Below are 72089 nucleotides of genomic sequence, written 5' to 3' on the forward strand. Positions count from 1 at the left end.
AACATAAATATTTCTATGTTTCACATTACCTCCCCCAGGTAAACAAATATCAAATGGTGGTTCAAAGGGAAGTGAATTGTCCGTAACTACAGATTCTTTGGGACCGGTATCAAGGGACTGGAGCTTTGAGACAAACACTTCATTTTTCTTCCCAAAATGAATAGGAAGAGATGATTTATACTCCTGACAAGAATCGTTCAAAAATTCAAGCCTCTCTACTTGATATGATCTTGCATTACTCTTCAAATCTCTTTTGGACCCTAAATCTATCCGGCTTCTTCTAGTATTTTGTCTATGAACAGGTAGAGACTCATCATAATTATAAGATTTGGGTTCACGTTCCTTGGGATTTAGATGCACAGGAATGCTTCCCACATGTATGACATCTGAACTATTATCTCTGTCATGCAAATGTTCCTTGTCTCTCCCACAACCACAAGAACTACCACAACATGAAGAGTCAGGTAATGCCTGAAGAATAACGAAATAGACTTGAAATCAAAATCAAATTAATAGAAATACAGTAGTAAGATTGAGTATAAGAGCAATGAGTAATTAACAGTGAATAATAATCTCAGTATTCCTCACATGGCTATTTGCTGAAGTGGAAAACGAATCCATTGGTTGAAATTGAAGCAAACGAAAGCCGCGCAGGCAGGGAAATGAAGAAGCAGGGAATAGAAGGCGACGAAGTTGATTGGAGGAGGGCGATGGGGGAAGGGGAAGTGTACGGATGAAAAACATTGGGAAAATTGGATATTAGAGAGATACTTTATAGGGTTCAGAAATTGAGGATGAATGATGATAAAATCGGAAAAGAAGAAGGAAATGGAAGGGTCGGAGGAGGATGGGAATGACATAATGAGGATATTGTAGAATTAATCCGCAAGTTTCGGTCGTGGCCGCCGCGTTGGCCGAGGAGACTGCACCGGGAAGAGGAAGAGGAAGAGGAAGGAGTCAGGATTTCGGCCATTTTCAAAGCTGTGTGTGTGATCATTTCTTGTGCTGAAATAAAGAGGCTAAATTGATGGTCATATTCATTGAAATTATAAAACTAAAATGTATTGCAATTTTTATTTTTATTTTATTTTTGGACAACTTTGAAATTGAATGTGTTAGAAAAAAGGTTAACTTTAACTTGGAATGTATCTAATAATTTATTTGACTCAATTAAACTTGTAAATTTGACTCAATTAAACTTGTAAATTTTGAACAAGTTTATCGTTTTAAACCCTCTATTATAATTGCTTTTGAAACTTTTTAATACATTAAATCTTAAATTTGTGTGTAAACTTCTTCAAGGGTTATTTTTACAATACACAATTCTCAATCAAATTTTAAATTGATTCATTTATAAAAGTTTGAATCTTAACGATACAATTATGAGTTTTACGAAAAAAAAATATGTATACACTTTCAGAGTTTAAATCAATGGAATTACCGATTAGTGTTTTAAAGTACAACTAAAAAAATTAAGGAGTGTAAATTTATATTTTCACAAATTTTAATTAATTTTATCCATATTTGTGGTGTAATATTATAAAATTATTTTGTAAAATTAACAGGTATCTCTATCTCTACAAAGCCCAACCTATGATACAGCCCAGGTTGAAATGAAAAACCAAGCCCAAAGAATAATCCTCAAAGATCACAATTTTCACATGTATAAATAAATAGTTTCAAAAGTAAGGTCTTATAGTACATTAACACTATAATTATTGGAGAAAAGAATTATCAATTTCACGATATTAATCAATAAATAAACATCTTCTATGACTTGTGAAAAGTAAAAACAAAGGGGAAGAAAATTCTAATATCAAATTGGAGTTTTGTTCACTACAAAACACACAACATGGAACGATGAGTAATCATGCTTTAACATTTTTAAGCACTTCAGAATGAATTATATGAAAAAGAAGAGATCAAGAGTGGAATGGAATGCTTATCCTAACATGTGTTTTGTCCGCTTCATCTCATACCTCTTATCAATGGTTCTTAATGAAGTTCATAACAACCTTTGGTTGGTTGTTAGTCGCCAGAGAGTTACTAAACGATAGTTATGACTGTTAACAACTATCATTGACAGACTTTCATGATCTTTCTCTCCCTGTTCCCTCTTATTTCTCCATGTCTCTGTCTTTATCCCCTTTCTTGGATTTATCATTTCATTTCTAATCTTCATTTTCATAAATATTAACAAGATATGGACTCCCTTGTTTAAGAAGGTTCAACGCTCAAGTGTGGTTCGATTGTGCATGCTAGTTGTGGATTATTGAATCTTCTTCATCTTCTGCCGTCCATAATTGTTGATGCACTTCATTCTGCCTACTAGTTATCTCACATATGGAACAGAATGTCAAGATCGTCAATTAACCAAACTGCTTAGTTACCTTGTCAAGTGAAATCAAAAGTTGCAAAACATAAACAAGTTAGTATGACTCTGCATTCTTTGTGCAAATAGATTGATCGAAAAAAAGAAAAAAAATATTAAATAACAAACAAAAACGAGAACGAGAACATATTAAAAAAACAATAATCAAGATGAAAAAAATATTAAAGGCTATTAAAAGAAAAAAGGAATTAAATTAATAAAAATGCTAACAAAAAAAAAAGTAGAGATACAATATATAGAGAATAAAGCTTAAGAAAAAATTAACAACGAAAAGACACGATAATAAATAAAACAAATATAAACAATAAGGTACGAAGAAATATGTAATAAATAAATAATATATATATATATATATATAAATAAAAGAGAAGCTGATGAGATAATAAATTAATAATTATAAGAGGGAGAAAAAATATAGAAATTTGAACAATAATAGTAAGAAAATATTTAATCATTTAGTTTCTTTTTTTTTGGAGTTTTCTTATTGAAGCTTGAAGAATGATAAATAAAATAATGAAAGTAGTAAGAATAAGAAACAATAAAGAACTTTCAAACAAAATAAACAAAATAATAAGAAGAAGATGAAATTAATAACAAACAAAATAATAACAAACTACTTTAAGAGTAGTTAAATAACATTTTTTACAAAAGTTGGTTAATAACAAAATTAAAAGGTAGTCAAACTATGACAAAAATTAATCAACCAATTGAATTAATTTTAAATAAGGTCAGATAAAATTAGGTGATTACACAACCAAATAAGAAAATTCCATGATGCAAGATCATTTTTTCATAAATTCTATATATGTCTTGCGAATTGTATATTCTCTGCGATTTATTAATCCTGGACCATTTTGGTGCAATTAAAGCCCAAGGGCGAATAACTAAAGGTAGGGTGATTTTTTAGATGAAAATCGAGTTAATTTGGAGAACTTTTCGAGTGAGACTGGAATCAGAGAAAGATATTTAAGAATTCTCGGCAATCCTATTGAAGGTAAAAAATAAAATTTGAAGATCTCGAGGCTATCTTGAACCTATTTCGACCAAAAGTATCTACACGATCATGTTCTTTCATCCTAGATCATGGAGGATCTCGGGACATGGTATGCTCGAAATCGTGTACTAAAATCTACACGATTGTGTATCACTCGCGTGTGACCAAAATATCGCATGTTGATAGGGGATAATTTTGGTATTTTACATTGTGGGTTTGTGGGTCTTTTTCGTTTTCAAAATTGTTTTATACAACGTAAATATTTTGTCGGTTTATTATATTTTTTAAAAAACCCTAAAATGAATTTATTTTTATATTTAATTAAACCTTAAATTTTTAATTTTCTATTAATACATTTTTTAAGTAAAAATTAGGGGTGTAAGAATAACCTAAATAACCCGAAAAACCGGACTACCCAACTCATATTATATGAGTTGGATTGGATTAGTTTAAAATGTGAGTTGGGTTGGGTTGAGATTTTTTGTTTTTTCGAGTTAGGTTGGGTCTCGGATTTGGGGTTGAAAAATCTGGTTCAACCTAACTCAACTCGAATTAATAATATATAGGTTATATTTATATTATACATGAAATTTATATCTTCTTTATGCGTTTTATTAATCCGGGGTCATCTTAATGTACCAAGATCAAATAACTAAAGGCACAAGTTTTTCATCTTGAGACATCTCAAAGCAATGTATTGCCGAGATCGAATAAAATAAAGGTAAAATTCATTCATCCCAGGTCATCTAGGTGCTACTAAGGCCCAAGATCCACTAACTAAAGGAATAAGTCCTTCATCTTAAGGCATCTTGGGGCAATGTATGCCCGAGATCAAACAAAATAAAGGTAGAGGACAATCTCCGTGTCACTAAGGTTCGAGAGCCAAAAACTAAAGGAAGAATTCTTTCATCCCGAGGCATCTTGGAGCATTGTATATCTGAGATCGAATGAATTAAACACATAATTCTTTTATCTTGGGACATCTTGATGCAACTAAGGCTTGAGATCGTGTATTATGATCTACACTATCATTTAAATTTAAAAGTCATCAATTAAAAAAATATATAATACAATCCCACAACAACTCAACTCATATTTTAAGAGTTTTTGTTAATAAGTTGGTAATATGATTTGAATTATTCGAATTACCAACTCAACCAATCCGAAAAATATGAGTTAGGTTGAGAATGTCTCCCAACCCAACCCATTTATACCCTTAATCAAAATTGCAACCACATTTATGATTTGCATCCCTCGCCACTATTGTTGTGAGAGAAAAATAAAACATAATTTTTAGACACCTTGAATATAAATACCAAACAGACACAAGTCTAGAATTGCAGTTAAATGTAATTAAACTTATAATTTTAAGCTAATAGAAACTTGTTTCCCTCTTTACATCATTTTTTTTTTCTTCTTTGCTGCGGTATAAAATATAAACTATCAACTAAGAGAAGGAAAAAATTTTGAACTTTTAAGTTAAAGAAAATATAACACTTCTTTGACTCACCTTATTAATACATACAAAGTTAGTAAAGGTCAAATAATGAGTATAATATTCATAAACTTTACTAAAATAACCAAATTTAATTTGTATATCCTCCCAAAGTTCAGTTATGGTTAGAATGTTTGAGTGCAGAAGTGAATGACTTTTGGTAGATGGAAAATTAATCTTATCTTCAAATTAAGTTCTAATGTCAATATATATTATGGTATGTTCATTGATTTGATATCCTAATCTTGGATGTTTCAATATCTACCAAATTAGCTTTTGGCTACATACCCAATCCCACATGTGAGGAAAGGAGACAAGGGCATTGGGCACCATGAAATAAGGACAATTTTAATTTAATGTGAGATTAGATGAGTTGAAAATTCTAGACACATTTAATAATTAAGCTACACATTTGAATTAGATATAACTAAAGGAACTATATATTGATTTTATAAATTAATTTACTTTATGTATAGCACAGGTTCATTTTTAATTTCATTTCTTTAATAAGGATATAAGTAGGTTTTACTCAATATCTACCTAATCGACTATTTTGAGAGAGAAAATAAAAATAGCAAGAGTGTTCAACTATAGAATGGTCTACTTTAATGTTGGTTTCATTTGTACATAACTTAGAATTTAGTTTTTGTAAATTTGAAATATTAATTTTAGTGTCCAAAATTTGGATAGAAAAAAGCACTTAATTTTTATTTGACAATAACAATAAATTTGTAATTTGAAGAAGGTAGCATGCAAGATGAAAATCTATATTGGTGTTTTACTTGCCACATAGGTTTTGATACTTTGAGCAATTGTGTAAATAGAGAGTTTGATTATTAAAATGAACTTTCTTTCCCTAAAGTTATTATGATGTATTTATATGTTTTGTAGTTGACCTAGGTCCTTTCTAAAGAATTTTAGAGTTGCATATATTAGAATTATCCTTTTGAATTCATTGGACTGAAGCGTGTGAATGTTGTGCCTCATTTAGTATTTTGCAAGGGTTGTCCCGACTTTGTTCGAGACTAAACATCTTCTTTTAGCTATGTTTTGGACCTAAGAGAGTACACCTTGGGCAAAGGCATGCAAGCATGCTCCATTAAACATTTCATGAGGTCCAAGGTCGAACGTACTAGCTTGGGTATTAGGCTCAAGCCAACTTTCTTTTTTCAATCCAGTCATAAGTTGCAGAATTATCCTATCTTCTTGACATTCTTATTGTTCTTTTTGTTAGTTATCGATTATGTTATTTTATGGTGTTTTACTAACAAATTTCTTTATAGATATGTTATTACTGAAGGTGTTTCTTTTCTATTGAGATATTCGTGTGGATTCAGTATTTTTCGGGCATTTGGTGTTTTCGCTAATTTGGTGGATTTTTTTTTCCGCTATTATAAGCTTGCAGTGTTATCTTATATATGAATGCTTGTTCGTTGTTGTTTAGTGGTTTTTTTTTTTTTCGAAGGTTGTGTCGTGTTGAGAGTGGTGCTTCCAAGAAAATCCCTAGTGAGTGTTTTAGTGAGAAGTATCTTAGAGTTTCTATTGTGGAGTCATATCACAACAGGTCATAAATTGTTGATTACACTAGAGTGCAAAAATCGCGGAAGATTGGAGGAACCTAATTGATGAGTAAATTCAGGAGGATCACACTCAAGGGAAGCTTGTTCTGTGTGTTAAAGCATAAGATGTTGTCAATTTAGAGGGAGCTTCCATAATAGTTCTGGATGGACTCATTTTGCTCTAAACAAATATCTAGAGGATATTATTGTTGATAAACTATGTACCTATGAACTATCTTGAATTTATTATACGATTTTCTCACTCTAGCCAAAAGTTTCCCAGATGTAGGTGATGTTGCTGCACCAAACTGAATTACCAACATGCACAACTGTGTTATGCTCTTCTATATCCTTGTTATTCGTTTTACTATCTGTGTAGTTATTAGCATTTTGTATTAGCAATGTATGTATACTTTGATTAATCTCATACTTGTTTTCTTTTTTCATGTTGTTTGATCTAAAATTATCCATAACCATATATATTTTAAATTTGGTACATAAACTGCTTTTTAATTAAAAGTTGACTTTCTTAACTTCATACTCCCAAGAATTAACTACTTGGATGATTTTAACCCAACCCTTCAATTCACTGCAAAATGATTGCCAAGTTTCATAAAGATTCATTAAAACCAGTGTTAGGTTGAAATTGCAATTGTAACGAATGAATAAAAAAGATTCAAATATAGATATTTCAAAAAAGTATAAAAGTTAAAAGGGAAAGGATTTAAAACAACAAATCCACGTCCCAAAAGTACAAACGAAAGTGAAAAAAAAATAATATATGAATCGAAATAGTATTTTAAAACTAAATTATAACTTTGTAACATGTCTCATGTTCTTATGAAATAAAATATAGATGGATAGTTCTAATTCAATAAAAAGTTCTAATTCAATAGAAAGTAATAGCGAAGATGGGTAAAAGAGAACCCTCACTAGCATAATTTTATGTTTAATATGCTCTTATATTTAAGTTAGAGATGGTGTAAATAATCCGTAGTTACGAATCTAAATAAATTAATTTATATACCCTTCTTTAATAGAATGTCGTTGTTAAATTAAACGATTAACACCATAAATAACGATTGGATAGGTGATTTAATTGACATACAAATAGATATATGTTAATTGATCGACGAGTTAATTTAATTTGGGGATGATTATATTGATTAGAATTTGATGTGTGTGGAGTGACATATTGGAATAATTAGAAGGGATAAAAGAATATATGTTATATATATATATAGTTAGGTGAAATTGAATTACCATGAAAAATGATTTTTTGTTTGCATAAATAAAAACATAGCCCGTGAACCCTTTCATATTAGCTAAAGCTCACATCAAACAACAGAGAGACCTAAGAGACTTGAAATCTCTTCTACTTCAAACTTCAAAGACCCCACAATCCCAAAACATACTAATAAATAAATAAACAAATAATTCAATTGATTTTGATTGATTTTTCAAATTATTTCTTTTGTCTCTCTTTTTTATCAAATAAAATAATGTTCATTTATAGATGATGACTTTGCCAACAGACCCCATGCCTCATATAGCATACACTGTCCATCTTTGTCTTCTCTTTGTTTATTATTTTATATCCATCCAAATACCAACTTCTAACAACAAAAATAAAAAATTAAATAAAAGAGAAAAAAAAAGATCGCATGTCAATTACGATTGAAGAACACTATGGTAATCGAAATAACGCTAAGAGAACTATTACCATTCAAATTCATAAGGGTAAGTTAAACGGAATAACAAGATTTATAGGTATACATAGGAAAGATTATTGAAATATTATTTTCAAATATTTCATTTGTTAGCGTATTTACTATTTGTTAGAGTCTTTAGTATTTTAGATTCATTAGGGTTTTTTATTATTTACTATGATATTTACTAGTCTTTTTAAAACCAAAATAGTTTACCTTTCAACTATATATATATATTTTGCTTCAAACGCGTCATGAAGTAGTAGAGAAAAAAACTCTTTGAGATACTATAGAAACGCAAAAGAAAGTTGAGAGACATTTTTTATTAGCGTGGTCAAGAAGACATTTTTTATTAGCGTTGTTAAGAAGACATTTATTCACAATACACTTGTGAGAAAATTACAACTATCATTTCACAAGGATACAACAACCAATTTCGGTAGAATAACAACCTTGAATTACTCGAGTCTAACAAAACTCATAACTATTGCTCTCAATTCAAATTAAGATTAAAAAAAATAATGAGAAAAAGTATACAAGAAATTCTTTCAAATAAAATTGAATAAAGAAACAAACGATTGTTTATAAGCTAACAATTCATAACACTAAGAAAAATAATATACAACATATAAATTGAAATTGAAACACATTCATACATAACTGAATTGAGTTGTTGCTGGACCAAAGCCAAGCATAGCACATCAAATGGTTAACTATGCTACATTTGTAGATGAAACTTTATCTATCTAGTGTAATTTTAAATTTCAAGCTACATTAATTTAATCCATATAATTAAATTCATTCTTTTTAATATTAAATATATTTTACTCTTTTAATCAATTAATGTAACTGTGTATATGTATGGACAAACATATATAGATTTGAGGTAGGCTCACAATTTCTATAATTTTCTTTGTTGATTTTAAATATATACACACATATAGAAGTTATTTGAACCTACCAACTTAAAAAAAAGCTTTAAAAAAAAGTATAACATACAACACAGTTGAGTCACCCATTTTAAAGCACATACACACAAGTTGATTCACATCTTAGAAAATATGAGATTGGTAATTAATTTTTAGGATTAAGAGTATGAAGTGTTATTAATTAAGATATAAGATTTTAATATCCATATATCCCTCAATATTGATATGTACATAAAGATTTTTAGGATTTTAGCTATATTATGGTTTGGTGCAGGCATTATTTGGTTATAATTTTAATGAATAGTGATATACTGAATATGAATATAGAGAAATAATATATATCACGAGAGACATTTCCAAATCAAAACACTATTCGTATTTATTTCAATTTTGTTTTTTTTCTTTCTTCTAACTTGATGTGACACCAAAATCAACCACTTCATTATTATATACTTTTTTTTTTCAAATTGGGCTTCCTCTAATTTTTAGTTTATATGGAGAAAACATTCTCTAATTATGTCGTTTAACTACAAAGAATTATATATTAAATATATAATTAATTCATCTCTTTGTAACAATAATTCTTAACATTATATACATATACACAAATACTTACAGAAAAAACTTCCTTAACAGAGAAATTAGAGAAACTGAGTCATTAATTACATCAACCATTCCAAACACAAAAATTAGAAACTCCAAATTCTCTATAAATTTTTTGATTGAAAAAAGATTGAAAACTGGAAAAAGTTTTAGATGGCATCGATTTTATATAAACCTTTGATGGAAAAAATATCATTTTTCTTAATAAATTTATGGTGGCTGTTTGTAATTTGGTATCTTTTTCAACTTCTCGTTGATAAAAGAAATTAAAATACATAATTTACAATCATTTTATTAAAAAAAACATAATAATTTTTTTTGTTATACATAAAATTTTCTAAGAAAATTCCATTGCATGAATGAAAAGGAAATTGCATATAGTTTAAATTCAAACACACCCACATACTCAAACTACAAAAGTTATTAGAGAGCAATAAAAATGGTTGTCCATTTATTTTTGTTATGCATATGCAAATGGAGATTACTATGTATATGTGTAAAATAAAAAATAAGAAAGGACAACAATGTAAATGATGTTGAAAATTTAGAAACTCATTTTTCACGAGGACATCCAACAAATTCTCTAGATGTTTTCCTTTTGAGCATTTTAGAATGCGTGGAAATCTCTAAATGTCGAAACATCTTACAACATTGCAAAACAAACATGGTGGTCTGGATATCAATTCCACGAAAATTTAGGATGCTTGTGGAACAAATGGCTCCTTAAAGGAATGTAAAATAGTATTCAACAAACGATGAGTTGCATTATTGCATGCTCTTGTTGAAACTTTATACTTTAAAACTAGGTTTATCAATATTTGATCTTTTGTCATTAATATTTGTGGCATATGTATAGATATATAGTTACTAAAATCACACTAATAGTTCAACGGCAATTGATTATATTCATTATTAGAATATCATGAATCTAATATATGACACTTTGAACCGCTCAAGTTTTTTCTAATATTCTAAATCTACATTATTTATGATTATCTTGACTTTACCATTTAGAGAAGTATGTTTTATACTAGAGACACTTTTGATTTTGTATTTTAAATATTTTCTATAAATAAAATTGCTTTCTCTTTTTGCTTGTGGATATAGCTAACAAACTTTGAGTGAACCACGTATTAATTATCCATTAATTTTAGGGTTTTATTTTTTTTTTTTGTTTGTTGTTTCCAATACCAGGCACTTGTTAGGACTTTAATCTATCTGGGCTTTGATCTGACTTATCTTTAACTATATTAGAGAGAAAAGGTTTATAATTATGGATTGCATCTTGTTTTTGATCTGAAGGAATCACAATTTAATTTGGTGGGAGAATGATCATATCAAACCATCATAATCTAGTTTTTCTGATTGCATTCATTTTACATCATATAAGTGGATTAAGAGAATTTTCTATATAAGTAATGATTAAAGAAGAAGAAAAAATAGAGAAATTTATAATTAATTGGGTTAGTGGATTTAAGAGAATAAGTTTGGTTGGTTGAATTATCAATCCATCCATCCATTATATATATATATATATAGTGGCCTTTTCCTCAAAATAAATAAATAAATAGAATTAAAATAATGAAATAAAAATGAAGGCATCATGGCCAGCTGCATGAGAATGGAAGGAAGGATGGGAAATAAAGAAACATAGACAAATAAATCAAATCAAAAGGGTGTGTAATACAAAACACACACACACCACAATTAATCTCTATAATTGCATCAGCCAAAACTCACACCCAAATCTTGTACTTATTCTAAATTTCAAATCTCCCATTGGGCCCTCTCTCTCAACGTTTATATGTTTTATTATATCAAATCCAATTCAATCCAATCCAACCGAATTTGAATCAATATATTTTTTATAAGATTTTTATGTAATTGAATAAACTAATAAATATGCTTATCTAATGCACAAACATAAATATTGTATTATAGTAACGTGAAGCTAGCGAGCATTAAAATATATCTAACAACAAAAAATATAATGTCTCATATTGTTAACTAACAATATGTGTTGGTAAGTTTGAATGATTAGATTTACACTTCAATCAAACCAACCACACCAACTACTTCTCCATCTCCTTCATCGCAAATGAGGGGAGGATACTTTTGAGAAGTATCACCTCTTTCAAGATCAAAGAACAATATGAGAGAATTTCAATATGCAACAACATGAGAGCATGTTTGTTATTATATGTGACAAATGAAAAATATTAGCAAGGTTCTCAACACACAAATAGTATCTTTATTGAGCATCCCAATTTCAGCTAACGAGGACTCTTTTCTGGACAAGACTGATCACATCCAAAACATCAGATTCCATCTCCAATGGAAGATTGGACCCGACTCACACAACTTCTCCACTTCCAACATACTAACACTTCTGCACTTGTTGACAAATTAAACTTGCAATCCCAAAACCGAGCAATGTTTAAATCCACATATTTTTACATTTATATAGAAATTATATTTTGATTAAAAAAAACTCATAAAAGATATTTTAGAAGGTAAAAGTGGATCCCTTCAAACATGCTATATGTTTAGGCAAAGCACGTGAAAAGGAAAAAAAATTAAAATAACTAGATCATGTAATTAAACAAAGAGAAATAAACAGTAAGTCAAACGATAAATCTAATCAAATTGTTTAAACTCATCGTTTTCACTTCTATTGGATTCATTTCAGTTCATGAATATGAGCTGATTCATTTCAATTCATGAGTATGAATTGATTTGATACAGTTCGATAAGCTCTTACAATCAATCTAACACGACAATTCTTTTAATAGGAAAAATAAAAGTGGATGAATTGAATAGAATAGAATGGTTGGATATAGGAGTTTATTTATTTTATTTTTTTGTAAGCATATTTAAAAAGGCTATGGTTGTAATAATAAAGAGGAGGGGAAAAAAGAAATAACTTGGGAGTAAGTCAATTTTTGTGTTGTGAAGGAAATTGTTTGGTTGTGATGATTAATGGGTACACGTGAATAGGTGGGTACATATGCCGTTTGTTTGTGTGCAATCAAGACAATGTTTGTGGGATGAAAGAAAAATACATCCTCCATATATAGCAATTTAGGTTTTTGGGATTTCCTCCTCTTTTCTATATCATACAACTGTGTCTAGATTTTTTAATCGAAATGTCGTTATATACTTTACATTGCGTTTTTTTTAAACATCATTGAGTTAAAATATGTATAGAACGATGGTTCAACGTTTAATTCCTATTAACTTGAAATTTTAAGTCGAATAATGATTTTAGGTGTGGAAGGTGGTCTTGATCAGTTTTTGCAATGTTATATCCTTTATAGACTAAGATCAATTATGTATATAAGAATTCAATGCACACTTTAACCTATAAATCTAGCTAACTTATGAACGTAGCAGTGATTAATATTATAAAAGTTTGTTATTGTTCACATTTGAACTAATCAATTATTTAAACTTAACATATTGTGAATGTTATAAAATATTAAGAATGAAGTCTCAACCTACAATTTTAAAACCAAACCCTATTCATAACTCTCTTCTTCTTAAGGTAGTTACTTTCGACTAACTATCAATGTCATCAATAAGAGGATATCACTCGCTATCAAATGTTTGTTATTAATAGAATTTGAAATTTTGTTATAACTTCAAATTTACTATTTTTGATAATTTATTGTTTGTAAACTTATTTTTTAGGGAGAAAAATAGCTAAATGATTAACGAACCTGACTTATATATATTATTTCTTATGTGGCAATTGTTTTTTAAATGAGAAATAAAAACGTTTATCCCAACTTTTTTTATTATTAAGAAAGGAAAAATAATTATGATTATTACAATTGAGAAATGTTTCACTTTCACACTAATATCTTTTGTTGTAACATAATCATGGTGTTGTTGTGTAAAATAAGGAAAATAGTATATAATATGAAATATCAAATGAGATTAGAGGTTAAATAATTAAACTTTTGAATGAAGTTTGTCCCAATCGCCATGGCCAAGCTTTTGTTCATTAAAAATTATGAAATAATTAATAATTGATTTTGAAAAGGAAAAGAAGAATTCAAGGAAATTGGCCTTTGGACATGGGAAGTCGAGGAAGTGCATTATGATGAGACGAGCTTTCAATTATTTTGTTACACCCTAAAAAGTGAGTTGGTGGGTTTTTCTTTTACTTTATTATTTTGTTCAAATTATAACATTTTCTTCTAGTATGAATCTCGAACAAGAAAGTGCTCGTTGAATAATATTGGCTAAACTCACTTTAACATTTTTAAGAAAACAAACTTTATAGAAATCTCAAATCGAAAGACAACATAATGATAGAAGAGCACTAATAATAATGTTGCACGCCCGACCATGAAAGTTAAGTAACTTAGTTTTTTAAAATCTTTTGAATGGAAAGAAAACAAAAATGTAAAAGAAAAAACTAAAAAGTCAGTACATAATGAGTCATGAAATGAGTAACTCAATTTACACCGACTTCATCAACTCTATTCTTCGTTTTAGAAAGTTTGATGATTGAGCAGCAACGAACCTCTAATATCTCGAACAAAGATATGATATCTTTCGGTTTGGATATACACTCTCGTGATTTTGCTTTTGGTTTCATCCTAAAAATCTCATTCCAATGGAAAGTTGTTCACACTTAAATATCAATGATCACTTCCTTCCTAACTAATGTGGGACTTTGTTTGCACTCCTAACAAAGGGAAGATGAATATATCGAAAAAAAAAAGATTATTTAGATCTTCAGTATAGACTTGGCTTCTAACAACTTCACAGATTACTGTTTGAGAATCTTACAAAGCTTTGACACATAAGAGATCCTAGAGAGTCCCAAAACGTCAACTTCATCTCTCGATCACAACCCTTTAGTTAATTATATTATACATTTTAAATTGGTTGGGATTGACAAATATTTTGGTTTTTTTTTTTAATCTCAGTGTGATTCATTAGTTAATTTATGTCCAATTTTTTTAATTTAAGGAGTGGATCTATGTAAGCATTATTGACTACACCAATTAAATAGACATTCAGACTTTTCGACTATTTATATTAAAATTGTAATACTTAATTTTAACTTATGTGAAAAATTGATAGGACAACATTTCCTACTACGGGTACGAGGGATCAGTGTATTATCCCTAACAAAACTTTTCACAAATGGGAGAGGAAAAGCATAGAAGAGATTTATTTTTTATTGTTATTACAAGGGTTATAAAAAAGTTACTGTTGGTCAACAGCAATTGAGAAACTATACAATAATATTATTTAGGAAATACTGGAAAAAAAGAAAAAGTCACGAGACAACATGAATGTACTTCAATATCAAAAATACGGTACTTCTGTTGTAGATTCGAACCATTTAGCACATTTGAGGTATGTAGTATTAGTAAAAATAAATCATATATTAGAGTGTCAAGTATCCTACGTTAAAAAAATCAATGTGACTCAATCTCTTTATAAGATAAAATATGTTACTTTTTTTCTTGCCAAAGATGTATATGAAGTAAATGTTAAGTTTTGGAAGTGCATTAGACTAGTCACTTCTTCCAACACTCCTTTCTAACTTAGCTAATCTTGATTACATTACAGTCCTTTCAAAAGCCTTTTATTTAAGTAGTTCATCTTTTATGTAATTCACTTAATTGGTGAACGACAAATTAGGACGTGACAAATTAGTATTTATTTATTTTTATACGAGACACAAGCTAAGATAGATGGATGAAAGTAGATATAGTCAAGTCAACTTCAAGGGGAGTGGCACGTGCAGAAAAGGAGTGGGAAGTTAGGGGGAAAGCAAAGATTGTTCAGTGGAGGGAATCTGCACGTGATGAGAGAGGAATACAACAACAAAACCAATAGGAGAGTTTTAGAGAGAGAGTTGGAAATGTGAAAAATAGAAGAAATTGGCTTTTTGTTAAAATGGTATTTAGCTGTCAAATCCCTCCAACGCTCTCTCACGGGGCACCGTCCCTCCTCCTGCCCAAACTGACCACAAAAACTCCTCTCTCCCTCTCCCTCTCCCTCCCTCTCTCTCTTCCTCTATTTACCAAACTGACCTCCAAGTTTTAAACTTTTTAAATTCAATTTAAATAAATTATCATCAAAGATAAATAAATAAATCAAATCAAATCAACTTGATAGAATTTAACGATTTTCTGTAAATAGTTTTAATTTGTTTCCTATATTAATTTACACTTTCAAATTGTTAAATTCCTTTTTATTATTTTAAAATTTCTTGAAAAAACATATTTTTAAATTATTTACTATTGTTTTTAATAACATAAAAACTACATTTAATAAGTGGGAAATTAAAGACATGTTTAGTATTTCTTTTTTCTAAAAAAAATTGAGCTCATAAAAACAACTTTTTTTTCTCAAGTTTTTTCTTTTGTTATTTACTGTTTATCAACCAAGCCAAAACTTTAAATAGTTTTTGCAAAAACATTCTTTTAATGCTCTTAAGAATGATCAAACAATTCTCTTTCACTGTATAGAATCTGTTGACCATTTTAAAAACTATTTGATCTTTCTCCCATTATGTGTGGATCAAACTTTAAATAAATCTACCATTTCGATCTATGAATTATATATTAATCGTTGATTTTATTTTCTCTTTTAAGTGTGTGGCACAATTACTTTCATTTAGAGTTTAATGTCCTACTTTTCGTTTCTTTTGGAAACGAGTATTAATTCATTTCATTTACCTATAATAAAATATTTCTAGAGAAAACTTATAATTTAACGTTAAAAATCATGTTTTTTTTAGCACTTTTAAACATATATTTGATCCAATATCATTCTTTATAGCATTATCCATCAATTAATTTGTCAATATTGATTTGCATGCCTTCTATACACCCACTTGATAAATTATAATCTTCAATTTTACACTCTCCCACAAAAATATAGACGACCTTTATTTATTATAATATCCTATGTTGTAACAAATTGCTTATAGATTGGATTGGCTATAGCATTTTGATAGAGAAAAAAATGTCTGGTTGAATGATTATGTTAAGAGTATTTATCATTTTCTCATGTTTACCTAATCTTAAGATTTAATGACTCCCGTGCATCGATAGTATCGTGAGGTGCTCGACTTGACATAAAATGTGAGTTTTATTTTTAATAAATTAGAGCTATATATCTTGTTTTAGATTTATAATCAATTAGGAGGGGAAAGAAATTATGATGGTTAGTTTATTAATATTGAACTACAACTATTTAATAGGTATTATTAAGGGTTTACTCTAAAGAGAAAAAAAGGGCACAGGGTGGGTTGGCATAATTAACAAGTATAATACAAAAAATGGCCACACAATTTGAAAGCATGGGTAGGAAATCAAAAAACAAACAAATCAAAATTAGTATGCGTGTTATGGTTTGATCTTGCAGTAAGATATTGCAAATACATTTTTTGTTTAAATAAAAAATCAATTTTTTTTTTTTGTTCAAAAGTAAAAATTGAATCGAACCACACCAAAACTTATCAAATAATTGGAAACATGTGAATCGATGATGGATAATTATTAATTTTCTTGAACCACTCGTTAAGTGTTTTGGAGTTGCATTACAAGTTGTTAATTTGGACCACATTTTTTTTGTTGTAAACTTATCATATTCTTAACCACTTTAAGTAAATTTTACCCATCTCAATTATGTTGCGCATTCATACTACCACACATTTGCAAAAAGTTGAGTATACAATTAATTTGTAATTATAGAAACCAATTTGTTTATTGTTTACCTAAACAAATACGGTTGCCTAATTAATTTGAGGCTGAAATTAAAACCAAACTCATAATCTATCCTACAAAAAAATCTATATTACATTCCAAACTATTAGTTTACTAGATGATGATGATTTGGTTATTTATTTTTATAAATGAATCATCCAAAAGCTTAATTGTTTGGGTGTGTGATATAATAGTATTAGAGGAAAAAATCCATTCCCATAATATAAAGTATTTCAATTAATTTAATTTTATGATAAATTAGGATTGAAAAAGGAGAAATTGGTAAAGCAAAAATAGGGGGCAAGTCCAATCACGTAAATATATTCAAGTAAGTACAAATTTTGAATTTCGTAAGTGAAACGACAGAGTACTCATGCAAAAAGGAAAATAAAATTATTTTTTTCTAAATTAAAAAAAAAAAAAAAGAAGAAGAAGAAGAAGAAAGAAAATAGAAAAATGCAAATATAAATAAAGAGAAAACTGGTGGTCTACTTTGTTTCAAGAAGCTTAGCTTTCAACAAGAGAAAGCAAGAACCTGCGGTGGCGCGTGAACGAGACACACGGCGGGGTTTGCAATAATAATAAACATCTCCGGTGGCCGTGAAATGGGTTCTAGAGAGCGAAAGAAAGCAGCAGCAGCAGCACCTAATTCTTCTCATCACAACTCTAAAGAATTTCGTGCTTCCACAAGCTCTACTGCTGTACTTCTCTCTTCATTCTATCATTCTTAATTCTTCACTTTCTTGATTTTTCAACTCCTTTTTTCTCAAATTCGATCCCTCCGGTAAAAGTCGATCGAATCACGAGTTCCATTTGGTTTTCTCTATTCATCAATTTTTCTTTTTTATCACAAATTGAGAGTAGCTGGATATTCTAACCATTATAGTTACTAATATATTTGTACATCAAATGAAATCTCTTTAGTTGCTTCGTCAATTGATTTTCTAATGATGATTCAACTATGAATTGGTGAGAAATTAATAAAATTTCTCATGTTTTTGTTGGGCAAAAACTGAAAATTTTAACTAAACTCTCTTGGAAACATTAAAATAGAGAAGAGATTATATTATGTTGACTTTTCTTGAAGTAATATTGAATTTATTTATTAGAATCTACATTTATTAATAATGGAGAATTAATTAGTATCTGAATTCAAATTAATATAGTTGTTATTAATTAAATTAACCAATTTTTGAACATGTATGCAGGTGGTGAATGTGGAGAGTGTAGAGAGGGGTTTTCTAATAAATGTATTTTTGGAAAGAAATTCACCAGGATTGCTAGTTCGGATTCTAGAAGCCTTTGAGAAATTAGGACTTGGAGTCCTCGATGCCGATATATCTTGTTCCGATTGTTTCCAACTTCAAGCTTTTGGAGAAGAGGTCTCATCGCTCATAATCCTTGATTAAAAACATGTTACATCATTACATGTGAAAGTAACCAACATAAATAATAACATTTCTCCTTTTAAAATGCACATTTTTTTTCCTAATTGAAACTTTGATTCTTACCTTCATACCTACGATTTGTATCTTAAAACAATCGAACCAAAATCTTATTAATATAGATCATGATTACCTATCTTTTAAATGTATAATGTATCAAATATTACTATGTTTCTCATCTCTACACTTATAAAACATTTGTTTTGATCTTATTTCTTTCCATCAGTAGGTTAAAGTAAATCAAAGTTAAAAGTATTTGGGAGAATATAATATTGAGTTTTGTTTTGTTTGTTTACAGAATGAAGGGAGAAAAATCATAAAGGCCCAGGTGGTGAAAAATGCAGTAAAGCAAGCAATCAAGGAATGGAGTGAAAGTGATGGGCAAACATGAATTATATATCTATATATATAATTACAGTTATATTTATTTTTCTTCTTCTCTTTTTTCTTTTCTCCTAAACAGAACATCACTTCTGTGTATAGGGTAACCAAAATTTTCAACTCTCTTTCAAGTGTAGAATTTAAAACATCTTCAACCAAAAACAAAAAAAAAAACATGAAGTATTATTTCTTCCCAAAACCCTAAGAAGAAATTCAGAAATTTGTTCTTTTCTTTCCATTTTGTTTGTTCTAAAATTATATTATGTGTACTTACATTTTTATTTCCTCTTGTCACACTCTCAATTCTTGGCACCACTATTTTTCCACTCCCTATCTTTTACACTATTTTCATTCAATTCATTTTTATTCGAGTCATTTTACAAATTGACATCAAGAGATCTTCCTCTTCTAATTATGTTTAACTATAAAATATTAGTTAAACTATCCGTTTCTTTACATTCTTGTTTCTATAACTAAGTTAACTTTCATACCGAGTACAATCTATCTAACTTTAGTAAAAAGAAAAATTGATTCATAATACTGTTATTTTTTATTCCATCGTGTAAGAATAAGTCCATTAGTACCCTTCAATAAGCTATCTTTTCATAAAAAGTTGTAATAATACTAGTAAATTAATAATATGAATGAATATGTGATAAAGTTTAGGTAATAAATCTTAGTGATTTAAAGCTTTTTTTTTATTATTAAAATTGATCAAAATAAATCTAATTTAATTAACAAACCTCAAACTCGAAAATCAAAATTTTGATCTCACACCTAAGTACAATAGTTTTTAAAAGCAAAGAGTAACAACTATTTAAATGTATGTGATATATATATATTTTAAAGTAAAGTCCAAGGCAATGGGTAGATTGAAGATTTTTTAAGTGAGTCACAATTATTATTTTTTTTTTTCAAAGAATGCTTACAAATTTTTTTGAAGTACTAATTGTTGAGTTAATTAATTATTTATCTGAATCCAAGAGTGAATTGAGATAGGCTTTTAAAATATGATTATTATTAAAAGAAATAATAATTATAATTTGTATGGCCACTTCTTGTTTGTATATATAATTAACAATTTAGATGACGAAATCTTTCTTTCCTCATACGGCATTTGAGACCTACGTGGAATTTTTCTTTTCATACTATGTTTTTCTTTAATTTTCTCAAGTGAATCAACTTGTATTTAAATTTCTACTAGGGTCAAATGTTTGAATATCTACTCTCAAACCTTTAATATTACATAATAAACAGCCCTTGGTTTATTCCATATAGTTTTTGGTTATATATATATATATATATATCTTTTAATCATAGTGTGCCTTAATATTTGAGTTTTTTGGAATTTGTAATGAAATAATCATAGTATGCCCTAATCATGTAACTAGATTTCTTTTGATCATGTTTTGTATAAAGTTATGAATTTGTCACATTTACAACTACAAATATTGTGTTGGTGATAATAACAAGAATAATAATAAAGATAGCGAGTCTCACGTATTTTTGAAACACAATCAAATTGAACACTCTCTATCTCCCAATTAGATTGTAAATTTTAATTACACATTTAGAAGTAGAATCCACCCTTCTTCATGATTACAAATTACAAGTAAACAATAACATAGATAATGAAATGAAAGATCATTTTTTTAGATTACCATGAATGAGTTACATTTCACTAATATAAATGTGGCCTTAGTTTTCACTCCTAAACCCCATTCATACAATTAGATGGCCAATTAAAAAGGGGTCCAAAAATTTATACAATTCCCATTTCGCAACACAAACGGGGCAAGAAAGAGATTCTAAAGGCCGGCCCAACAAAGTATCTTTTCGAAAAAGGCCCACACAAATCGTTAATTGGGCTTTATTAACAATTTAGGCCTAGCCCAATATCACAAATTACTAATTGGGCTTCGTTAACAACTTGGGCCGTCTCTCACCAACCGATTCTCCATTTTTCAACTTCAGTCCCCCGGTTTTCTGAAACAGGCGGAGAAATTTATTCATTTCCATTGGCTGCCGGCGAACAAGAAACATCGGCGGTGTTTCTTCTTCTTTGTCAACAAAAATCAACGGAGAGGATCAGTCTCAGTAGATTATAAAGGAAAAGCTTTGTTAACCATGGATGCTCCACAAAACTTCAACTTCAGCTTCAGCTTCAACGGTAGTATTTATTCTTTGAACGATTGTAATGTGGAGGAGTTTGGTACCAACGAGAAGATGCATTTCAACTTCAACTTCAAAGCCTCTTATTCTCGGATGGTTCGATCACGTGAAACCGGCTCCGAAGGATCCGATAATCGGTGTTACCGAGGCTTTCTTGGCCGATCCAAGCCCTAACAAAATCAACCTCGGGGTGGTACTGAAGTAACTCTATTTTTCTCATTTCTTTTGAATTCATTAAAGTTTTTTGTGTTTTATAATTTTTTTTTTTTTTTGAATGATTCACTTTTGAAAGGGAGCTTATCGTGACGATGAGGGGAAACCGGTTGTGCTCCAATGTGTTAGGGATGCTGAATCAAAAATTACGGGGAGCGAGTTCTTGTAAGTTTCAGTGCTTTGTTTAGATTGAAAAACAAGCAAAGTTGAGTTGAGTTTTCTGGTTTGCTGAGTATTGCAGTTATTTTCATTATAGAGAGTCAATTTCTGCTGCGGTGAGTTCAAGATTTGTGGAGGAGAGTGTTGAGTTGATTTATGGAAAGAATTCAGATGTTATGAAGGAAAGGAGATTTGCCGGACTTCAGGCATTGTCTGGGACTGGAGCTTGCCGGCTGTTTGCTGAATTTCAGAGGCATTTCCATCATGATGTTCCGATTTTCTTGCCTGATCCTACATGGTCTAAGTATGTTTCTGTTTGTGATTCGATTTTCTTCAACCTTCTTTACTCTTGAACTATCTCTCTGAAATTTAATAATGATCTGCAGCCATCACAACATTTGGAGAGATGCTCAAGTCCCGGTGAGAACCTACCGCTACTATCATCATGATTCAAAGGGTTTGAATTTTGGAGCATTCATGGATGATATCAAGGTATGATGGAAATTTGGTGTTAGGTTTAAGGTTATTTTCTCTTCTCAACCTCCAATATATGATATTTATAGCGTATATAATGCAGTCAGGAATATGTGTTTGACAACCAACCTAGATTTAAAAAAAAAAAAAAATGTTTCCAAATTTTGTGATCTAAATGGTGAAAAATTTGTAAATAAAATGTGTACCCAAAATTTGAATTTTAAAACCAATAGGTGTTAAAAACTTTCAGAAATACACTATGTTATATAATAAACTCAATTATCTTTCAAAAATAGTATATATATATATATTATATAATGTTAACAAATTATATAATATTACAAACTAATAATTATATATAAATTTTTTAAAACTTAAATCATATTTATAAGTAATTGAATAATAGTTTATTGTCAAATATTTGTGGTAACTACGATTAGTTTTAGTTTTATTGCATTTTGAAAATGTATATTATCAAACACATTTTAAGAGATTGTTTGAATTAGAATTCAATTTCTGAATTTGTTGTCAAACACGTAGCTGTCAAATTTATGTTTCTAAACTCAAATCAAATTCAAAAAAACGAAAACATAAATTTGGATTTTTTAAAATATGGGTGGGTGTATGTAGTGTCTATAAGCTTTATTTTCAATTACAAAATGTTTACCAAATAGGACTCTATCAAGCCCTTACAATTTTATTTTTCTATTTAAATCCCTTTAATATTTGTTATAAATAATTTATTTAAAATCAATGACAGAGTATAGGAAGATTTTCTTTTTTGTTCTGTTTGCACAACAGACTGTTTCAACTACATAAATTTTATGTGTCAAACGGAGACCTTAGGACAGGCAGTAATTGCATCACACCTACAAAATGTGCTAAAAAAAATGTGAAATCTTAGTTAATTTCCTTTGATGATGTTTTTTCTTACAGTGACAAGTGAAACTTTCTGCTCTTAATGTCATTCACGTTCTTATTTGTTGTAGAATGCCCCAGAAGGTTCTTTTTTTCTGCTTCATCCATGTGCTCATAACCCAACTGGCATTGACCCAACGGATGAACAATGGCGAGAAATTTCGAATCAGTTGATGGTAGTTGCTAAGCATTTGATGGTCCTCTTCAACCATTGCATGATTATTGTAGACAATGATATGACTTGACTCCAACTTTGCGTGCCAGGTGAAACATCACTTTCCCTTCTTTGACATGGCGTATCAAGGTTTTGCCAGTGGAGATCTTGAAAAGGATGCCAAAGCTATACGGATATTTCTTGAAGATGGACATATAGTAGGATGTGCGCAATCCTTTGCGAAGAATATGGGTTTATACGGACACAGGGTTGGTTGTCTAAGGTTAGTTTCTATTTTCTAAAACAATTGTCTTGTGTTGTTATTAGTCGAAGTGCACATAGAATGACATTGAATATTCTCAATTGTATTTAATAAGAGAGAGAAATAGTTTATCCTTTTTTTTGGTGGATAAGGGACAGAACCCACTTCAATGGGAACAAAATGAACAAAAAGAGTAACAGCCTAAAGGACAAAGCAACATGGGGTGTTTAACACTTTTTTTTTGGTAGCATTTTGGTCCATGCAGTCTTTTACTACTGGGTTTTTTTTTTTTTTTTTTTGTCCATATAGTCTTTTAGTAATGGGTTTCTTTTTCCTATAAGTGGGGTGGTCTGATTTGATTTCTGACCTATTGGTCGATGACTTATATCTAAGCATTTACAAACTAGTTGAACAATATCCAAATTGGCTTTTAATAATGGTTTAGTCATTGTTCTTCAAATGTATATTAATTAAGTTCTTGGTTTTTGTTTGTAATGTGGCATATATAAATAGACAAATAATTGACCGAAGCGGATTGTCAAATCAAAACTTTAACTTAAAATGGCTTGATTTTTATTTTTGGAAAATGTGAAGACTGAATGGCTGTAGATTAAAGTATGAGGACTATAAGGTTACAAAAATCAAAATACTGAGGTATAATGTATTGAAGCTCGTTCTATTTTAACGTATTCACACTTTGGCCTGCATCATAATTCTGGCAAAGTTGGGTTTATAAGCTATTAGATAGTATAGGCGGGGAAGCATGATCTTAACTCTTAAGCCTTGTTCTTACTTTAGTATGATTGCGTTAAACCACTCTTAGGTCTTAAACTCTTTCTCTCACCTGTCTAGAATTCTTACATTATATCTCTTTGTTCAACTTTCTCCCATTTTCAAGTGTTCTTGCCAAAGATCAAAAGCAAGCGATGATAGTAAGATCTCAACTTCAGCGACTGGCCAGGGCAATGTACAGCAGCCCTCCCATTCATGGTGTGTTATTGGTCTCAACAATCTTGAGCGATCCACTTCTGAAGGCTGAATGGATTGAAGAACTGAAGGTAATGAATGACTAATTCTCTTAACTTCTTGATCACATGTAGAGGATACTGTTCTGATCTACTTTTGATTCCTCTATATTTCAAGGTCATGGTTGATCGCATTCGATCAATGAGAGCTAGTTTATTTGATCATCTTGAGAAATTGAGTTCTCCTCTCAATTGGGACCACATAGTTAAGCAGGTCAGTTCTGAATTTGATATTACAATTTTGGTTAACATTTCTATTCCTCAATTTCTATACTTGTAGAACTATTATTAGGTATTTCCATTGCATTCTAAAGTAACTACTATAATCTACCAATTATTATTGGTGGCATCCCAGCTCTCTGATTTCTTTCCAATTAAAATAATGTCCTTCTACCACATGCCCCATATTTTCAATTAGTATGATGACATTGACCCATAATGTGTTTTTTCTTCCCTTTTTTCCTTCTTTCTTGAGTACATCAATAAATGTGGGGTAGGAGAAGGAGAAAGTACATGTCAAATTAAGCTATGCTTGTGTTGGTGTCATGTTTTGGATTTTTTTTTTAATCATCGGAATGGCAGTTTGTAAGTTTTATTGAAGAAACCTTAGTTAAAGTATTGAGAGATCAAATTAACATATTGTTCAAAAGCATTAAAACATTAAAATGAAATTTACCTGAAGACTATCTGCGTTAAATTGTGATAAAGATGTTTAATATTTCTCTATTGACCAATTGTAACAAATTGTAGGTCGGAATGTTTTGCTATTCTGGATTGAACTGTGAGCAGATTGATCAACTGGCGAGAGATTTTCATATATATATGACTAAGAATGGACGTATGAGGTACCTCTAACAACAACAAACTATCATTCTCGTCCTTATATTTTAGATTTTATTTCATTTTCTGTGTTCCTTTGAAGTTAGTCTTTATCAAAACTGATTAAATAACAATAGTAATTTTCATGCAAGAAAAAAGAAAGTATGAAAATGAAACTAAAACGTTGAAACCAAAATAATATTTAAACCGAATAAGTAGGAATAACTTTTTTATCGTGATCTTTGGGGCAGCATGGCGGGTGTGACGACGGGAAATGTAAGCTATTTAGCAGCAGCGATGCATCAAGTCAGCTGTCATTAAAGGTCTCCAATGCAAGTTTCTAATTGGCCATCATCTCAAGGATAGTTCAATTAATGAGGATTAGTTTCTTACTGTTCAATCTACCTATACCAAATTGTATTTTTAGGCAAAATCTAATAGCTCAGCCAAGAAGCCATTTTTTAATCAGCTTTAGTGGTAGATACTGTATAGTATAGAAGCAGAAATGAACGAGTCTCGATGGCATCAAGTATGTATGATAACTTTAAGTTGTGTTGGTGGTTCAACCCCACCCACAATTATACACACACACACGCATATAATAGAAAGAAAAAAGGCCTGGCTTGAAGTGGCTAATCTATAACTTCAATTGGTGTATCAGATTTCTTGAAATTTTTGTCTTCTCTTCTCTGTGCTTATTTAGGTTTATGCAATAATTTCTTTCGTCCACAATACTTGGGCAGATTAAATGATAATTTTACTTGGGTGATTTTAAGTTGGATCTTAAATGAAATTAAGGGAAAGTACTCTTCAAATGGTATAAATTGATGCCAGGGTTAAAATCGATATAATTATTGGTTAATGATTTAATGGTTGTGCTAACATTTTTAGTTATATTTTTATATTTGGACAAGAGGATCAATGTTTTTGGTATATTTATTTCATATTATTTATGCTTTTGCCTACCTTTACAATACAATATACATAGCACCTGAATTTTGTTCTTGTTTTATGATAATTATTAATTGTCAATTATAGTTTAATTCAACCACAATCAAAGTTTCGTTAATCAGTTATAACAATTTTCATTGATGTTCGTGGACCTTTTGTCTTAAAAAATAAACAAATGTTAATTGAGGTAGATTCATGTTGATATTGTTTATATAATTTATTATTGAAGGAATGTACAATTTGAAGTTACTTACTACTGTTACTTTACACTGAATTATTTTACGTTGTAAGAAAACAGAAAATAAGAGATTTATGTAATGAAATTAATGAAGATGTCAATGTAGTTAATTCTGTGGTGCCAATAAAAAGTTGAAGTCGGAAGGGTGGGTGGAGAAAGGAATATTTGATATTGCATGGGTAAAATGAATGGTGAGAGGACCTATCGTGGGTCCTGTCTTATGATGGGTTTTTCGAATGGATGATTTAAAATTTGGTTCAACGTTATACTAGTCTGTAATTATTCACACCTAATGTAGACTATTGTACATGTGAATTAGGATCTTCCTCTTGCTCCTCTTAATTTTCATTCGGTTTTTCTGCTACTTGTACTCTATTTTCTTGGATTCTTCCTTTCAATCTTCCTCACTTGTTTCTCTCTCCTTTAGGGATTAGGCTTTTTGTTTTCATACTCTCTTTTGCCCTTGCTTCCTTTCTTTGCTCTATATAAGCAAAAGCGGAATCACACCATGCAAACAAATAATTAGGTTCATTTTGGTACCTTTCCTTAAAATTTATCAAGTTTTTTTCAATACCAATTTATCCAAAATCACTCCACAAAATATTAAATACATCTTAACTTGTTAATGTTATTAAAAAGGTTATTTGAAATATACACTATGTCTTCAACTTTTAGATTTGGGGCAAATTAGTTTTTCAACTTAAATTGTTAACGTTGTTTGATAAAATTGATTTTGAATAAAGTTGTTAAAATCACTTTTTAAAATCTGTAATGGTTATTATTTCATAACAAATTTTTAAAAAACTGCTCCTCTGGGTTGCAAGTTTTTTCCTTTGATTCAATTCCTATTCCTGTAAGTGCACGTTCGATCAGTTGAAAAGTTGTGTTAACCTTAGAGAACAATTGACATATGCAATTTAGCATCAAAGTCGTACTGAGTTTTGCTTTCAAGATAGTGGTTCGACACGATACAACATGATCAACATTTAGTGATGTTATCACAATAATTTAACATTATTTATCAAACAGTAGAACCTACATTTTTCAAACTTGAATATAAAATTTATAATTTGATTTCATTGTTGATATATATTTTTATAAAAGTGCATTTGTTTGTTATAGTTAAAAGGGATGGAAGAATTTGTTGAAGGATAATATATAGGAAATGGTAGGTATAGTTGTTTGAAGGAGCTTAAGAAATTGAAATTAGTTGTTTACATTGATGAGGAAAAAATAATTGATGTTGGATGGGGTAGCAGAAAAGATGATGCAAACATAAGTGTTTCAAATTATGATTCACATAAATAGTATTTTGTTCAAATTTTCCATTTTCAAAATTAAGAAATTTGGGAGTGGAAAATAAATATATTGATGCTAACAGATACCTATTTTCCTTTTTTTTTACATCAAATTACTTTTACAAAGGATCTTACTATGAAGTATTGCATTCTTTTGTGTGGTTTTTATGTCAAACACTTCAAACAAACTTAGAGCCCACAAACAATACATTCTCTCAATCTATATATATATTTTGTATACATTCATTTGAAAATAATATGTTATATTACACAGAAGAAGCTATCAGTGGTGGTAACGAATAGAAATCTATCATCGATAAAGGCTAATAAAAATTTATGTGTATCTAACAGTCGCAGAAATTGTTAAAAGTTTATTATTAATGTATCCATGATAGAAATTTGTACCGATTTATTAGTGATTCTTAATAGAGTTAGATAGAAAGTGTATCAGTATTTTTTTTTCTTTTTCTTTATGATTTTTCTATAATTAGTTTAGCATTTTTTGTATGGGTGTTTAAAATTCTTATTATTTGAGATGGTAGACATCATCAATTATTATCTTTTTTTCTTTACATAGCTTTGGTGCCAATTTTTAGTTTTCTTTTTCTTTTTTGTTTAGTTTGCTTTTGTTTTGCTTCACTCAAGCTATGAGCTTTGTCTTTTCCTTAATCTATAATTTTTCTATCATATTCCTCATTTTCTAATTTATATATTTCTATGGTGTGACATTCTTTACTTAATAAACAACATAGCCATAAGATGCAAAAATACTTTTACCATTTTATCTGTGGACAAATATTCATTAAGATATTAACAATATTATATAGAGCTTCTCATTACCAATTTTTAATTTTACTTTTATTAAGAAAGAGACCACAATAAATAATGGTGAGAGCTTCTAAAATAATAATACTAATAGTAAAATAAATAATAGTTTGAGTGTTGAGGGAAAAAAGTTTGTTTTTTTTTCTCTCAGATATGAGAAAAGTTTTGTTTATAAACGTGTAAAGTCACTTTTTTAATCTATCATATCATTTTTTTTTTAATATCATGTTAATAGTTTTTTTTACTTAGCCGACTAAATCAAAGTAAATCTAACTTATTAATTTTTTCTAAATCATATATATAATTTGTCATCTGATGAATTCTTTCTATTTTTTTCTTCATGATATGTGTTGTTATTATTATTATTATCATATGTGTCTTCCATTAGAGTGGATACATAAAAATGAGAGTTACTTCATATACATCTAAATATTTTTTCTTTTAATTCGTGGTAGTGTAAGATTCTCGTAAAATGTAAATCTAAGATTATCACTTTTGAACGGTAGAAAAGTAGAATACCAAGACATTTTTCAAGATATCTAACTAATTTTTTATACTCTTTTAAATTACAAATTCTGAAGTCTTTAGGTAACAATTTTTTTTTTAATTATTATTTTTTGGTTTATTTGATGCTTTTGAAAATCGTTTATAAACATTCATTTTTCTCTTAGATTTTCTGTTTATTTGTTTGCTACTTTATAGCAATGATTTCAAAATTCAAGTCCAAATTTTGAAAAATAAAAACAAAATTAATTTTTAAAACCATCTTTTTTTTAGTAAGAATTCTAGTACTTAAAAGATGTCAATCGTGTAAGAAAGTAGCAAATCAACTTAATTCTTTTTTAAGGAAAAAAAAAAACTAAACTAAAAAGTAAAATGAATAGCAAACCAGACTTAAAGACTAAAGGCCTCTTCTATGACATTTTTGCCCTTAATTTTCTATTATTATTATTTTCCACCCATTTTCTTTATTTTCACAATTTTATATATTATTTGAAAATAAATTAACTTAAATGAAAGAGACATTTTCAAACAAAAAAGATTAAAACTATTCACAATTTCTTTTGTTATATATTTTGTAAACCGTTTCTCTTTTATTATTTTACTATTTTTTTTGTCCACTGGAATTTCTTAATAAAAAAATTACAATTGAATTTATATTTTATATTTAAATTAAATAAAAAATAAAATATTTGACAAAATATTTATAATTCATAGAAAAATCAAATGTAATAAATTTTATGTTATGTTGTATCAACATAGTTTGTCAATTTTTGTATATTTTAAAAAACTCTTCGTAAAAACTTCAAACTAATATATAGATTTAATTTAAAAGAATATAGATAGAAAAATGTAATTATTTACAAAATATAATAAAAAAGAATTTAATAAATTTTATTATATTTTTGTAAATAATACCCTACGTAAGAATTTCTCCTAATTTTATTTATACCCATGAGGCATAAAATTAGCAGAAGTAAAATGAAGATATATAAATATAACATTAAATTAATTAAGACAACAATAGATGTGGTATAATTTTAAATTAGATTAGACTAAGAACTAATGTACTTAAAGATTTATTTATTATATTTCTGTTTACGACAATAAATGGGTGAGAAATGGGCTTAAAGATATTGTTTACATCAATTAAGTTCATTTTATTAAACACATCATTAATAAAAACAACATTCTCATACACAAATCAATAATACGAATGTGAATATTCCTAAACATTTTAGAAAATCGATGAAACACATAAATTTTTACAACCACAAATAAAAGTATTTCTAATAATTAAAAAGATGATTAGTTAAAGTTTATTGTCATTATTATTAATTTTACAAATTTTCAACCAATACCTTTGGCGTTGTCGATACACCAAATGCACAAAACCATTATTCTAAAAACCTTTACTCCAATTCCCATTCCGATTCCGATTCCGATTCCGATTCAGATTCAGAACCGTATACCGCCCGCTCACCTACCGATTCCGAAACAAAGAACCGAACTAGTAGCCGCCGCATTCTCTTCCTCCTTTTCAGTCGGAAACCGCCGCGCGGAACGTCGCCCTGTGAACTTCGCGCCGGCGGCCGAGTCGAACACGGATCCGGAAGACGACAATGAGGGGGATTTAGAAACGGGCGGCGGAGACAGGAGATCGAATTTCCTCTTGGAACTGAAGAAGATGTGAAGAAGAGAGAGGGATTTGGAACGTTTCTTGAGCGGTTTTTTGAGGGAATCGGAAAAGTAAGAAGGAGGAGGAGTAAGAGGAGGAGTTAGGTCATCGGAAAATCGGTGAATAGGCGTACCTGGCTGAGACTCCCAAACGAAGGGAACGGCGCCGGCCAATCCGCCGTAGTAGATTCTTGAAGAGTAATTGGCTCTGGAACTTTCTCGTGACAGAATTTTGGAGATGAATTTGTCATTTTGCTTGAATTGGAGAGATTTCTGAGGATATTCGGAGGTTTCACACACCATTATTATTAATATTGATAATTGTAAGTATGATGTTGAAGAAAAAGCAATGGAATCTCCGAATTGTTTTTCAATTTCTATCGGCCATTGTGTTTAGGGTCCCCAGGACTGTGTTTATAATGTGCATCAACACACACACACACACACACACACTTTGGTCCCCAATACCAAAAATATAAAATATAAAAAGGCCATTTTCTTTTTCTCTTTCAAAGGCTAAATTTGTCATTTAAACCAATAATTACATATAGTAATAACATTTTCATTTATATACTTTCAGTTTCCTTCCATTTTAGTTTACATCTAATCTCATTTTTTTCTACTTTAAAAGATACACAAATAATAATAATAATAATAATCTTTTTTTAAAAAAATAAAAATTCTCCACATGACAAATTTTTATTTGATATTATGTGCTACACATGCATAGGTGCAACCCAGTGTCACCTATATATTTTTCTTCCAATCATATTTTATTTCTTCAAATTCTAGCATATTTACAACCACCTAATTAGTCAATATTCTTTTTTCTTTTTATCTTTTATCTTTTGGTATATACAAATATCATTTGAGAAACTTTATTGGCTAATTAAAAATCATTCAAATACCAATTTTAGGCTTAGAATTTCAACCAGACTAACATTTATGACCCTGAATTGGTTAATTATAGTTGATAGATTATAAAATATTAAATAAGTTTTAATAGTTTATGTTTGATGGGTAAATTATTTTAGTTGATTGTTATAGTAGTTTTTATTTGGAATACAAATTATTTTAGTTTGAATAAAAATGAGTAAATAGAGAATAAAGAGAATATTGTAGATAATTTAATTAAAAGGTTTGAAAATAGTATTTGTTGTATTAGATTGTAGGTTATAAGTAGTTGTAAATACCATAATTAAAATTATGTGTTAAAATTGTTTTTGGGGTAAGTCCTACTTTGGTAATCAATCCCTTCAGAATTCCTAATTTTATTGCATTTTTATTAAAAGTTTTTCCATTTTATTAAAAGTTAAATGGATATTTGTTGAAATCACTGTTTTTTTTTTTTAAAAAAAAAAAGTCTAAATTGTAGGTGGGAATCAAATCAATGATCTTTTAATGATAAGAGTGTGTCATGTATTAAGTAATACTCAAGATTAGAATCCACATGCTATGGACCATGGCCATGTTCATAAATTAATAATCTAATGAGATACCATCAACTTTTGTTATGAAATTTTATCTTTCTTTTCCAAATTACCATGAACTTACAAAGAATTATCAGTAAGTTTGAAATTTTCAAAAGGCTAAGGGTCAGAATTAAGAATAATCTAAAAAGATCAAATAAAATGAGATATATTTAGTTATATATATATATATATATATATATGAGTAGAACCTTCAAAATTAATAATTAACTGTATGACGACATTTTTTAAAATTACAAATATATTATCGATGATAGATTTTATTGTTAATAAATTCTAAAATCAATCTGATCTAAATTTTTCTATATTTACAAATTCGTTTTTATTGTATTATATCCACTAATACTTTAGACCTAATAGCTATACCTGAAACCTCCTCATCACTAGCGTAGTTTAGCCTTTATTTCAATCATGTTTTTAGTTTTCTAGTTTTCTAGATGTTTTGTTAGGGTCAAATTATTGTAATTAAGTTTGATACTTTACTATATGCTACCTTGTAAATGTGTAAAACTTAATTTGATTTGCATAATATATTAATATTTAATATGTTACTTTGTATGATAAAAATATTTAATATGTTATTATGCTGCTATGTATAACAAGAATAATAAAGAGTGTCAAGAATGTAGGAATGGTTCTTTGATTTTGACTACTATTGAAAGAACATGTTGAGTGGTATTAAATCGAACTTTAAAAGTCAACTTCAACGAGATCTAGTAGTAGGTGTCCTAAACTTCTGTTCTTTCTTTTTGCATTCGTTATAACTCTTGAAAAATGGATTGATATCTATGAGTATTTCAAAGTGCAAGTCTTCCTTAACCAAGTTCTCAAACCAATCATGAGACTTTAAAAAATCAAACAATTGAATCGTAAACCGTTTTTGCAAGATTTTTGAATTATATATTTAAAAGGTATTTGGTCTATCGATTACATAACATAACTCTATCAATTTCAATAGAATTCATTACCGAGGGTTACACATTTATCAATGAATTGATCTTCCTCAATTTTAGCAAATCAAAACACTGTACATTGTTTGTTTTGAGCAAGAGTATAGCAACATGGAGATATTAAATTTGATTGACCTATATATAACGACATAGATTTTTTATTTTTTAAATCCTAATGACAAATTTGTTTAATATAAAATTGTATGTCAATACTTATTATAATCTTTTTCACATCTTGAAGTGACTTAAATACCTATACCACTATGACTTATTAAATTCCCTTTAATAAATACATGCAACTTGAAAAACTCTAATGTTACTACATTTTATTATCTTTAATTTGTAAAAGATAACTAAAGTTCGTGCCCATAAATCATTCATTGATGTGAAAGTAACAAAAAAAAAACAAAACAAAACATTTATTTATGTCATATTAGTTTCTTTTAATATTTATAAAATGAAGGATTCAAACTTACTATGTTCTTGAAAAATATACTAAATTGGTTAGTCATACATAGTTGGTTGATAAATATGGATTTATTTGGTTGATAAGATATTTTGATTAATATATGTGTTTGAGAGGAAAGAAGACTATTGGCTAATTCAAATTTTAAGTGAAAATGATTGTTGGGATTATTCAACTTTATCAGTTTTTAATGAAGAGATGAACAATATTAATAATAGATATTTCACATTTGAATTATTCTAGAGTTGACCATTTTTAGTTTTGTTGTTGAAAAGTAGGTGAAGAATATATATAAATTTTATATGAATTAGTTGAAGGATTATAGAACCCTATCAACTATATGTTAAACATAACTATAATCAATATATAATAGAGAATATGATATATGATTGAACACCTAAAACAAAGTTAAACCAAGTAAGATCTCTATATTTGGTTGAGTATGTTTATAATATCACAACGTGTGTGTATATATATATATATATATATCTCGACGTGATCAAATGAATCAATCATTATATCCTAAAAATCTATTAAAAAATTAACAACAGTATATATATATATATAATAAAATAATATAATCATTAAACACATTAGCTTTGCCTAAGGATCCATAAAACATTTTTTTTATAATTTTCAAGAAATATCCATATATCAACATCAAAATTTATGGATACTTCCATCAACATTTTCATAATATTGAGGTCATTCTACATTTTCAATCAACATTTATATACATTTTTTAGTTTAACGGTAGTTTTTATTCTTTATGCATCCAAATTTAATCAATGTATTTTCAATAAATCTTAAATTTAAGAAAAATTATTTTAAATGATAAAATTACTAAATATATTTATAAATATAACAAAATATCATCTATATGTGATAAACCGTGGTAGATTTTATCTATGATGAGTTCATCATGGTCTAAGATAGTTTACAGTAGATAGACAATAAAATTTTATTATAATATATATATATATATTGTTTTTGTTCATTAGTGTAATTGTATGGGTAAGTTTTAAAAGGTAGAATAATAGGTTTTAATATTTGGTAGATAGGAAGAAATAATTGTTGTTTGGTGATATAAAGAGTTGAAAACTAAAAGAGAAAAGGGGTGCAATAAAGGGTCACTTGAGAAAGATAAGTAATAAATTGAATGGAGTGGGACCTCTTTCTTACTTTATTCCCCACATCCTCTTAATTTTATACCATCAAATTACCATACACACTATCAAAAATAAATATATTTGTTAATTATTAATTATTAATTATGTATAAGTAACCTGAAAATAATAGCAAATATAGTACATCACCAAACAATTTATGGAAATGAAAAAAAATATAGATATATAGATATATATAGTATATCATATCCGATGTAATTATCATATAAATAAATAAATAAATAATTGTAATTTTTTTAAAAGTTATTGTAAATGATAAAACTATACAAATATTTACTAAATATGATACAAATAAACTTTAATAAAATATAATAACAACTTTTTTAGGAAGTTAAAAAGTTATTGTAAATGAAAAACTACTAAAATATATTTTACTAAATATGGATACATATGAACTTTGATAGTATAAGAAGTTATTGCTATTATTCTCTAACATTCAATGTTTTGAAGTGAAAATTGATATTTTTTCCTTTATCTTTTAATTATGATATATGTAATCAAATCTTTTACTTTTCATTTTGAGTATTGCAGAATTTCATTTAAAGGGAAATAATGTAAACATTTATTATAAGATTTTTTTAAAAATATAATAAACCGATAAAATATTTACATTGTATAAAACAATTTCGAAAATAAAAAAGATTCACACGCCTACAATGAAAAATACCAAAAATGTCCTAATCAACACGTGATTAATCTATCTCACGAGCACATGTAATTCTTATTCTAAATTATCATGATATCCGATCTTGTAGGAAATGGTACACGATCATGTAGGTAGTATTAACATTGGCCACATGCGCTCGTGTGTAATTTTTCTTATTAACAATTGTGAATCAAGATCGTTTAGATATTGGTAGAAGATCGCGAACCAAGAGCTAAATGAACGTGTACAAAAATCTAAACGATCTTGGTTTCAGATCGTGTACCAATATCGTTTAGATTTTGTACATGATCGTGTACCAAAATCTAAACATTTTTTGTTCAAAATCATTTACCAAAATGGTTGTTTAGATTTATTGCATGATGGTGTGCCAAGATTTTTTGTATTTGATTCAAGATAGTTTAGATGTTGGTACACGATTGTTTAGATTTTAAAAAGAAAAGATACGAGAGATGATGAAGATCGTATACCAAGTGAAAATTTGAATAAGTAAAAAAAGAAAGAAAAAAATATAAGAGATCCAGAGAAGAAAGAACTTCTAGAGGAGGAAATATCTCGAGACACTTCTGCATAATTGAAAAAATTGCAGCTAAGTACTATGACCTCAGGCTACCTTATCAGTATGGATTAGAAGACTAGTCAAACCTCGAAGCACCTTCATCGTGGATTGGTGTATGTGTTTGTTACTGTTTGTGGTTTCTTCATGAACTCATCGTGTTGTCGTATCATAGCAAACAACATGAGGTTGAAATGACAGGAAACAGTCTTTCCGGACTGTCTCGTTGGATGACTCTATTCTTAATATCATGCGTCAGTATATGTAGAAACATCGAGACCATCTCCTCTACATCAACGTCGACAACACTTGTCCTTAGTAAGTGACATAGAATGACAAAAGTTCTTCTAGTACTTTGGAGACAAGCGAGGTTAGACAGTAAAGAGAATAAAATAACGAAATGAGTTTTTCAGACAAACACAAGTAGCAGTAAAGAGACTATAACACACAAAATGTAGTGATTACGTATCGTACACTTTGGAAGAATGTTGATGTTCAAATGAAAAAACAAGGCTCGTTAAAATGATTAAGACAATGTCATCGCTTTATTTTCAAAAAGGTCGTGTTTCTAAGAAATTAAATCCATTCAATGTAACGAGCTGGATCTAGTTGTGGAAACATCAATATAAAGTATGAATGAAAAGAAGGTACAGTCGAAGTATGAGGATGAAAATGCATACAAACAATTTTAGAGAATGAACAACCAATAAAATCATAGTTCGCAACAAATAGTTCAATATGATTTGCAAGTTAATAGGGCTGTGTGAAAATGGTATATCATTGCATAAAGAAAGGAAGTCATGATCCATACTATGCCTTAAACAGAACACAAAACTGAAAGCAACTGCAGCCACACACATGATTCGTAACATGGATCTTAACTTAACATAGAAGGACGACTGAAACTTGAAAAAAGAAAAAGAAAGCAAAACAAGAAGGAACAAAGGAGGAAGCATGAAACGGCAAAAGAAATTATGCTTTTATTTCAATACGAAGAATGGTAAGGAAGAAAAAAAATATGTCAATGAAACAATTAAAAAAAAACAACAACAACACTGTAGTTTCTAATGGAGATGCCCAAATATGAACATATATGGAAACAATTGAATGAAAACAAAAGTAATCAAAAAGAAAAAAAATTCACACAAGTACTTTGTAATCCGAGGTACCCATTACAAAAGATCCCAAAATTGCAATACGAGGAATGATAGGAAGAATAAAAACATTTGATTGAAGTAATTTAAAAAAGACAACACTGCGGTCAATGAAAACAAAAGTAATAGAAAACAAAATTCAGACAAGTACTTTGTAATCCTCGTCATCGGCTTTGAAGAAAGCTCAAGTTCCGTAATCCTCGTCATCGGCTTTGAAGAAAGCTCAAGTTCCAACCGCTTATGAACCATACCTTGTTCGAACATTCCATGTGCACAAAATGGTAGTAAATATGGTGTAGCAAGTATTGAAATCAGTGGAAAAAGAAATATGCTCGGCAAATGGGAGTTCAAGCGGCAAGGGAAAGTGAAATGAGAGAAAATTGAGTCGGAATTGCATGTTCACCGAAAGAGGTGGTGAACATGCAAGTGTTTAAGTTTTAGAGGCAAAGTCTAAACCCATCCGTTCAACAAAACCGAAAGGGGAAACCCATTTGTTTCGGAGGCAACGCAGTCAGTGAAGCCTTCAACGAAACATTGAAGGACGAAGAGTGGGAGAGAGAAATATTAGGGAAAGAGGGATTTTCCCCCCACAAGAAAACGAATACCAAATAACAAGAACAGAAGAGGTTGAAGATGAGTTGAGGAAAAAAGAGAGATTTATTTTTCCTGACCATTAAACCAAAAACAGCGTGGTTGAAAATGATTCAAGAGACGACACAATGATTTTGTATAAAAATGGAGAAAGGATGAAACCGATTGAGGAAGGCGAAGTGGGTGTCGAGGACAGGTTGAAGATGAGTAGAGAAAGGATGAAAACTAGTTTAGATGGAAAATACCATACACAATTCATGAAGGGTTGATGATGGATTAAAGGGCAAAAATGGAAACCCCAAAACTAGGGTTTCCTTAAATAATCATCGTCCTTATTATTTCAATAAAATAATCATCGTCCTATAAAAACTTTTTTTTAAAACCACGAATTTTAATAAAATTTATTTCAAATATTATTTTATCTTAAGTTTAATTAATTTTGTATCAGGCAAATGATCAATCCTCATGTGTCATGAGAATAAATGATTGGAATAGAATACATTTGAAACAAATTCTAATGAAAAACTTATCCTAAGTTTAAGATTGCATACACTTTTTAAAATTGAAGGTTAAGATTGATTATATAGAAATTAAAGGTTTAGAATAAAAATAAAATATATTGATATAACCTAATAAATTTGAAGGTAATAAAATATCTATAAAAGTATAAAATTAATAAATAAGTACTTCCTCTTATTTTATTGCTCATGTAAAATTCATGAAAGTGATATATATAAGTTATTATGTTCCACATACACTAACTATTTATACGTCCATATAATTAGTACATTTTGGTTTGAAATGATAAATGAATTTAATAAACAAATGCATTGAAAATGTGTTTCAAAATGATTTGTATGAAGTCTCTCAAAAAAAGTATTTCTATGATTGAATTATTTGGTTGATGATTTTCGTAAAGGTGTGCCTAAATGAATTATTGGGATTTGAAATTTTAAAAGAAAATCCCGACAATATCTCCAAGAAATAAAGCTAATTTTTTCTAAATGGGCCGACCAATTCTTTCTATAGGCCCACTAATTTCCATTACAATGCTTCCTTGCTTTATATACTGGCCCACCTCAATTTCTATGTATATTTATTTTTAGTCTTCTCTGCCCTCTTATTATCATAATAAAAACTCTATTTTGGTTTTAATTTTCAAATAAAATATTTATAAATATACTCAAATATTACCCATTCATATTCATAACTTACTACCATCTTTTAGTCTTATAAAATATTGATAACTCTCTATCCATATTTATCTCCATATTAGTAAAAGACACAATAGTAGTTTAGTACAGTAACATATTTTTATTACATTTGAAAGCAATTTTGACCATATTATCGTTTAAAATAACTTTCTATTGTTCTATTATTATTATTATATATGTATATACTTTTTCATTTCATTTCATGTCAGTTAAATTATATTCAAACATTAGAAAAGGAAAAAAAACGACAAACATCAAACATAAGTATTTACAAAACAAATTTAACGTTTTTGTTTTTGTTTTGAAAAAACAAGAGAGAAAAAAATGGAAAGGATGTCTATGATCTTTAGCACTACTTTTGTTTTTTTCTTTTTTGCATTTTATTCTTTTGTTGAAGTGTATTTGGTTCTCTTAACTTAAATTAGTGCATGTTTATGAGTCGATAACATATATTATATGTCAATGTTAATAAAATAAATATGAAGTTTGATTCAAACAAAAATATTTTTTCAAAAAAGTTTAAAATGGACTTCAACATCTATCTTTTCTTTTGTGTGGTGATTTCCAAACATTTTAATTTTATCTAAAATAACTTATTTTTTAAATCACTTAAAAATGCATTGAAAAGTACCCTAAATTTGTAAAAAAAAAAGAAGATAAACTTGGAATTTTGTTTTAAAATACTCTTAAATTTTCATGAGTATTTTAGTGTATTTGAAAGTTGATGTCTATTTGGTCTCTAAAGTTTCAAAAGTGACACTTAAGTGTCCGAAGTTTATTTTAGAATATTAGTCGATGAATTGGTAAAATTAGGTGAATTAAAATAATACATATTAATTTGTATGTTAATAATACTATTATGGTGCTTATACTTGAAAGGAATTGCTTTAAAATGTTAACTTTTTGGTTCCTACTTCCTGTGGAATTAATAAAACTCGAAAATAACGTTTGTGTTAGATATATCTTACCTCCTTTCTCTCCTTCTTCTCCTTTCTAACTTTCCTCTTCTATCAAACCATTCAAATCCATAAAATTTCTCAAAAATCTTCAGACCCATCATTTAAATTTAGGAGGAAAGCTATGTAAAGTTTGTTGTTTTTTAATGGATTAGAGTTTGGTTCTTTGCCATTCTAGGAGCTACACATAGAGATCCATTGTCCATTGAAGAAATAAAGGAACAAGAGGAAGGAATTAAAAGAGAATCTCCATTTTTCCATAAATATTTGGTTTCTTTGTGAACTTCACATCAATTTATACTTCCTTCCTCAACTCTACTGGTGATGGGATAATTAGAGTTATTAATAATCATTTGATAATTGGATGTTATAGTTGAGTAATAATAGTTTGTATATAATGGATAGATTGTTTTAGTTTTAGTTTGAAATTAAAATTTGGTACACGACTTTCCTTTAAAAAGAATTAATCTATAAGTTATCATTTGAATTTGAAGTATAAATGATAATTTATTTGAAGCAACACATTTGTTTATACATTTTAAACTATTTCAGTTGACAATTTGAAAAATAGAAGAGAAAATTATACATCTTTTAAGTGACATTTTTAATTTTCAAGATTTTTTTAAAAAGAGTTTCTAATATATCCATGATTTTTGTGCAAACAAGAATTCAAATTTGTATAATTCTACATTCATAATTGAAGTTCATTAAAATTAAAATTTACAATTACAAACTAAACATAATTCTGATCTCCCTCTACAACGTAACATCCTCACCCTTCCATCGTCTACGTCGAATACGTCTTCTATCCATGTATGCAACTTTGAGTTGTCTTGTTTGATGAATAATATGTTCTATATTTTTCAAGGTTTGATCACACATTGAACTCAAGCCTTGTAAATCGTGTCCACCGAGTAATTTATGTACGTTTTAAACAAAATTATTTTGAACGATTGCAAATAATGTAATTAAATAATATGCATGATATAAAATTAGAAAACAAATCATATTAAAATTCTTACAATGTAATAATAGTAAGCGTCATCAAATGCGATACAGTTGACTCATGTGTTCTTCTCCTTGTGCACAATGATCATGACATGTATGACACATCGTGATATATACTCTATTAACGATCGTGCAATAGGCTCCTTGTCCACCACTAACCCCAACTAGATCACGACATCCTACAACGTGATGATGCATTTTCCACAAGACATATGAAATGTTTGGAGCTCCAGTTTCCAATAACATTCTACTAAAGTAGTAGTGAGGCGTCAATTCAATTGCATGAATCCCATTTGAGAAACTTCAAGAAATCCAGCAACCTCTACATATGACGCAATAGGCTAATCAAAAGAGATAGTATGCTGTGATGTTGCCTCTCTCTCTTCCGACAACTCAAACCCATAGTAGAAGAAGTATCCCAGGCAGATTGTAAGCAATAGGACGATTGTTGATACAAATTAATAAGATTAATAGGACTAGATTTCATGTGCAAATTTCCTAAAACAAAAATAAAATAAAGAACAGTTAGAACATAGAAATATTTCATTAGTAACATAAACAATTTCACATCAATGTCTTGTTGTTGTGTATCCGACTTAACCTAGTCGTGGATGGAATACGGGAGGTGCTATCATATTTTTACTATACTTATTCCCTATATAATTTTTGACATTATATTTTTAAAAAAATGGATTTAAAATTGATGGGAAAAAAATGAGAATGAAATTAGTGAGAGAAGCAGATTTTCATTCACGTGAAAATTGAACTAAAGAAGAGAAGAAGAAGAAGAAGAGAGAGAGAGAGAGAGAGTCGGCAAAAAGAAAAGAAAATTAAAAAAAGAAAAAATCCATTTTCCCTCTTCTTCGTTTGGCTCTAAGAAAACAGACACACAGTGAACATTCATTCATACACCAACACTGCATTGTACTCTCTTATCTCGCTTCAACCAAACCCCATTGTTATTTCCTCATCTAACCAACACTTTCTACCTCTCCTTTCAATTTCCCTTCTCACTCTTCTTCTCCTCCGTTTTTTCCCTTCTTTTTACATTTCTTTTACTCGATCCCTAAAATGTCGTATGTTGTCATCCACAGTGTTTTTCCAGCACCACAAAAATTCAACTCCTAGTTTCTTCATGCCATTTTCTCGCTTCGCTAACTGGGATGGGGGAAACAGGTGGCGCTGCCTTTAGGGCGGAGGTTGATACTTCCGCTCCCTTCGAGTCTGTCAAAGAGGCCGTCAGTAGGTTTGGCGGAAGCGGATTTTGGAAACCCTCTCATTCTCATACTCCTACTCATACTCAAAGTTACACCCACCTATCTGAACCTGAGGTTCTTTCTTCTCATTCTTGAATGTGGGATTTTGTTTGTATTTACAGTTTCTGTTTCAAATATTTCTGCTAATTTATGCATTGTTATGTATACTGGCCGTTCTTGTTGACCGTTCTTGTTGTTTTTTTGTTGTTGTGTCTTGGAGGTATTCTTTTGAGGTGTTGATATGCTTAGTGGGGAGTTCGTAGATAGGGTAAAACTAGAGGTCTGATTTCCAGTTTGAGTTGTTGTCTATTTGCCATGTGCTCTTTGCATGCTGTGCAAAAGCAGATTGGATTGTTCTTATCTGAAAATCTTGGATTGCTTTCTTTTGACTGATTTTCCGATGACTCACCATTGAGAAATTTGTAAAGCTTACTTCTCATTCCTAGAAATGATCAATGATTCTACATCATGAAAAGTTTACTGCTCTTTCTTAGATCATGTTCTTTCTTCTCCCTGTTTTTTTTTTTCCAAACTTTTTTTAGGTGGGTGTCGGCTTGGGGGTCTCCGTTGTAGTGGCAGTGGTAATTGGTTAGGATGTTTGAAGGTAGCCAATTTTAATTTCAACTCTTTGATTTGACTGTTAAACTGGGGTCTTATTTCTATGGTAACATCATAAAATCGAAGTGATTTTGTGTTAGAGCCTTGAGGTCTAAAGATCATAAGGTGTTTGAGGTGAGGGTTTAGATTTGGTTAGGTGTAGCTTAAAATGCTGAACTCATGTTTGCACCTCGAGTTTGTCAAGCTGTTTACATATCATCTACCAAACTGCTCCGGGTGCTCCACCCAAATTCAGATCATCATAGTTTTCTTAAACCTGGGCTTCCTCAACTTAGATTCAAAGCATAGGTTTTCAGAGTCCTTCCAGGCTTAAGTTTAACATTTTCAATCCTAAGATGCCAAACCTCCATGCTCAACATTACAAGGCCTATGATGCCAAACACATACTCCTAGGGGTGTTTGAGTGAGAGTTTGGGTTTTGGTGGTTTCATATTGAGCATGTTTGTCTAAAACCATGTTTGTCTCGTGCACTTCTCAAGCCTTGAGTTTGTTGGACAAACCTATATGACTCTGCAATACTTAAGTGCATATTTGGTATTGATTTTGAAATTGTTAAAATTACTTTTGTCATGTTCAAAATTACTCTAAAATATGCTCCTCAGTTCCAGTCACACAAATCAATCTAGTGTTTAATTTTACACTTTTAAATGCAATTTTCATATCAAATCAATTTTGAGTGATTAAAAACTGTCTTAAAGTGATTTTAAAAATGAAAAAAAAAAGTGACTTTAGCAATTTTAAAATCACTCTCAAACATGTCCTAAACCTACTCCAAATGGTTCACCTTAGAATTCCGCAAAGCTCAAACTAGGTTTTTCAACCCAAGGCTTTTTAAACACTTCACTGTTTCTCTCGAGCATTACATTGACAGGCTCAATTCTGAATCCGCACCCTCCAAGGCCCCAAACACTCTCTTAATGTTCTTTGTGCTTGGAAATGCAATGTGCCTCTGTGTAGATTAGTGGGTCTCTGAAACGGTTGTAAAAGATTTATTATTGTGATTGATATTACTCAGAAAATAGCTATATTTGCTTCTCTCAACAATCATATCCGCTAATCCAGCGTTTCTCTTTTCTCTTTTCTCTTTCTCTCTTCTTTCTCTTTTCTTCTTCTTCATCATCAATAGGATGATAAAGACGAGGTTGACATTGACGCTACAATACTGGAGAAGCAGGCAATGAACATGGAGAGTGAATTGATTGTCAAAGAAAGGGAGACCCTGGAAGTATTAAAAGAACTTGAAGCAACCAAGAGGATCGTGGAAGATTTGAAACTGAAGCTGCGGAAAGAAGCATTTGAAGTCAGTGTGACTCAAGACACAAAGAGAGATGATATAAATGCAACTGCTGCTCAAGAAGCAGTTAAGGAAAACCTTCGGCCTACTGACAGTCAAGGTCAGAATGAGCAAATCTCCCCTCCAGCACCCGGTTTAATTCTTATGGAATTGGAACAGGCGAAGTTAAATCTTACTAGGACACCTAGTAATATTGCTGATCTTCGAGCTTCCGTTGAATCTTTTAACAAAAAACTAGAGAAAGAAAGAACTGGACTTGAGAAAATTCAAGAGAGATTAGCCCAGAATTCGTCCAATATATCAGCCCTTGAGAAAGAGCTAAACCAAACGAAACTGAAATTACGAGTGGTAAAAGATGCCGAGGCAAAAGGTTTTCCGGATAACCCTTTAGAGATTTCAAAGGAGCTTCATGAATTGAGTGAGGAGGCAGAGAAGTTTAAGAAAATGAGGGAAGCAGCCAGACTTGAAGTTTCGAGAATGGAAATTGAGATTGAACAGAACAAGGCCATGCTAAAAACAGCTCAAGTCAAGTTGGTTGCAGCCAGAAAAATGAAGGAAGCTGCTAGAGCAGCAGAAGCTGTTGCTCTCTCTGAGATCATGATCTTAACCAAGCATGGAAATCCATCGAGTGACTTTTCACTAACTCATGGAGGTGAAAGGGTAACACTTTCGTCAGAGGAATATTTTACTCTTACTCTTAAAGCTTGTGAAGCTAAAGAACAATGCAGAAAGAGAGTTATAGACGTCATGCAACTAGTTGATGCTGCAAACACATCGAAAATGGACATCTTGAATCAGGCAGAGAGAGCTTCTGAGGAACTCAAAACAAGTAAAATTGCACTGGAAGCTGCTCTGAGCAGGGTGGATGATGCAAATCAGGGAAAGCTTGCAGTTGAAGAATTGCTTCGCAAATGGAGGTCAGATCATGGTCAGAAAAAGCGTACCGTTCAAAACTCTACCAAGTTTAAGAATGCTTGCCCTTCTCACTTGAAAAGAGATTCTAGGCTACTTGATGTAAACGGAGTGAACATGGTGAGTGACGAACCAACACCTGTCTTGAAGCCAACTCTTTCTATAGGACAAATACTAAGCCAGAAGCTACTACCTTCCGAAGAATTTGAAACAGTAACACTCCCTGAGAAAAGCTCGGTTGGAAGAAAGATGTCTCTTGGTCAGATGCTGAGCAAACAAAGTGGTGATGCATCTTCTTTTAAGAAGGTTGAAAAAGATATTAGCCAGAAGCAGACATTTGGAAAAAGAAAGAAGTCGGGATTCGCTCGGTTTACCCTGCTGTTGGCGAAACAAAGTAAGAAGAAGAAGAAACCTGCAGTTGGTAAGAGGTAACCAATTAGTTTAATTTAACGTTGATATCAGGATCATTATCCATAGATGGCTTCTAAGTGCCCTCTCGTTTTTCTTCCCTCCTCCTATTAGGTTAGGTATTACTTTAGGATGGTGTTTATATTTTGGATAGTTTCTAGATGGCTTTGTCTTATATATTTTGTATGTGTTGTTCAAAGATTGTTATTAGCATAGTGCAAAGTTCACAACAGAAATGCAGTCTTAGAGTTCTAACCATTTCAGCTTTGTTGAATGGATAAGTAGCTATGGCTTTATTAATGTTTTGTCAAGGTCAACAATATGGGATTAAGTTGACCCTTCGTTTTGTATAACGCCTTCGTCTAAGTTAGTGAAACAATTTGCCATGGGCAATGAACGTTAGACTTGAAAACAGGTGAATTTAGGCTTAGGGCTCGAGCCGCTCCTCAATTTTAGACTTGTTATATAATATATATTTGAAGAAAATCTGATGTATTAATATTAATAGTTGGCTATAATTAAATTAGTCTTCCAACCCCTCTAGAACATGGTTTAAGTCTCACACTTGACATTTTATTTTTCATATTATTTGTATAGAATCATAAAGACCTTCAACAAAGTTGCTCATTTTTATGCATGTACAAAAACTTAGGCCTATTTGGTTGGTAATCTAAATTTTATTTTATGTTTTTAGATTAGTTGTGTGAAAATTGTTTTTAAATTTCGTGATCCTTAGTGTAATTTTTTAAAAAATAAATTATATTTTTATTTCCTCATATTTTCGACTTCAAATTTTGCAATGCAAAATTATATAAAAAAAATGTATTTAGAAATATAATATTATAAATCCAGCTATTTTTTTAAATTTTAAATATATTTAATTTAAAGATGTTTTCAAATATAGTAAAAGTATAGCTACCTTATTTACAAATATTTTTGAATTTTACTTCTCATATGTGATAGATCTAGATAGAGTTTAACATTGATAGATGTCTATGTGAGTTTATCTTATCATGGTCTATCATTTATAAAAAATGTAATTTTGTAAATATTTTTAACTATTTATGTATATAAACACACATGAATAATTATCTGTCAGATTTCCTACCAAGCTCTTTGAATTCTTGTTTCCTCCAATTGAAGAATTGGTGAGGAAGGTTTCTCCATTAATTGCTCCAAATAGTGCATAATCTTCCAAGGTGGGTTGTAGAGTAATTGCTTCAAGACATTGATTGCTTCAAGACATTGAGTATGGAGTCGTGTTGATTTGAAATTGATAGCGATTTCTCAAAGATGCGTATATAAATATGAAACATACTTTTGTATAGTTATTTTATTTTATTTCATTTACCTCCAACTACCGTCGGAAAGAGCCTTAACCAAATCTCCATAAGTAACATTTCTTTCCCTCTATTTCTTCTATTCCTATCATCCCAAATACCCCAACACAAAACACCAAAAGTTCCAAATGAGGACGAGAATGTGACATGATTGTGTGTTGTAAAATAGAAGTTACAAGTAGGGTTAGAGTTTTGGTCAAAGTTTTGTCATGAGTCGATGCGTGGATGATTTTGAAATGTAATCTCAATAAAGAGTCTAAATTGTTCACTTACAAGTTTAATTAACCAATTATATGTTAATAGGATTTTTTTTAAAAACTAAATTTGTAGGAAAGTATTGATTTATACCCTTAGGAAAGTTCAAAGCTTAAAGTTATATAATTATTAATTAAAAATTTTAATGAATACAATCTTCAAAATTTAGAAAATAATTAGATAGATTTTGTTGTATCGAACGGATAATTTAAGTAATATTAGGACTAAGAAGAAAATCGAATAAACGAAATGATATTGAGGGTACAACTGAAACAAGTAGAGTAGAAATCTAGCGAAGCTATTTTGCAAGACAAGATCCTAAGAAAATGGAAGAAAGGCATTTGGGTAAGAACGTAAATGCCCTCTTCAACCTCAACATATGAAGCCAATGCCCATTTTTCTTCTGTAGGCTCTTAAAACTCTTTTAACTCTCTCTCTCATTTGCCCCTACTATGTCTTCCTAAGTCTAATTCAAAAAACGATCAAAAAAGGAAGATAAAACATTATATGTATAGAACATAATACCCTAGGATCATCTGCTTTATATAAAACATAATATCTTAACTTCATTTTTCCTCTTAAATTACTATATACTTTATGTAACAACTAACTTAAGAATCAAAATCTCTGCAGCCGATACCATATAAGTATATTAATCTTGTTGTTTTGTAGGTAACTTCTTTTCTAGAAGATAAATTTACGTTAAATGAACTTTACCCAAATTCTGCTGGAAACAAATTTAATTTGGTTCACCTAAATCATTTTTGCAATTAGAATGTATTTTTGAAATTGAATTCATTGACATACTATTTTTCTACAAGTATAGTAAAAAAACATATTTTAGTTTAACAAATGAAGATGGAAAGTTGTAACATTCGTTCGTTAGATATTCAATTACTGTTTACATATCAACCTTTGTATTTACATTTTCATTTGATCTACATTAACATAAGTGTTTAATCAACATTTTTATTATATCATATATTTAAAAAATCTACCAAAACATAACTAAAATACCAGCAACAAAATTGTACTCAAGTAAATAATAAACATGTTAACTCGCTTAAACATTTTAAAAAATAAATAAAATTTAGACATTATTATAAAAGACATTTTAAATAATAATAAAATATTAAAATTATTTATCAAATATAACAAAATTAAACTTTATAGTTATATTTTATAAATATTTTGATTTTTGAGTTAACTGTAACAAAAATATATTTTATAAATAGTTTTTCTCGGGAACACGATTTTAAACTCGGAGATAAAAGATTGTGAGGAATAGATAGATATGCTCAAGTTAGCACAAATCCAATTTGGTTAGAGTCTAATTTAGAAATTGATTAGAAGAAAATTTGAAAGTATAATTAGATATTGTGAGGAGAGAGATTGTGTTGAAATTGAAAGTTGCAATTTGTCAAACCAATAGTTGAAGAGGAATTCATTCTATCGTCGACGAAGAAGGGACAATCATAGCCTGGCTGTCTAAGCGAAGGTATGTATGCATTTCTCTTCATTTTGATTCTTATTCTTTTCGTTAATCCACAATTCTTCATTCCGCAAAGCGGATAATTCATGTGAAGAAGAAGAATAAGAAGATTTAACGATCATCCGTGTTCAATTTTCCGATCATCAATTTCTTTTTCCTTTTCTAGGGTTTTTTTTTGCTTCCCCCATTTCTTTCCTTCTCTTAATTTTAGCCTTACAAATATCTTTTAATCTTTTTGTTGCTGTTCGTCAGTAGAGTTCATATTGTGGTTGAATCGATAAACGTTGACTTCGAAAACGTTATCTAATACATTTGAGATTTATTCTTTTTTTTTTTTGGTTAATTGTTGTCTTTACAGGCATCAGGCGCTATGGATTTGAGATTTGCAATTGTTTTTCTTCTTGTTCTGGGTGTTGCTTGTGGTTGTGAGGCTAGAAACTTGGCGTCATTTGGTAATTCTTTCGGCGTACTTTTGATGATTCTTTTTGTTGTTTACGATTGGCGAAAGTTATGTTTCAGTTTCGGTTTTGATCTTTTAGAAACCTTGATTTTATTGTACCAAGTCCTCGTGGTTACTAATTCTTAAAAGAAAATTGTTATGATGCTTAATGGATTGAAAATTGATGTAATAACAAAGAAGTCATTTAGGGGTGATTAAAGTTATTTATTATGTGGGTAAGATTACAAGATGTGAGTAAGCTTTTGATTAATTTGGCGGATAGGACTATTTCATAAAATTAAAATTGAGAATTTCTAACTCAATGGATGTTGTCTATTTAATTTTTCATATCACTTTGTCCATAAATTTAGATGTGATCACAAATATTTGATTGAAAAGACTTAGCTAAAGGATGAAATTGAAGCTTTGGCTTTGGCTACTTCTTGTGGGACTTCCTCCTTTTGGAGAGAGTTCTTTCCTCCCTCTGTCCTATTCCCAATCCTCAATAGGGGTTGACGTATGGTTGTTGAGTTGCTCTTTTGGTTTTAATAAATTTCACTATTTCAGTTTAAAAATAAACAAATAAACAAGTAAATGAAGCTTTTAAAAGTTTTGGAATGAAGTTATAAAGGGATTTTAACACAAGAGACTAAATGATATATTCTAGCGTTAGAATTCAATGGTTCTGGCTTTTTTATCCTGATTTTTGGTCATTTCCCTATTACTCACTACTCGGTCTTTAAGAATTCCAACAAAATACAAGGGTTGTGTGAAAGATGATTTTCAATTTGAAAAGGCATTCAGCCTTCTGCTTTGAATGATTATTTTATTGCATCAGAAAAAGTTACCATTTCTGCTTTTTCAGATTCTGAGTTAAGTTACCTGGAGCAAGAGAAGGACGTTGAGGCTTTATCTGAAGCTTCCAGCAATTCAAAGATATGTACGCTTTGTGAGAGCTTGATCAGTCAGGCAGTTGAATATTTTGCTGATAACCAGACCCAGAGTGAGATTATTGGTCTTCTCCGGCAAACATGCGCGTGTGGCGGGCGTGTTCAAGGAAGAGGTACAACTTCACGTTCCCATCTTACATTTTTTATCACACAAATATTCATGAGTGTGGGGTTTGAAATGATAGATAATTATTTCCCTTTTAAAACGAAGGAAATCTTCTAACCAATTCTACTAGGGGTTGTTTGGCTGACCGACTTCTTAAGTTGGCGACTTGGTGTTAACCACTCAACTTCACTAATAAGTGTGGGTCATTTATCGAGAACTCACCCCAAACTTCAACTTACTAACTCTAACATATTAATCCTGTGCTTATTAACCCAACTCAGTAGGCCAAACACCCGCAAGTATTTATATCTTCCCCATTTGTCTGAATTGAAGGGACAAGAGAGAATATAATTTTCTGTTAATAATATTATATTGTCTTCAAATCAACTTTCAGTGCATCAGTCTGGTGGACAGCTATGTGCCTCTCTTCTTCTCGAAGATTTCCTCAATTGAACCTTCTAGCATCTGCCAATCAGCCCACATCTGTGAGCAAGTTACTATAATCTCCTCGCTGTTTCAGGACCATAACTGTGAATTCTGTCATCAGACTATTTCAAAAATATTGGATAAGTTGAAAGATCCTGACACACAGGTTTGATATTACACACTCTGCTAGTTATGTTGTAACGAACGTATGTTATGGTGTTTACTTTTGGTCAATAGGAAACAATATTTAAGGATTATAAATTAACATACTTACACAGATAGATCATAGGGAAAGGTACCATAGATGGAGACAAATCTACAACTTTTCCTTGAAGATAGTAATTGTAATATTTGGCGAGGGTAGGAGAATTAACAAAAATATTGTGAAAACTAAGATGTATGTGATGGCGTTCAAATTTTACAGATATGCAGTGTGGTCAGTAAGAAATGAACGGACTTAAAATTTGAGTAGGCTGAAAGAAAACAATTTAGTTGCTATCCTGCCCATTCTGTTGTGGGGTTTTGTGTGGTCTTCACCATTTTATGGGAGCATTGAATAGAATAAAATTGAATGGCTTTTGGCTATCAACTTAGAAGTATGGAGGATATGGCTTGCCAAACTATTCAATACTCATGATAATATCAAACCTTGCCACAGATTCTATTATTGTTAAGAAACATATATCTCTTGTGGGCAGTAGTTTCTTGAAGTATTTATGTATGTGCATGTGTTGCATTCTCTTTGCTATGAACTAAACTTTATCATTTACCGGGGGGTGTAATGAATGATTAAATGATGTCCTGTGTACTGAAGGTTCCTGACATCTTGCTTATTTTGCTTTCTGTCTATCAGATAGAGATACTTCAGACGCTTCTGAATATGTGTGACTCTATTAATTACCGCGTGAAAGAGGTAAGAAAAATTTTCGATGTCAATGCTTCCATTACCTGCCCACATATCTTTTCTGGTTTTCCTGTTTGAGAAGAGTAAAAAGCATATATTGTTCATGTCTGTGTCTATTCCCCATTTTTATCCATTTGAAGTTCATAAGTCATCTAAAAGATAAGTCCTTTCACATTTATGTATCCAAATGTAACCCGGCTGAGAGGAGATTATATTCCTCTTATATCCAGTCTTGAGTCTAGATCCCACGCCTTAGAATAAGTTCATGATCACCGCTCATTGACCTTGTGGGCAGTGAGCAGTGCTGCAGAGTTCTCTAAACCAAACCATGAGGTGCACTGAAGCTTTAAGTTTAGGGGGGCAAGGTGCAAAAAAAGACAATTTCTTCTAAAAGTTTGTTGTTATTTTTTGTTTATTTTATAAATGATGTGTATGATTGAGAGATAGCAACTTATTTTCCTTTAAGTATACAAGGATTTTGGGGAAAAAAACAGAAATTAGAGGTAGGGAAAAGGTGATTCGGGATATTTGGAGTGAGAGGAATGTTTGGGTGTTTAGAGGTAGAGGAGAAGAAACCCTTATTATTATTGTCTATCCTTTTTTTCCCCTAAAAAACAGACCTCCCACAGCCACGATATCCCTCATTTCTCCATGCCCAAACCTTGACGCCCAAATGGTCACACCCAAATCTTACCCATAAAATCATGAATTTTATGGTGTTTAACTTGTTATTTTGATGTTTTCATATGAAATATTTCACATACATATTTATAATTTTTTAATAAAAATAATGCATCTCCAACATGCCGTGTCATACTTTTTGAAAATTGGCATGTCGGTGTCGTCGTTTCGCATGTCGGTGTCTGTGCTTCCTAGCTCTTACCCATGTGTTTGACATCAACACAAGGGGTAGAATGACATCTTTAAACCTTACTAATAAGTCTCCAAGCTTTCAGTTTTGTGTCTAACATGTCATTGACCCATTTGACATTTCTAAAATTCAAAGTCTATTAGACACAAAATATGTTTATGAACTTATTTGACAATTTTTAAGTTAAAGTACATAATAGACACAAAATTGAAAGTTTGTAGATGTATTAAATACTTTTAAAAGTTTAGAGACCTGTCATATGTCTGAAAGTTCATGGATTGAATTATAATTTGATCTATTTTAAATTATTAAGCTTTCCACTTGAAGGCTTGAACAGATGACTTTCGATATTATACTTCTAAATATCCACAAGTGTTTACCATCAGCTTCTAGTACTGTTTCCCTCCCCCAAATCCAAAAACTAGTTCAATCACTGTGATTCTCTCCCATTCGTATCTAAAATATCTCACAGCCCATTACATAACTGATGTGGGACAATAAATGACCAATATGTTATATTGATGTTGTGACATTTTTTTTTATCATTGAGCAGTGCAAGAAATTGGTATTTGAATATGGGCCTCTGATCCTTGCCAACTCGGAGAAAATTCTGGAACAAACAGATATTGGCAAAGCAATACACGCTTGTCCAGCCAAACCTCTTGGTGACAACGCTGTATCATCTGTTGGAACTGTGCCTTCGCTTGCCGACGCCTGAATTCGCGTGCCAGACATGATGGGGGGATCTACATATTGTGTATGAAGGAAAATGGGTAAAGACAATGACTTTTTGATTGCCCCCCTGTCTGTTTACGAATCTGATATGATTCACATCTGTCCATGGTGGTCTGTGTAAACATGTACATTGATATGTGGATATATATGATTGGCTGTTGCATTGTCGAGTAAATAATTAAAGATGCTTTGTTGGTAAAGCTGTTCAATTTGAATTTTTGATGTAGACTTTGCTTGAGATGGAACTTGGAACTATTGTTGATAATGCTCTGCTTAAATTAGAAATTAATGTTCTTTTGCTTTTAGTTCTTGTGTTGTTTTGGTATTTAGCCTTTTGAACTTTGGATCGGAGGAATAACTATTTTTGTGATTTTGAGGCAGAAATAGATATTTTAGGGTGATAGGTTTTCTACTTCTTCTAACGTGTTAGACGTGCGAAAACTTGAAATGTGTTTAATTTCGATCAGATCAAATCTGTAGACAGGTTGCACCAATTTTCATATGATTATTTTAATGAAAAAAAAATTTAAAAGAAAAAGACTTTGATATCTGGTTTCGCATTTTAAAATCCTTCCTAGTTAAGCACTTGGGTCAAATGCACTATATCAGATTGTTTCTCACAAAAGCACTTTATTAGTGAGGTTGTAGGTCTCATAGTGTAAACACCTTGATTCAAAATGAGGAATGAAGTTCACTAGTGACTCCTTGAATCAAACACCTTTGTATTTTAGAAAATTAGAAAAGAAAGTTCTAGAGATGTAACTTAGTTTGAATATGATATTTGTCTTTTCTTAACGTCTAAAAATTGTAATGAGTTGCAAATTCTTTAATTAAAATATTATTTTGAAGTAAAGAATGAATTGGAGTTGGAGGTAGAGATAGAAAATGGAACAAAAAGTGATATCCATCTCCACCGCGCATCTATAACTTCTGAAAGGGAATGGCGGCCACGGAATTTAAGGTACACCGAGTGGTTGGTTTCGTTGAAGGAAGAAAACAAAATTGGAAAAAATAGGACTAAAAGGGTATTCAAGTAAATGACTCACACCATGAGGAAGACGACAAAATAAGAAACAAATAGGGTAGAGAAATGGAGAAAACGGGAAGGAAGAGACGTGTGTGTGTCTGTTACCCAATACGATGAATGGTGCAGCCTGGAGCTTTCTCGTTGTCCTTACGTGTGTTTTGATGATTGGTGGGAGTCATCAAGTTAGGTGACGGGTGTTGAAGCCTTCTCTCATAAACTGCTCACTTGGTCACTCGTAGTACCCAAACCCAACACCTCTTTCTTTCTTTCTTTATTATTATTGTTATTATTTTGAGGCAACAGCGAGACAGTACTCTACCTAACCACACCTCATTTTCCTCTTCATTTTTTCTTGGAATTACCTTTTTCTACTCCCAATCCTTTCATTTGATTTTTTCCACCAGTATTTATAGATATGTGAACCTTTTAATACTCGGCACATATTCAACCATTTTCTAGTTTGAGGGGACAATTTAGTTTTTCTTTGATCCTAGTTCAGTGCATGTTTAATAAAATAAATCAATTTTTACTATATCATATAAAATTAATTTTTTAAAAAATTAATAACATGTTTCATAATCATTTTAACTATTTACAAGTTATAATACAAATTTATATATATATACAACTAAGATAAATGTCGATAGAAGTCTACGATTGAAGTATGCTAATAAAAAACTATCAACATTTATCGGTGGTAGAAATTAATAGAATTTTATAGTTATAGAGGTTGATAGAAGTATGTCAAAATCTATCATTAATAAATAATATTGATAAAAGTTTATCGGTAATAAATATGAGACCAACAACGTGAACCATATGTTTTTTCTTGTTCATTTAAATGAATTTGTGAAAATTTCTCCATTTTTTTTTTCATTTTTTTCCCTTATATAAGAAAATTTTGTAGTGCCTAAAGAAGTTTAGACATGTGGTTTCCACCAGAGACAAGATGTTGAAATTTGTTTCTATCTCATTTTGTTAATCTTTTTTAATCCAATTTGATTGACCACAACTCTTAACAAATCTGCTTTACTTTCTACTTTCTACTTTCTAAGCCAAACAATTATTGAATGTATAATCAATAAGTTATAATATTATATATTAAATAATTAAAGCTTTTACGAATCTTCTTTTGTTTTTCTTTTGTAATTAAATGCACTATTTTAACTCTTAATCTATCTTTAATTTTCTCATTAAATTAAACCCGGACTTTCCCAATTATCATTTTTCTTTACAAAACCAAGCTTTTACAATATATATATATCTACTTTTATTTTCAAATATAATTAAATAAACTAAATATTACTATATTTATAAATATTTTGAAATTTTTTATTATCTAAAATAAAATTTCCTATTTCATGTCATCTAAGTTTATTTACATGTTTTTATTTTTTTAAGAAATGATGTCAAGTTTGAAAATATTAATTTTATGTTTTAAAATTTGAATAAGAACGTAAGGTTGTGTTTTGAAGTGATTTTGAGATCAAAATCATTTTTTCTTCGAATGATATTGTTTCGAATGAAGTAAAAAGTTGATTTTAATTAGAAAAATAAAATAATATCAAATTGATTTGAGAAAAGATAAGACACCGCGGGACATTAAATTGTGAATAACACAAACAATTATATACGTTTTGAATTTTCTTTTAATATCTATATATAACATATATCAACTATGCATATAAAAACTTATCTTTAATTAGTTAAATAATTATTTTTCAAATAAAAAATACAATTAGTAACGGAATAATTTTAAATTAACTTTTGAAACTAAATTGAAAGGAAAATCAGTTATAAGAGTTTGGTAGAAAAAGAAATTATGTTTTGTTATTTTGTTTCTATTTTTAGAAAAAGGAAAGTTTGGTACATAATAAAGTTTTATTGTTGAAAAGTCATTTTACAAAATGAATGATAAGCTCAAACTCTTTTTTTCTAAAAACCAATACCTCTCACTATCACTTCCAAACAAACCAAATCTTATAAAATAAAAGTGATGAGGAAACAAGTGTACTTTTAAAAGATAGAAACAAAACAATAAATTGGTCATTAAAATGAGTATAAATTTCGTAGTTAAATTTAGGGCAAATGTTATTGTTTAAAAGAATAAGAATATGTTTTTTTAATAGATGAAAAATGTTGGATGTTCTTTTATTTTCTTTCCTATTTTTTTTTCTTTTTTAACATAGAGAAAGGCATCCAAAATTGAAGAAGGAAAAAGTCCCAACACCTCCTAAAATCTTTCAAACTTTAAGAATTAAAAAACCAAAGGTATTAGAAGAGTTTTTTTTCCCTTCAGCTATTAACTAAATATCTGTAATTGTTAGATTTAATGGAAAATTTTAACTATAACCTACAGTTTTTTTTTTCTTTGAACAATCGTAATGTATATATAACTATTCATACCTTCTGTGTGCCTATTTTGAACACAATATGTGATTATTATAGTTATACGATCTACATTTCATAGTCGTCTTCTTTTCTACCGTCTTTTGAAACTATAACTTAATTATAACTTTTTTTAATTAGAATTAAAACTTATTAATTTAAAATTTAATTTATATAGAACAAAATAAAAGATCTAACATTATCGTGGGTTGAGTTACATGTCGATTCAATTAATCATGACTCTACCTCAAAGCTTGATAGTAAAAACAAATAACAAATGGTGGACCATGCACAATAAATAGAGGAGATGAAGAAAATGATCAAGGAGATGAGTTAGACACAGAGAGATCCGTGATCACTTGGGGTATTCACTTTTCAATGTTTAATTTGCTTAGTTTTTGCATCTGTGATATTCTAATTATACTTTTATGTTATTTGTAGGTTTGACGTCTGTTAATTACAGTGCACTAGAGCATTAACTTTCGAGTTTTTTTTTTTTAATGTATTTGTTTTGAATTATGTAATTGTTTTTTTTTGTGTTGAACATATTTCATGAATCATTTTGTAATGAATGAAAATATTTTCATTTTAATCATTTTACTACAAATTTTACTACATTGGGGCTTAGTTAAAATAAAAAGAAAAATATATTTAATAATAAAATAAAAAAATAATAAAAAAAAAATGACAAAATAAATAAAAGATTTAAAGCCTTCTGCGACGCCACGCTGCGGAAGCCTTTTGCGACGTGTTGACGCATGCGTCAAGGAAATCTTCCTCGTTGTTGACGTGGTCTACGTCGGAGAAAGTATCATCGATGGGCTTTCCTCGACGTGTCTGCCGACATAGTCCCTAACGTTGCGGTAACCTTCTGCAACGTTGGTGAGGGTTTTCGGCAACGTGTTGCTGCACAGAGAAAAGTCTTATTTCTTGTAGTGAAAAGACGTACCAAAGTACAACTAACTCCTAGGTAGTAAACATCATAAAATAGGTTGAACGACAAACCTCAGTGTTCCTTCTATTGGCACTATTCGCACAAGGTTTCTAAAGAAACGTATTTCGTAGAGTTGAACTTGTGTTTGATGTTATGTTTGTGTTTATTTTGATGCAAAATAGTTTGATCTCTAGTACTTGATTTTTTGATTTTTTTTTTTTTGTTGATTGCTTAGGTTTGATATTCAAATTGAAGTCTTGAAAGAATATTTGTATCTCCAAAGAACTTGAGCTTTAAGGAGTAGTTTAAAAAGTTTCTCCCAATTACAAAAAGCAATTTGTTAGCACAAGGTTTTCGAAGAAATATGTTTCGTAGAGTTGAACTTGTATTGATGTAGGTTACAATGCGATGTGGTTCGATTTCTAGTACTTGATCATCTTTTTCTCTATAGGTTAAATGCTTATACTTGATGTAGTTCAGTTTCAAGAGCTTGGAAGTTTTTTGAATGTTGAGAAAATTCTCTTTAGGCTCTGAGAAGTCTAAATTGTTGGACCTTACAAATGGAGATAAATTTTAGTTATTAAGTGGACTTTATCGGCTTGGGCTTGGTTGACCTTTGGATCGAACCCCTGAGTCCAACCATATAGATTTTGACCTTATTTAGTATTTGTGCTAAATTAAATCTAATTTTGAACTCAATTGAACTTTAGCCTAAATAAATAATATTTAATTGGATCAAAATAATTAATTTTATCCAACAATTTTGATGAAAACACGTGGCTTCACTAGAATTTATCAGTTTATGTATTTAATTTCAATTTGGAGCACATATTAGCCTTTAGTTAGTCTAGATTTCCATAGTTAATTTGATAAATAAGGTTCACTAAATAAAAGTGTTAAATGTATAAATAGAAAAACATCACAATCCATAAGATATACATTATCTCTTTACTGGATGCTTACCATTCTTGCTTGGTACTAGTACTAGCATAATGTGTGTGAAATGAGTACCAAATTGATATTAAGTTATAAGAAATGAGCATCACATTGATATTAAGATAATGATTTATAAATACATGCAAATCCTCCACAATCAAGTCACCTTAAACATGATTCAAGCATATCATGAAAAAGTCATACAAATAAGGGGCGTAGATCAAGCATTAGCATACATATTTAAATGGTTTGATTAATTGAATAATGAGTTTTAAATGGCCACGTTTTGGTTAGCTTTCATTTTATTATGTACCATTCCAATAGTTTCTTTGTACAAAGTCTAATTTAATTTAGATGTGAAGAAAAGGCATCATCAATCCCAATGTTAAATCTCAAATCCCAAACCACATATTTTAAACTTAAAGAGAAGAAGAAAGTAATAATTTAGTCATCAAATTGACAGAAACGCGTAATAAACTATAAAGTTAGATCTTAAACTTCCAACCATATATTGTTTTTCCTTATTTTCTTAAAAAGAAAATAAGTTTAAATACCGTTGAACCCTAAAATAAAAAAGAAGAAAAGAAGAAAAAGCAAATATTAAAAGTTAAAGAGTAATGAGTGATGAGCACCACACAAATTCAAATGATGGGAATGAGATGGCAGAATCTGTACTTTGATGAAAGTTGGAGGGTCTTTTCGTCAATTCATTACATATGTATGAGACGGTTATGGTGTCTTTCAAAGGACCACACTATTAAAATCGAGTCCTCTGTCCTCTGCTTATCAATTCCAAACTTGTGCATTTTCATTTTCATTTTCATTTGCGTTTAGGGTTTGAGTTTTTCACAATTTCACCTTTACCTCAATTCCATTACCTACATTCTCAACCTTCTTCCCTGTTTTCTACCTAGTTTTTTCAAATTTCATCAACTCATTCTCGATTACTCCAGTTTCTCGGTAAGTCATTGTAATTAGATGATTTTGATGTCGAGTTTTTTTTTTTTTTTTTTTTTTTAATTTTGTTTCAATGGTATTGAAATCTGATTTCTGCGTCTATTTATTGTTTATGTTCGATTTTTTTTTTATTATTATTTTTTGGTTTTGGAGATTGAGAGGATATGAAGTTTCTTGATGTGTTCACTTCAGCTCACTGTGTGTATTGGCCAATACGGCTTTGTTATTGTATTATTTTCAATTAAGCACTGCAATTATATGATTTTGTTTTGGTGTTCTTCCTATTGATTTTGTTTATTAGATGATTTTTTTTTTTTTGAAATATTGTTTATTAGATGTAGATCTCGGATTAATGATATTTGATGCTGAAGTTATGAATCGGCATTTCTTTTATTTCTTGTTCTCTTCGTGTTCTGTTTGGTTCCGAGAATGAGTGGATATTGATTTTTCTACATCTCTTCTCTCTCTCGATTTGTCAAAGTTATGAATCACTGAGTACTTGTTAATTTGGCTTCTGAGTTATTTTTATTTTTTAATCGGTTTAATACTTTCCATCATTAATTGGAAACATGTGACTGTGCAACCTTATTCTTGCACCATGAGATTTTTCTAGATTAATATTTTCCTCTGTCTGCATCTATATCGCTATTGTTGGCTTCGCCGTTTGGTTTGTGTTTCAGGTCGCGAGTTTTCTCTCTCCTGGGAATTGGATGGTTCATTCATTCTTATTTCATGTTATATACGTGATTATCTTGGACTTTAATCAGTTATATCCATGTCAACTACATATTTGAATATAAAAATATTAGATTTAGTGTTATGTGATTTTCAATTTTAATTTCACCCAATTCTTTCTGACTCGTCTCATGTTCTGCAGTTTGATTCAAGGCACTTGGGAATGCTGAAATATGTGTGTGCAAGTCGAGCCTTTCTTCTCTGACGTTGATGATGAGGCTATTCACCCATCGTGGATGCGCTCTTACGCCCTTCATGAAATTGGTTATTTAATTCGTCAACCGTACAGATTGGGATGCCAAATGCTCACTGCATCTTGCAATACAAGAGAACTTGTATTCAAGCATAGCGATAGCGAAGATGGTTGAGTTTATATCTAAATATTAGTTGACTGATTGTTTTGTCCAGTGGTAGTAGCTGTTACTATTTTGTTTTAGTGAAGTACTTTTGTCATGGAGAACAAAGGGGCTATCTTGATGGAACGTTATGAATTAGGAAGGCTGCTGGGGCAGGGGACCTTTGCCAAGGTTTACTATGCTAGAGACATTAAAAGTGGCTTAAGTGTGGCTATTAAAATTATTGACAAAGAAAAGATCTTGAAGGTTGGAATGATCGATCAAATCAAGAGGGAGATCTCTGTCATGAGATTAATTAAGCATCCCAACGTCGTTGAGCTTTATGAGGTTATGGCAAGTAAAACCAAAATTTACTTTGTCATGGAATATGTCAAAGGTGGCGAGCTATTCAACAAGGTATCCAAAGGAAAGCTTAAAGAATCTGTTGCACGGAAATATTTCTGGCAGCTGATCAGTGCTGTTGATTATTGCCATAGTCGAGGGGTATGCCATAGAGATTTGAAACCGGAAAATTTATTATTGGATGAACATGGTAATCTGAAGGTTTCTGATTTTGGGTTGAGTGCTCTTGCTGAATCTAAACGCCAAGATGGACTTCTCCATACTACTTGTGGAACCCCTGCTTATGTCGCTCCAGAAGTCATTAACAGGAGAGGTTATGATGGATGCAAAGCTGATATTTGGTCGTGCGGAGTGATTTTATATGTTTTATTGGCCGGTTATCTCTCCTTTCCATGATCCTAATCTAATGGAGATGTATAAGAAGATTGGAAAAGGAGAATTTAAATTTCCCAACTGGTTTGCGCCAGAAGTGCGCAAGCTGTTGTCAAAGATATTAGATCCTAACCCAAATACCAGGATATCAATTGCCAAAATAATGGGAAGTTCTTGGTTAAGGAGGGAGTTGAATGTGAAACCACAAGTTAATACAGCAGAGGAAGTGAATGAAGGGGATCCTTTGGATCTTGATGCAGTTTTTGTGTCGACAGCCGAGGACAGAAACTCTGTTAAAGATCAGAAGCCAGAAATGGAAAAGCCATTGAATTTAAATGCTTTCGACATAATCTCCTTGTCATCAGGTTTTGATTTGTCAGGATTATTCGAGGAGGCTGATCTAAAGAAAGAAGTGAGATTCACATCAAACAAGCCTGCTTCCGTGATCATCTCAAAACTGCAAGACATTGCAAAGTGCCTGAAATTGAAAATCAAGAAGAAAGACAGAGGCCTACTGAAGATTGAAGGGTGTAAGGAAGGTCGAAAAGGAGCGGTATGTATTGATGCAGAGATTTTTGAAGTTACCCCATCATTCCATATAGTGGAAATGAAGAAGTCAAACGGAGATACATTGGAATATCGGAAGATAATGAAAGATAACATAAGACCTGCCCTGAAGGACGTTGTGTGGACCTGGCAAGGTGAACACGAACAGCAACGGAGACAGCTATTACCAGCAGAACAACAACAACAAGGACATGAAGCTCAACAACAATCTTCTAGTGATTCATTATAAATAACGCAGGACTGGTGGAGGCGTCTTCCTAGACTATGAGGTACCATATTCTCGGCCCTATCTTTTGTGTGTTATGGAACAGGCTATATAGGAAACATTTTGTAATAATAATATGTTATTTGTTAACATTACTATGTCTGAAGGATTATTGATTTGTTTGTGTTTTAAGTTTCTTTCTCCATATCTTGACTTGTAAGAGTAGACTGGTAGAATGATATCCAAGTTCATAACATTATGTATCATATGGAGATCTTGAATAAGAGTAGAATCAAGGGGTCCAAAATTGTAAGCTTTGATGGAAATTAAATGATTAATAAATAAATAATTCTCTTATGAAACAATATAAGCACTATCAAATATAACCTTAATTTTGCAATTAATGGCTTTATCTTCAGAAATAATTTGAGAATTATTATTATTATTATTATTTTAATTAAAACTTGAATCTATTCGTTTCACAATATCTTATGTAAAATTGTGATTGCCTGAATTCTTTTAGATGCTGCTTTACTATTTGGTTTATAGCTTCACAGTTCCATTTGTTATTATTATTATTTTCTCAATTCGATTTTAATAATTTTAGGTCAGATTAATGGGGTGGAGGTTTAGGGTAATGACATTATCATTGGAAACTACGATAGTTTTAACCTACCATCATGGTATTACACCCCTTTTTTTCTTTCTTTCTCCAAACCTCAATCTTTCACTCCCTAAACCTCCAATTTTTCTTTCTTTCTCAAAAACTTCAATTTTCAGGTTTTTTTTTTGTCCAATTTTCTTTCTTTTCTCCCAAATCAATCACTTCAATTTCATGGCTGCCTATCTTCTTCTTTACCATGAAAGTTTCATTTTTCTTTCTTCTTATCTCAAGCTCCACTCCCATAACTTTCATTTTTTCTCATAATATATTTGCAAATTGAAAAAAATTATTACTCTACACTACAAATCGAAAGATTTGATTCAGCCAATTAGGTTTTCTTCTATGAAACTTGTTAGGGTTTTAATATACACATAATGAAAAAACTTGAATTTGGACGGAGAAAATAGAGGAATTTAGTCCAAGAGCAATTAAAGTTGCAACAAAGAAATGGGCTAGAAGTATGGAAATTTCCTTTCAAAAAATGGGAGGTTAAGATTTGGAAAATAAAAAAACCAATTGAGAGTTGGGGAAAAAAAGAAAAGCAAATAAATAGAGATAAAAGAAGGAAACAATTTTTTTTGTATTTTGTAAACTAACTCTATCACTTTGGCTCGTCGAAAATTCTCGCTGGCAACATGACTAGAGTTTTGTGGAGATTTGTTGCCGAGAGTTGGAAGGTTGGTTGATGAGTGGCTTGACTTTGGTTCAGGAGAGCTTGAAAATTGTCTTCGTTAATTTCAGAAATTAACAAAAAAGAAAAAAAGAAAAAGGTGCAATCCATCATTTTGTGTTAGTCAAACTAACTGTCTATAATTTGAGAAATCATTTAAAACTATTTTTCAAATTTTGAAGCTAAAATATTTATTTTAAAAGTTCAATAATCAAATAGACATCAATATCAAATCTCATGAGTTAAAAGAGTCCATTTTATCCTCTAGTAAATTTAAAATTTTAAAATTAAATAAAAATCTAAGTCTTAACTGATATCAACTTTGTCTCTTCCTCCCACCTCCTACTACTACCTCCTCACTCTTCATATTATCATCCCTTTTCTTCTCCTTTTTCCCATCTTCTACTCTCTTTTTTTGAACTATCTCCTTTTAATGTGTTTATGAGAAAAAAAATTATAAAAGACAACAAATTCTTATTATAATTTCAAACAACCGCTAAATTCTTCAACCACTCCCACTCCCACTCCCACTCTCGCTCTTAAATTTAATATCCAAGAAAAATCGTGAATGACATTTAAAAGATTCCAATTCTTCTTGACTTGACTTTTGACAGTGTTAAAATAACAGTAAAAAAAACTATGAAATCATTTTCTTTCGTAACTAAAATAATACAACTTAGTTGTGTATTCCAGTATACAACTTTCATGTGGTGATGTGGAGTAAAGTCGTAGAACCTGTACACAATTTATATTAAAATATTAGACACAGTATACGACTTTGAGTAATTGTGTACGGGTTACACAACTTTATTATCCTACTTTTGTCAATTCTCTTTCTTCAACCCTATTTTTGTCGATGACTATTAAAATAACATCATCAAATTCCCTTTTTCAAATTCACTCCTCGTTGATGTATGAAAAACAATGATTGAGTTCGGTTTCATACTTCGGTTCCTATGGCCCAGCCCAAATTTGACGCCAAAATTCAAGGGCCTATTAGAGGAAGCCCGGCCCATTAATCCAATGGTAAGCACGAAATGTCTCTTTTCTTTCGTCTTTTTTCTTTACTGCAATATGGCATTGAGTTAAAGCTCCCTTCGATAATCACAAGCCACAATGATTATATTTATATATGTTGAAGCATTTTAATATTTAATAAGTATTTAAATTACAGTTTGGTTTTTGAGAAATTAAACTTTAAATTTCTGTACTAGAGAGATTAAAAGTTCATATTCTAACTATTAAATTTCTATATCTAAAAATCTCTTTCAAAACACTCTACAAATACACATAATCTATGTAACATCTTAGACAAATGGTAAATGAAAAATTGTATATATAAAGAATAAAATTGTGTTTATTTTCTCCTCATTTCCAATTATATTCTATATTTTTTTAAAAAAAAATTTGAATTCATAGCAAAATTTCTACACCAAAAAGTAACTTGCATTTTAAAAATATCTATAAAATTGTAGATCTATGATTAAAATAAAACCAAAACAAAAGGTCAGTCAAACGATGGCAAAGTCTACCTATACAACTTTTATTAAAATTTATATTTCTACATATTTTATTTCTCCTATTATAAAAAATGAAGGTTAATTATTTCATTTTTTATAGCAAAATAAAAAATTAATGAGACATTATACAAAATCTGATGTGTGATGTGTCACATATTTATGTAACTGAAGTGGTGTGACGTGGATTCCACGTAGTGTTAGGTTAATATTAAAATGTAACTGTTAATTTCTTTTAATAAAATTAAATGATTAAACTATAATATAATGTAGATATATAATAATATTGCCATATAAAATAAACATATATTCAAAGTCAAATACATTGCTAACCTTATGGATATTGACGTAAGTTACGTGTAAAAATATAAGACAATTTTAAATGATCAAATGTGAATCTTGTAATTTTTTTCTTATTTCTCGGACAAATAGTGTGAATCGTGTTTTAAGCAATGTAATTACACATATTTAAATATATATACACTAAGTAATACAAGATCAAGAATAATACAATCACATATAATAATCAAATCGATACGTAAAGAAGATTAAAAAAAAGTGATATATGATTGATCTTGTTAGAGAATCGAGACTTGAACATGTAATGTTTCTAAATACACCTATTATGATATCAACTTAAATAATCAATTCATCCAAAATCTTAAGTTAGTAGTTAAAGACAAATTTAATTATATACTACTAACAAAATCAACGTATGCGTATTTCAACTAATCTTACGACGAGAACCCACATGATCTTATAACTAATAGAAAAATTCAATTAGATAATAAAAGAATTTAGAAAAAAATAGCCTCTAGCACTTTTTTTTTTTTTTTTTTTTGCATATTATGAATATGCCACCTATGATAAGTAATTAATGATATCTGATGAGTATTAGATGGATATTAGACGGTTATCGAAAGACTATCAGAGTACTATCGGAGGGTTATCGCTTTTAAAGTTACTACTTTTGCAAATTTAAAAAATGTTGTAACATAAGGTCTTATTGTTATAAATTTTTTTGCAATTGTTATAAATCTTTTTGCTATTTTTTGCAAAAGCTTCTAATTAGTAATCTCTTTTAAATCAAAGAACATATACTCACTCATTCAGCTATCACTATTACTAATAACTAACAGTAGAATAGGAGTCGCACTCTACCCATTCTGCCTAGAAGAGATGTCTTCTCATTTACTCATTTTTTTTATTGGGATACAATACAACGTTCAACCTTTTAGTACATTTTGCTTTTTTGTCGTAGCCAACTAAAGGTCAATCAAATGTTCTAATTCTATAAATAGAATATGATTAAGTACTTTTCCTTCTTTAGTTTTGGAGAAGAGTCCTTCGTAATGAGATTGAAAATAGTATACTAGAATACTATCAACCAACTTATAATATGGTTGTGTGATGATTAACTAATTAATAACTTATTTTAGTTAATGAGTCCGACACTATTACTAATTGTTAGAAATTGTCATAATTATTTCTCTAGCAAACCCAAACACGTCTAAAAGTTAAACACTTGGACACAGATTTTTCTTCATGGTCGATCCATAGCTTAGCCTTCATACTTAGCTGAACAAAAATCTTCTCTTATTCCTAATTAGTCCTTGACACAATAGTTTCTCTCTTAGTCAACGTTATTGGTCAAACCTTCGTGAATTCTACAAGTACGTCCTATAATCTTATTGTAATTTTTTATGATGTGTAAGTTGATCACTTTAACTCTTATATGATTGAGTCTATAAGTCGATTTTTCATACTAACGGTCAAATAACTCACTTATCTAAAAATAAGCTAATTGACAAACATCCTCTTAAACCTAAATACTTAACTATATTCCTTACCCACTAGAAGAATCAAATTGAAGAGTGGTAGAATTCATGTTAAAGTTTTTAGATCATCTTTTCTATCATTTAATCCTTACTTAAATTTATAATTTTTTAGGAGTCGGACTAGGTTTTGAAAAGATTTAGGATGATAATTTGTAAGGATGGAGGTTGTGTGACAATAATATAAAAAAAGATGATAAAAGTTTTCATTTCTAAATCACCTGTATCCAAGCAAAAAAAAGAAATAATAATTGAAGTTTTTGTTAAAGTGATCTCAACTTTCGAAATAAAAGAATGAGAATGGGAGAAGTTTGCCCAATGGGGAATGGAAGGCATTAATATTACCGTCCCCATCTCCTTTATCTTCTTGTCATTAATAATTGTTATAAATGCATGTGACATAAATTCGTTGCCATTCATGAGGGTTGTTCAAATAATGGGGGCCAAAAAGTTGACTCAATTTATTTTTACCCAAAGGATATATGTTATTTCCGATATTCAATTTATTTGATGGAAAATATTTTATTTCGGATATTATTTAATTAAAAAATCTTGACTCTTATAAAACTGATATTGTTATATGATAGATTTCTACTTCTTTAATTTCTATATTTTTGTATAATCTAATAATCACTTATATTTCTCCATAACTCATTATCCACCCAAATCCCAACTCCAAGAGACAGATGCATTTTTTTAACTATTAAAGACTTTTTCTTTTGTTCATTTAGATTCTAGTTTAGGTAAAATCTATTTTTATCATATATATATATATACTCTAAGTCGTTTATATAAAAATATCTAATAACTATTCCAAACTCATTTCACTCAAACTTATATTATTATAATATAATATCCAACTTTTATAAATGTAATTTCAAATATCTATTTTGAAGTAAAAATTTTATAGCTAAATTAATTTTAACAATACAAATTTAAGGATCACAACAAATATAAAACAATCTATTTTTGAAATAAGTGCGCGAAAATCCAAAGATAATCCGTTTGTTTCAATCAATTTTAAGATGGAGCTTCATGTTATCCAAACCAACCTATGGTATCAAAGCTTCTAGTTAAAAGTAATCCACCAAAACACCTAAGAATGATATCTTGTGACATAGTTGCTTGAATTGCTCCTTTTCTATTCATAAGGAAAAGAAAGTTGGTAACAGAGTTATGTTAACCCTTGGTGAGCATTAAAAGTTACCTCTTGCATGTTTGTGGAGAAGAAGTATAAAGTTTGAATGAATTATTTAATGAAATTTATGATGATTAAGTTATTAAAATATTTTGGCCCCCACACTTTGTAAAAAATCTTCATATCCAAATTATGAGGCTCTAAGTTCATCAAACATGATTCCTTCAATTATTTATTACCTCGTTTATTTATTTTTAATTATAACAGATCCTAAAATCCTTCATTTCTTATTCATTTTAGTCCCCACATCTCCCATAAACTCCAAAATTAATAATCCTTTCCATAATATTTATCTTTTTAGGTTTACGTCTCCTTATATTTTTTTTTTCTTTTTTGACTTTTTTTTGACTTTTCTTTAAAAAATGCGAAAATAAAATATATATTTTGTATTAATCTAATTTATTTAAAAACATCCTATTGTTAAAATGTCATATTTCTTGTTTTTTTCTCTCTTGTCCTTCTAAAATTTTAAAAAATAAGTTGATTGTTTTTTACTCAAATTTGAAAAATATATATACACAAAATAACCATATTTTATTCTCTAGATTTAAACAATAATGTTATATTTATTTATTGTATATTATTATGCCCATTAACATTCATTAACCCAAAATGGCCCCTAATAATTTAGGTCATATTCGTTTTAAAACATTAGTGCACATACGGGGTAATGACAAAAATGATGATTCTTTTTTCTTTTTAAATTCAAATATTAAAAAAAAAAAAAACATTTCAATCCATATAGTTTGAAACTACTTGTGTCTATCTAATTTTAATCAAATCTTAAAATTAAATTCCATCGATTTAGTCTAGATTAAAAATTTGATTTATGTAATTGGATGAAAGTTTGAATTAGTATTTATAATTTTTAGATTTTAGTTTTTATGATTAACTTTCTAAATAATCTTTATAATTTGAATGGTAGGACTAATTTCTAACTTTCTTTTGATCACCTGAGCAACATTTGCAGTTACTTTGTTTTTTTTTTTTTATCTTTCATCTATAAATTAATTTCAAATACATATTCATGGTTGAATTAAAATTTATCGTCATTATCTTACTAAATTTGAAAAAAAAAAAACATATTAATCATCAAACTTACTATAAATACTAACTTTTAAACCAAATTTATAATTTGAAAGATTTATGAACTATATAAAACAATATAAGTTTGAACATGAACTCGAGGCTACCAAAATAAGATTTGATCATAAATAAAACAAACAGTTATCTTTCTTCTTCTTCTTCTATTTTTTTTCTTTCAATTTTTATGGTCGGTGGATGAATCACTATGCAACGTCATCTATTGGCTATTTTCTACTCATTCTAAAAATGTTAGATTTAGAAGATATTTTTGTAGAATATTGAACACAATGTGTCTCTGACTTCAAAATAAATATATATTAGATTTGAATTACCATTAATTTACTGTTTCCTTATTTTATGCTATTGAAAGGGAGGTTGAATTGGTATTTTTTTATGACAAATGAAATGGACAACTAGCAAGAAATGCATAAAACATATAGAAGAGTTAAATAAAAATGTGTTAGCTATATCGTATATGACTAGAGCACGATTTTAATGGAAATTAAATACAAAAAAATATATAAATAATAAGGCACCAATAATATAATGAGAGAGTTTATATGTATATATTGAGTTTATATATATAGATAATCAGTTTATTTTATGATTTATTATAGGTGTGTTTAATTAGGTTGAACATTTTAACCATTTGATACTGATGTGAGTAATTTTAACTAAATTTAAAGTGTACAACCACTCAAAAAATTATTTATAAAAGAATGAGTTAATCGAAAATAAATTATTTTGAGTGAAACATTTCAAGTATAAACTTTATTTAGAAAAAAAGAATTTTTTTTAGTGTGTTTGCTTTCGAATCACTCTCAAATTCTCATAATATATATATTGAGAACATTCAAAAGTACTCTAATAACGCTAATAATCTCTAGTTTTAAAAAATGCACACTTAATTAAAGTTGTATCATATGTTGTACAATGTGTTAAAAACTAAGAGAAAAACTAGGGAGACGTTATAAAGAAAACAGAACCAACACAACAGAAAACTTTGGTAATCTAGTTGTCGATGACACAACATCTACATCCGGAGGACCTTAGATCCATGATAAGAGATCATATTGCTCGTGTAGTAATTGACTATTACAATGTTATGACCTAGAGTACAACACTCTAAAAATAGGTCACTGTGCTGAGTATGAACCAACTATGTGAATTATTTGTACAATAACAATTGTCATAACATTAATAGGATCACTCCCCCTTAATCAATATTCACGTCCAATCATAGGTTCAAGCATTCTTGAATAGCTTTTTGATCTCTTATACTCGAGTATGCAGTATCGTAACACATATGTTCTTGAAAGCACAAACCGAAACGTACCACTCGCCTGAATATATCACCAGCCATGCAAAATCAAGAATAATCTTTTTCTCTCAAAACCCTTCGTTCAATAATCTGAAAGAACGGTGTACTGAGAATAACAATCCAAACCGTCCGAGAATAATGGGATATCACAACAAAACATTCGAACAGACTCAACAACCAAATCTAAAATCCAAAATAATAAATAGAATACAATAAAAGAAGTATGACGATATCATAACATAGTTTACCTTTTCATTTTCAATATATATAGGTCACAAACAAACATCACCTAATACTAACGACCAACCGCTATTAGTTATCACCTTTTCGACCCGTCATACCATCGTCACCACTCATACATCATAATCCTATCTATATAACCATGGCAAAAAATGAAAGAAAAAAACAATAAAAAGTAAAAGCTTATTTCATGAAGTAAGAATCTTTTTAAAAGTAATTAGCATAAACAACTTATTATCTAAAATGTAAAGAAAAAGAACATAAAAATGAATTTAAAAAATATGATGTACGAGATTGTTCATTGATCGTTAACTAGGAGTTATATTAGAAATCTGAACCCTACTGGGGATAGAGAAGTGTGAAGACGTAAGTTGTTTGGAAAGGATCTAAAAGAATATGCCCAAAGAAATTAGAAATATATATCGTTCTCAAAAATCTTATGGACATCAAATATTCTCACATAATTTCCTCATTCAAATTTCAATTAAACTTGATTGACTGGTGGGACCTTATTACTTTTATGCTATCTTTTTTTTCTTTCCCTCCCAATATAAACACTATAAACTCACTTGTTCTTTCCTACCTACTATTCTCTTCTTTTTCTTATATTTTTGGAAGAAAATATATATATTACATACTTTTTCTGCTTCCTGTCATCCACACATGTATTTTTAAAAATCTAATATCTGTTTGTTTTTGGAGAACTTTTTCATTCTTCATTATGTAAAAGAAGTGACATTGAAGTTCTAATCTCGAAGTCAATAGTACAAGTTTTATGTTGGTTGAGTTATGAGTACTTATGTTATCAATGTATCAAAATTTCATTGATGGATTTGTTTTAAATTTTTTCCCATGTGAATAATGTGAAACTATCGAACAAATTTACAAAATATTAATTATTGTTTTGAATTTGATTGTTATTAATTTCGACATCCAATCTTTTCTCTAGACTTTTTATTAACTAAATTTTGTCAAGGAAAAAAGAAGTATAAAAAGCCTCTATCAACTCAAAATTCAAAAGACTTGCTCTTTTTTTAAAAATAAAATAATAATAATAATACTTTTGATCCCATTAAATTAAATTAGAGAAGAAACAAAAGAAAAAAGGCATAAAAGATAAAGAAAAATTGAGCCAATAAAAACTTTAAAATAGACATGGATTTAGAGATTAACAACATTCAAATTCAATTCACCCCAATGAATGCATGCAAAAATATGTAGAAGTGTATTTTAATCGGACCCAATTTCATTTTCAAATATTTTTTAAGAATTTATATTTAACACCTTTAGTTATGAGAAAATGGCAAGAAAAAAAAGTTCATTAATGAACAATATAACCTGTCGGTGTTGGAAATTCTAACAATGGATTCAAAATTAAATGAACATTTTATTATATTTTATAAATATTTTGTTACCATTTCTTTTAAATATTTTTGAAATATATTTTTCTTTCTTTCAATTCATAGATTGGATGGGAAAGTAATTTTTGTGGCTGACTTATTTGTAGGTATAAAAAAAATCTTGTGTAGAAGGTTCTTAATTGTTTGCCCTTTGTATGATAATTT

General features: G+C 29.7%; 7 protein-coding genes across 11 annotated transcripts in view; 5 read left to right on the top strand and 2 right to left on the bottom strand.

Moving 5' to 3' along the window:
- The window catches only part of LOC101210053, a 2765-nt gene extending 1743 nt beyond the window's left edge, over nt 1-1022 (bottom strand). The window contains exons 1-2 of one of the 2 annotated variants that reach the window (XM_031883697.1): nt 589-1022; nt 1-471 (exon numbers count right to left, since the gene is read on the bottom strand). The exon at nt 1-471 is cut by the window's left edge and continues 87 nt beyond it. In XM_031883697.1, coding sequence (XP_031739557.1) covers nt 1-471; nt 589-744 — 627 coding nt within the window. In that variant the 5' untranslated portion in view covers nt 745-1022. The remainder of the gene's footprint in view (nt 472-588) is intronic. The other variant, XM_004149879.3, reaches the window with a different exon arrangement.
- Nucleotides 1023-17882: 16860 nt separating this feature from the next.
- On the top strand, nt 17883-19540 carry LOC101209807. Its single transcript, XM_004149878.3, has 3 exons — nt 17883-18121; nt 18629-18802; nt 19164-19540. The coding sequence occupies exons 1-3, from the start codon at nt 18026-18028 to the stop codon at nt 19254-19256; spliced, it is 363 nt and encodes a 120-aa protein (XP_004149926.1). The 5' UTR covers nt 17883-18025; the 3' UTR covers nt 19257-19540.
- Nucleotides 19541-21151: 1611 nt separating this feature from the next.
- On the top strand, nt 21152-26125 carry LOC101209562 (aspartate aminotransferase, mitochondrial). 4 transcript variants are annotated; one of them, XM_031884756.1, is made up of 10 exons: nt 21152-21608; nt 21711-21796; nt 21873-22094; nt 22177-22282; nt 23254-23358; nt 23447-23619; nt 24497-24656; nt 24742-24837; nt 25374-25468; nt 25694-26125. In XM_031884756.1, the coding sequence occupies exons 1-10, from the start codon at nt 21444-21446 to the stop codon at nt 25761-25763; spliced, it is 1278 nt and encodes a 425-aa protein (XP_031740616.1). In that variant the 5' UTR covers nt 21152-21443; the 3' UTR covers nt 25764-26125. The 4 variants fall into 4 exon arrangements, with proteins under 4 accessions (XP_031740616.1, XP_031740615.1, XP_011653716.1 ...); XM_031884755.1 differs by having other exon boundaries at nt 21153-21611; XM_011655414.2 differs by having other exon boundaries at nt 21157-21608; nt 21888-22094.
- Nucleotides 26126-30413: 4288 nt separating this feature from the next.
- Nucleotides 30414-31379, bottom strand: LOC105435254. Its single transcript, XM_011655415.2, has one exon. It carries the CDS (start codon nt 31233-31235, stop codon nt 30735-30737), a length of 501 nt encoding a protein of 166 aa, XP_011653717.1. The 5' UTR covers nt 31236-31379; the 3' UTR covers nt 30414-30734.
- A 10569-nt stretch (nt 31380-41948) lies between these two features.
- Nucleotides 41949-46076, top strand: LOC101211040 (WEB family protein At2g38370). Its single transcript, XM_004149883.3, has 2 exons — nt 41949-42499; nt 44169-46076. The coding sequence occupies exons 1-2, from the start codon at nt 42332-42334 to the stop codon at nt 45678-45680; spliced, it is 1680 nt and encodes a 559-aa protein (XP_004149931.1). The 5' UTR covers nt 41949-42331; the 3' UTR covers nt 45681-46076.
- Nucleotides 46077-49113: 3037 nt separating this feature from the next.
- On the top strand, nt 49114-53479 carry LOC116403432 (proactivator polypeptide-like 1). The gene is made up of 5 exons (XM_031884574.1): nt 49114-49250; nt 50179-50245; nt 50633-50830; nt 51518-51577; nt 52993-53479. Exons 1-5 carry the CDS (start codon nt 49114-49116, stop codon nt 53155-53157), a joined length of 627 nt encoding a protein of 208 aa, XP_031740434.1. The 3' UTR covers nt 53158-53479.
- Nucleotides 53480-59225: 5746 nt separating this feature from the next.
- LOC101209068 (CBL-interacting protein kinase 2) lies at nt 59226-62358 on the top strand. The gene is given in 3 exon segments (XM_004149875.3): nt 59226-59419; nt 60294-61233; nt 61235-62358. Coding segments are annotated over 2 exon segments (1413 nt in total). The 5' UTR covers nt 59226-59419; nt 60294-60603; the 3' UTR covers nt 62018-62358.
- The last annotated feature ends 9731 nt before the right edge of the window (nt 62359-72089 follow it).

This window comes from Cucumis sativus, chromosome 4, assembly GCF_000004075.3.
Source record: "Cucumis sativus cultivar 9930 chromosome 4, Cucumber_9930_V3, whole genome shotgun sequence".
Classification (NCBI taxonomy): domain Eukaryota; kingdom Viridiplantae; phylum Streptophyta; class Magnoliopsida; order Cucurbitales; family Cucurbitaceae; genus Cucumis; species Cucumis sativus.

What these genes read in the sequence shown, in the direction of transcription:
- LOC105435254 (XM_011655415.2), bottom strand. Translation starts at nt 31,235, where the DNA reads ATGGTGTGTGAAACCTCCGAATATCCTCAGAAATCTCTCCAATTCAAG.
- LOC101211040 (XM_004149883.3), top strand. Translation starts at nt 42,332, where the DNA reads ATGGGGGAAACAGGTGGCGCTGCCTTTAGGGCGGAGGTTGATACTTCC. An exon ending in CCCACCTATCTGAACCTGAG is followed by an intron (nt 42,500 to 44,168) that starts GTTCTTTCTTCT and finishes CATCATCAATAG; the next exon opens with GATGATAAAGACGAGGTTGA.
- LOC116403432 (XM_031884574.1), top strand. Translation starts at nt 49,114, where the DNA reads ATGGATTTGAGATTTGCAATTGTTTTTCTTCTTGTTCTGGGTGTTGCT. An exon ending in GTTGTTTACGATTGGCGAAA is followed by an intron (nt 49,251 to 50,178) that starts GTTATGTTTCAG and finishes GCTGATAACCAG; the next exon opens with ACCCAGAGTGAGATTATTGG. An exon ending in CGGGCGTGTTCAAGGAAGAG is followed by an intron (nt 50,246 to 50,632) that starts GTACAACTTCAC and finishes ATCAACTTTCAG; the next exon opens with TGCATCAGTCTGGTGGACAG.
- LOC101209807 (XM_004149878.3), top strand. Translation starts at nt 18,026, where the DNA reads ATGGGTTCTAGAGAGCGAAAGAAAGCAGCAGCAGCAGCACCTAATTCT. An exon ending in CTTCCACAAGCTCTACTGCT is followed by an intron (nt 18,122 to 18,628) that starts GTACTTCTCTCT and finishes ACATGTATGCAG; the next exon opens with GTGGTGAATGTGGAGAGTGT. An exon ending in TTCAAGCTTTTGGAGAAGAG is followed by an intron (nt 18,803 to 19,163) that starts GTCTCATCGCTC and finishes GTTTGTTTACAG; the next exon opens with AATGAAGGGAGAAAAATCAT.
- LOC101209562 (XM_031884755.1), top strand. Translation starts at nt 21,444, where the DNA reads ATGTGGAGGAGTTTGGTACCAACGAGAAGATGCATTTCAACTTCAACT. An exon ending in AATGGATTGAAGAACTGAAG is followed by an intron (nt 24,657 to 24,741) that starts GTAATGAATGAC and finishes CTATATTTCAAG; the next exon opens with GTCATGGTTGATCGCATTCG. An exon ending in GGGACCACATAGTTAAGCAG is followed by an intron (nt 24,838 to 25,373) that starts GTCAGTTCTGAA and finishes AACAAATTGTAG; the next exon opens with GTCGGAATGTTTTGCTATTC.